This window comes from Condylostylus longicornis, unplaced genomic scaffold, assembly GCF_029603195.1.
Source record: "Condylostylus longicornis isolate FDR11 unplaced genomic scaffold, ASM2960319v2 ptg000019l, whole genome shotgun sequence".
NCBI lineage: Eukaryota > Metazoa > Arthropoda > Insecta > Diptera > Dolichopodidae > Condylostylus > Condylostylus longicornis.
This window is the reverse complement of record NW_026577988.1, coordinates 1,230,578-1,302,666: the sequence shown is the minus strand read 5'-3', so window position 1 is coordinate 1,302,666 and position 72,089 is coordinate 1,230,578. Positions and strand designations below refer to the sequence as shown.

Genomic DNA, 72,089 nt, shown 5'->3' with positions numbered 1-72,089 from the left:
AATGAACAATTCTCTTTTGTTTTACCTGGTTATATAATCACTTTCTTAACTTTTAATAACAAAAAAAGTTTTAAGATTTTATGTGAAGTGTTATCGAAAGCCTTCCTATTTCCAAGAATGCACATAGGGACACCTAGTTTTGTTCTATATTCCATGACACAGGTAGTCCAGAACAGAGCTGTCTTTGTCGATCTTGCGCGCCGATACACATGCTGGCAATTGCTTAGTGGTCTTCTTATTAGCACCTGAATGCTAGCACGGATGTAATTATCTAGTATCTGCTCCATTGGCTCCATTAAAAACGATGACAGGTTAACCGGTTAAAAACGATGTAAGAATGATTTGGGCACAATACCCCTGTTCTCATCTTGAGGATAAAGACTACCCTAGTCACCCGCCCGCATTCGAGGATTTACCTGAGAACCAAGCTAATTCCAAATATACTTATTAAGAAAAATATAAATTATTCCAGCTCCAATTGTAGGAGTGCTGGTAAAATACCATCCATTTCCGACGCCTTGAACGGCTGGAAAGTTGCCAAGAGCTCATCCTATCCTTTGGTATTTAAATATATGTGCATAATCCTTAGGACGTGGTATTCTATTATCCAACGGTATGGGCTCAGCATACGGACCGTTGTCGAGAGAATGAGTCTCCAAAAAAAGAAGAGCCGCTTGCAGCTTATTCTCCCTGTAGCCACCATCCGGCCTCTCGAAAGATGCCAATGTTAACGCTTTAACTTAAGGCAGAGCCCTATGTAGCTTCGCAGACCTCTTGGCTATGTTTTCGCAAAATGATCTAAAGCCTCTGCACCCAGCTCTGTGGATGAGTTTGTCAAATGACCTTTAATGATTTGATTACAACAGTCAACATCAAACGACTTTTAAAATCGTGGCAATGCTCTAATCTGAAGAATGATTCTTCTTCATTTAACACAAAATTTTAAAAAATCTTAATATTTATAACTTTTTTAATAATATGAATATTGTGATAGTGACTATACTTATTAATAGTTAAGAAGATTGAAATTTTTGATTTTGATTTACAACCTGAGAAAATTTTAAGTTCAAACACATCACGTATTTAATAAATATTTTCAGATTTTTATAAATGAAAACAGCTTTTAATTATTGTGTTATTAAAATTTTATTTATACTTTCATAAATTAGAATTTCATTCAAATTTTTTTTTATATAAATTATAATTATGAAAATAATAGATAGATTTAACGTGATTTTAAAATCTCGTAAAATCTCACCTTAAATCAACAATATCTATAAATAGCGTATGTGTAAAAATAATCACCTTCAAACTCTAGAATAAAATAATATGGCTGGACTTCAGACTTCAGACTTATATCAATTTTCAGACAGCATTATGTCTTTTAATCTTTTTCTTAACTTTTCTCAATTTTTTATTTTTTAAATTTAATAATTAAACTCACATTTCAAAAATAAATTTTATCTTTAATCCTTTATTTTTTTTTTTTTAATATTTTTATGTATATTAGTATGTTTTGTATATGTATGTAATCATATTATTTATGTTGCATTTGCAAACCTGATTTTAAAAATTTATTTTTGTTTTTTTTATTTTGAATTTTTAATGTCTGGAGCATTAATTACCGTGAGATCATTTAGTTCAAAAGTATTAAAAATTATTCATTTCATTTTTCACAATACGAGCATAACAATTCTCTCTGCTCGAGAGCATTATATTTTGAATAAGACCCAGGTATATTATATTATGTTGTATGTAAAGAGTTTTCACTCACTTATATACATAAATATATGTATTTAATATAACAATTTATATATTATTTTTATCTTTTTACATACAATAAATAAATTAACTTATTTATAATAATATGCCGAAAGGAATAATATTAAAATTTTTAATGGCATAAATTTTCTCTTTAACTTTTTAATTACACCTTTAAATATATGTATATGTACATAATATATATAAATGTAATTCTTCAGTTTTCATTTAATGTTGCCATATTAAGAAAAATTTTTGGAATAGGCAACTAAATTAAATCTAGAAATAACAATTAAATTGGCCTGGTTTCATAAGGAATTTTTGCCATTCCTATCCGCTATCATGTGTGTCTAACCCCTTAAACTTTTAATCAACTACAGTACTACGCCTAATCGTTTAGAAATGTCGCAAAAAACTCCAACAGTGTATAAAATGAAACCCAAGGTACTTCTCCACACTCCCCTGCCGGTACTCTACTGTTTTATTTTCCTCCGCAGTCATAGAATAATACTCGTCAAACTATTCATCCTTTAGCCAATAAAACATTGATACAGTGGTTATGGCATCGGTCCTTTAACTGAACGGTCTTTCATATATTCATATAATACTAAGAAAAACAAACAATAATAATTAATAACCTTAAATACATAATATAAGGGAAAAACTACGGCAGGCTAGTCAGTTAAAAATCTATAACGCAATTAAACTGTGGCATGACTGTCTATAATGACATGCACTATAGCCTTATATTTATCGTAGGAGTGAAGAAGGGAAAAAGAAATAATTCTTCTTTTAGAAAAATTATTAAAATAAAATCAATAAAAGTTTATAAAAGTTAACGTTAATTAAAAATAACACAACGGTAACACTGAAAAACGGTAACACTGAAATAATAATTAGAATCTGGCAATCCTATTACACAGATTCATTATATTGGTTACTTCATTTTAATTAGTTTTGAAAATTTGTTTTCACTCTATTTCAATAATTTATTGTGCTACTATTCCGTGTATCACCGTTTCAAAATCGATTTAAACTACTCGTATTTATAGGCGCAAAATAATTTATTTTTATTTTAAAAATTTAGAGCAGTTTTTTGCATAATATAATGGAATGTTATGCACACTTCACTTAGCATCTTATTCAGGTCAAAAATAAAAATAAAAAAAAATATTAATATTTTTTTTTGCAATTAGAAAAGACGTTAGTTTATTAAATGCTTAAAATAGAAAATGGAAGCAATGTTAATAACTTTTTTGCATTAATTTCTTCATGTTAGGCTAAAACGCTATAGTAGATTCTTCAATATATTTTGTAATTATGTAGATTACATAAATTTATTATAAGATTTTCCTTACAATAATTGTAAGGTATCTTACTATTTGCCATCTACTTTTACTTAATACTACCTAATTTTATTAAATCAGGGCCTATCTTAAGAGCAATCACACTAGAATTTTATTAATCACACTAGTATTAGACAGACTTAAATTTTATTATGAAATCAACAGAATTTCCGTAAAATTTTGAAAAAGTTGACCGGATTATCTTGTAAATTACTATTTTTGTGTATAACAATAATATTTTGTATTTGAAATTTTTAATTACTTTGAAAATTCTTGGAATTTTATTACATTTTTATATACTATACATAAAATATAGCACATGCCACATAAGCAATTTTATTATATATTTCTTTAATTATGTTCACTAAATGGATTATCAAGTTTAGAGATAAAATATTATTTATAATAATTGTATAGATTTCTTTTGTTTTAAAGAAAACAAATCACAATAGAGAAACGATAATTGAAATACAATTTTTTCGATAAGAATGACCTTTATATTATATGCAAAATTGTATTTATAAATATTGTAATGTAGTTCAAGACTCACAATTAAAATTGTTTCAAAGTTTAATTATTAAATATGCCTATAATAATATATGCACACTTAATTGTACTTGTGTGACTTAGATGTTCGAGCTTTTGTAATTATTAAATTGCACGTGCTATAAATTTTTTTCGGCATTCTATAGTATTTAATGCAAATAAAATGGAATAATTAAGTATATGGTAATTACACAGAATAATTACAAAATACCTCAGAATGAGCACAGATGATAAATAATTATAAAATTAGTAATTAATTAAATTCCATTCTATAGTATCTATACAATTTTTTGAAATAATTACTCTCATTAATATTAAAGATTACCAAAACCTATTAAGTGAAGTATTTTAAATTTTGTTTTTAATGAAATTAAATTCATTTGCTTTACAAAATACATACATGTATAAAGAAATTTTTAAATATCATACTGTCATACATAATTATGGAAAATTATTGAGGTTATATTAGAATAAACAGTATAAAATTTATTGTCATAATTATGTAAAATTTTGAGGTTATGTACCCATACATAATATATTGGAATAAATGCTGGGAATATAAAAATATTTCGGAAATAAGAAGAATTTATTTTCAAACAATAAAAGTGGAACCATGAAAATTAAATGCGCATTACTCAAAATTTATAATAGCTACATTAGAAACTTAAATTTTAATTCTTTTGATAATATTTTTTTTTTAATAATAATTATTGATAAAGTTATTTATAAATTTTAAAGTAAAATGTATTCTTCTATTGTTCTCATTTTAAAATTTTAAAGTATAAACACTTAATTTGATTTATTAATAAATTTTTGAAAAAATACTTTCAATTCGAATTATAATAATTGGTATATGTCATATTTTACATGCAATTTTGACACAAAACATATGACCTTCAAAACAAAATTATTCTTCTTCTTATAATTGCACATACAAATACATACATACACATAAGAATTAAAGAATTTAAATATTTATGAACTTTGATTGCACTAATATTAAAAAATTGACTTTTTCGTGATCTTTAAATAAGTAAATAAATTAAAATATGCACAAATAGTAATTTTATATATTTTATATAATAAAATTATTAAAAAAATAAAAATTATTTAAATATTTGAGGTTATTGAACAGACTATACCTAACCTAAAATTTTTTATTTTTTGTACTCAATTGTTTATTAAAATTTTTTGTTAATAATTATTTACTCACACATTGACGCTCCACGTTCAATTGAGGTTAAAAATGCTGTATATGTGTCTGTTTAATTTGACATAATAAGAAATGACATATAATATTAATATTTTCATTTTAATTGCGAATGAAATCTGTTAATTCAAAAGGAAAATATTAAAATTAATTAATAAATATATTACAAGTGTGTATGTATGCCTCACGTATGCATGTATGTCCGTAATAAAAATTACGCGTAAGTTGAAATTATTTCAGCACTATATCACATTAGGTAAATTTTCGGACTTGACACAAACTTATTTTCACTTTAATTTTTAATAATAAATTAATATATTCACATCAATAACTTATAATATAATTTTATTTTAAAAAAATATTTTTTATTAATTTTAAACCACAGAGTATTTGAAAAATATTTTTGTCAAGAATAACTGTCACAACAATTTTATAAACCCCTTGTGTATTGGGATCACAACCAATAAAATGTCAAAACAATAAAAAAAAAATTTTGATAACGTATAAGGTTAAATTTACATTGTCAAAGTGACTTTCAGTTCAACCGTCAAAGTAAATTAATTCTAAACTTTAGAAAACACAACGCAAGACAATTAGTATTAAAAAATTTCACAACAAATAAAAATTAAAAATTAAATTTCACAACAAATAAGTAAAAATTTTTTTCGAAAAATATTAAAATGTGCTCAAATTTCAGTTTGGTTACAGAATTTCATAAAATATGTATGTAGAAATACGGGAGAAGTGTTGTTTAATTTGAACAATGATATTTCTAGTTTACCATAAAGATTGATGAAAAACCATGATTCTTGATTTATTTGTAAGTATAGCTAATTAAAAAATATTTTCAATTCGCTTACTTTTTATTACAATCCATAAATAAAAATTAAATTTTTTAGGAAATTTAAAATATTCGAAAGTATAAGAGAAAAAAAAAACTATGATGACTAATATGCATACAAATACCTACGTATTTACGGTAAGTAAAAAAAAAAGTTTTCGATAGTCTTACTCGAGATCAATGGTTCGATGATATATTTACGAGTACAACACAATTTCCCTAACACTTTCAATTTAACAGGTAAGTTTTTAATTAAATTTTTTAAATAAATAAATTTGTATATTTTAATAATTTGGAAATAAAGACTTATATGGGCTTTTATAAGTATAGTGAATTCTCCAGCTAATTGATTTTTTTTTTTTTTGACTTAGCGAATTTGCTAGCATTTAGTATTATGTTTTGGTAATCGATTTTTCGGATAATTTTTTCACACAATGGCAGTATTATACAATAGTGAAAGTTCTTTTAAGTAAACTGTCACAATAATATTCTTTATACTTATAACAAAATCGGGTACTTCTTATATCATATTTTCATTCGTCAGATTCTTTTTCGAATTTAGGAAGAACTGTCAAGAATTAGCGATAACCCTAATAAATATAATACCGAGCGATCATATTTATAAAAATTTCTTGGAAAATTCTCCATACATAATAAGTCCACTCATTTTATAGAATCAATCATTAAAATATACCGGTTGCTGGCACAGATATACATACTTGTTCCAAATTAATCCATGAATTTATCCATGGATTATTGTAAAATTTGTTTTTGATAAATGTGAAATATCTTCTTCGTTATTCAAAATAGTTATACAAAGTTTGTGCTCTCGATCACTAAAAATATTTAATTTTAAAATGAAATTTTTCTTTTATATTGTTTTTATTATATGGCGATGCTTTTCTCTTTAATTTACATATTTTTTTAATACTGATAATTGGGTGAACTGGTATGTTCTGATAATTCTTTAATGTATTCACATACAATAACGTTATTTAATCCATAACGCAGTTACTTTGTAAGCAGTTGCTTACATTGGAAAACTGAAACAAATTAAAATCACTAAGAATTCTTTGTTAGCATAAAAATAAATTATTTTTATTTACAATATAATAAATAAATTGCCCATAAGTATGCAATAATAAAAATTTTTATTGATTTCTTCATAAGAAATAAATATTTTTTTTCATTTTTCTATTTTATTTTTAACTTGACTTTCACAATGGCCTTTGTTTAAAAAAATTTTTCTTATTAAACTCTTATTTTTCTTTTTTCTGTATTATTTTTCATATTATTTATTTTATAATTTAATATTATAATTTATTTCCTTTATTTGATCACACATAAAAATATTCGAGAGTCACGGTCGTTGAATTGAAAAAAAAAAGAAAATATTGGAGAAAGAAACAAAATTAACTTGTCGGCTAAACTCTAATGAGTTTTCATTTTTTTTATTTTTTTGGTTTTTTGTTTTTGCCATTTTATTGTTCAAGAAAAGGAACACCTTGTCTGGACATTTTATAAGTATACGGTTTTTTGTAAGTTCTTTTATAAAAGTTTCAAAACTAGTATATAGAATTATAAAGGAAAAACAAAAATAAAGTAGTTAAAGAGCACCGCTTTCAACTTTTATTCAATATGTAAGTATAGATGTATGTGCATTGTATTACACTTATACAGTGTTATGTTCCAACATTTTTTTTTTTTAAATTCAATGTAAAAATAATAAAAATCCTTTTGAAAATTTTATTCAAGTTTTTCTTTCTTTTAATATTTTCGTTTTCCATTATTGCAATTGAAAAACTAAAAAAAATCTGCAAAATTCATTCAAAAAAAGGGCAAGGAAGTAATTTGATCTCAATTCTTTCAAAAAGAACTTTTTTAAAAAATTCAATTTTTTTTTCTTATTTTCGTTGATTTTTTATTGCTTTTAACTCGTTTTTGTTTTGTATTTCTGTAACTTTTATATGGTTTCGCTTTGTAATTTTAGTAGAATAAAATTAAAAATTAAAATTGAAAATTTACAGCTAAAATCGCCTTTCATTCATTCCCCCCTTGGCATTATTATCGCTCCAATCGCTTTACACTCTTTTTTTTTTTTTTTTTTTTTTTTTTTGTCTTAACTTATATTGCATATAAAATTTTGTGTGCAAATTCCAACCTATTTAGTTACCATATGAATCAAAATGTCCATGTCATGTTTCAATCTCATTTCGGTCGTTCGGATTTTCGTTTTTCTTCTCCATAATTTTTTTGTTTTTGTTTTTAATGTTTTTTCATTAAAAATAAGAAAAATATGCTTGATGCTCGCTCGTTCACATTTTTATTTCTTCAGAGTTAGAGATTATTATTGTATCTTTATATATATATATAAATTTGCAATATATGAAGGTAGGTACATACGTACATATGTACATCTCTTAAAGGAAAACTTATTACACAAAATTTAAATTCAATATATTTTAATGTAACCAAAAGAATTGCCGTGATTTTTTATTTTTATTGTAGCTGTTATTCGTGTTGTTGTTCTTGTTATTGTTGTTGATATGCGCTATCCTCAAATATTAAAATTTTAAGTTCATATGTACTCGGATTCTCTGTATTAAAATATAAGAAAAAAACAAAACAAAAAAAAACACAAAATGAAAAATGAAAAAATTAATCCTAAAAAGTATTTTTTATATTTTACATACATACTTACATAAGTTTACAGATATTCTCATATATTTATAAATAAAAGTATCAAGTATAAAATTCCCAAATTGCATATTTTCCAATCTGTCATATTTTCTTCAATCCACCCCTGTTTTAACTTCTAGTGTATAGATACCACTCAATTAGCCAATACAAATGCACTAATTACTTTTACAGAGTCGCCAAAGAAACAAAATTACGAAAATGATGATTACGGTAAAATAAAGTAACGCCCGAATTAATTTAAGTATCTGTATTGGGTTCAGGTCTATGGAACATGATTTACGACAATATTTAAAATAGAATTATATCCTAAAATACATATTAAATAGAAGAATATGCGGATGATGTCGAAATTATTATAATTTACATGTGGAATAGGTGAAACACAATCAACTTGAATTAAATAAAACGAACAATAAGTGTATAAATAAATAATAATGGATAACTGCCAGGCTCTAAAACAGAAATCATAATCGAGAAGCATATGAAAGCCATAACTAAAATAATTTTCATGGTAGTACCCAAAACGCTTTAAAAAAACAGTAGCAGTAAAATATTTGAAGAAAACAGTTACACACTGTCTGTTGCCTGGCTAATAGTATTTTATGGAGTGAGTGAGAGTAGTTTACTCTCGTTAGGAAGCGCTTAGCATCAGTAAAATGCAAAAAATCTTGAAGGTTTATGTGCTTCTTTCGGAATTTTTCGCATTCGCAATATTTTTGATCTTGATGATCGTGATCGGAAAATCGGCAAACTTTATACTAGACAGAAGAAGCGGATACGAGTATATCTGAGAAAAAGAAGTTAAGGCGGCGAGATTACCAGACAAGAAGCTAAAACGAAAATGAAAGTGAATGAAGATGTAGAATAAACATTGGAGCAATGAAAACTGAGGAAGATTGGCGGCGAAGCATATACTTGATATTTTCGTTCCCGCCTATGTGAAATGGAAAAAGTGGGAAATCTAAATTCAGTTCTGATTTCCTTCTACATTTTGTTGGTTGGGAAGAAGAACTTATTGCGATATTCTCAGGAAATTTAGAAATGAAGTAGAACCACAAAATGTGATCTCAAATTTAATTCATCTTTGGTTTAAATTATTGCAAAATATTGGAAATTACATCTGTTAGTATTTTTTTCACTGTCCAATAAAATAATATTCTACTATAATTGCAAAGATAAAACCATGATGCATGTACATATACATATGATCGCATGGAGTTCTTGCAGCAGCAGAAATAAAAAACGATGCAAAAATATAACATGAAAACTTGAGGTACAAAGTGCAACTTTAACATGGAAAAAATTTTTTCTTAGTGATTTTTTTGTACCACATAATATTATGCACGAAAAGACCAATAGAACCGATCACACAGAATAACATATAGAATGTATAGAAAAAAAAAATAACAAGAAAAAAAAGTAAACCGATCTTCATCGGAGCCAAGCCAAATATGGTAACATTTTTCGTTCGTATATATTAATATCTAGAAAAACTAAGCATTTTCTGCTTATGTACCGACATACTATTTATATAAATGTATGTAAACTTGTACAATTATTGTTTATATATAAATTTATGATACAATGTATGTATAATAATATATAATGATAAGTGGAAAAATTAAAGTGTAGGCGCTCCGGGGATAAACTAAATATTCAAAAGAAAAACTCACCAACAAACAAACATCGTATAACATCGGATTTTTATTCGTTCATTTATTAAGCATTCTTTTTCTCTTTCATTTCTATATCAAATCAATATTGCAAATAATTTTAAATATTTTTCTATATAGATGTTTAAATAAAAAAGCCACCGACATCATAATTTTTTTTTATTTAACTTAAAAGTTCGTCATTATTTTTATGGGCGATCATATTGTGGCCATATTGGTTAAACAATTTTAATCGTAATTTAAAATCCAGACAAAATAATCTGTATGATTCGAGTGCAGTACGAAGAATCCGACCTTACGGTAAAACATTAACGAAAAAAAAGCGAGCCATTCACCACCCAATCAGGAGTCAAATAGGGTTGTTTCGGCTCTACTTACAAAGAAAACGCATATCTGGAATCTCCAGAGAAATTTGTCTAAAAATAAACATAGACAAAACAAAGGTGATGAAAATAAATTCCAATAGCACAACCAGTCTGGAATACAATAGCCAACAAATAGAGTTTCTCAGCAGCTTCTGATACTTGGGCAACATCATAGCAAGTATCAATAGTTGCAAGTATTCATCAATAGATGTCTCAGAATAATATACTTGATATTCTAACCGACATGTATAAGCACCGAAGATAACTGGATAATAACAAAATAACCTCTAGATCTAATCCTCTTCCAAAATTAGAAAAAGTTTGATTTTTCGAAACTCATAAGTATTCTTTTTGTTAATGCTCCTTTGCGATATTTGTAGTTCTCCTACAAGTATGCAATAAAATGATATTTTATGATTTTAATTGATTAATGTTGATAAAAACCATTGCTTTGACTTGAATTTATTTTCATACCAGATAACTCTTAATAGCTTGCTTGGATAGCCCTAAAATATAGAACTTTAGCTTTTCTATCCTCCTATAACTGAATTGCATCAAACTCTATAATTTTTAATGCAGGCATACAAAAACGACATGTAATGCAATTTTTTTTCGTGTTTTTTGCTGCGTTTTGCTTCGATCTAACGATTTTTCTTTTTCAACGGAGTAGATTATAATAAGAAAAAAAAAATAGATAAAATATGCCAACTTCAGAGAAAAAAAAAAACGTTAGAAAAATCATAAATTAAAAAATAACAAAACCATATAAAAGATAAGCAACAAATAATCTTTGCATCATAAGGCGCAATTGTCATTAATTTAAATGCTGTAGAGGTGACTTGAAGGCACAATTTTTTGCTTATTTTTCTTCTGCTTTTTTTTTTCCTACTTTGCGGAATATTTAACATATGACTAAGCGCAAATTAAATATTATGATTGCGTAAAATATTTTATATAAGTAAATATTCCATATGTGTAGGTATGTATGGATAAACACTATTATAATTATGGAGTTATGTCATACATACTTGCATTCATATGCAAAAAAAAATGCATATAAAATTTTAAATTAAGTATATTTAGTTAATAAAATTCTAAGGCAAACTTTTATACAATTTATATTAATTTATGAGATCAATTTATTTATCGATTCGATTGACGATTACGTAGATCTTATGAGATTATGTGTGTAAATTTGTGCAATTGGATTGCATTAAAGCTGTGTGTACTCGTATGTGGGCAAATAATATGTTCTAAGTATATAAGTAAGCAATTTCTTAGTAAATTATTAAAAAAATATCTAAATTATTAAAAGTAGTGCATGCGCTTACAGCAATTCTTCCTAATTGACTCTATTCTATTCTATGTCATGTACCTTATGTATGTATAATCATAGAACATAATTTTGTATATGTATGTATCGAATAAAATAAAGTGATTATAAGCGGTCTTTTTTCTATATTTAATCTTACCAAAAAGAACTTGAAATGAAATAATAGTTATATAAGTATAATGGAATATATTATTAAATTTTCTTTCTTAATCTACTTATAAAAAAAGTTGACAATAATTCTTAAATTTTCTATAGTTGGTAATAATAATAATTCCCACTTCCTTCTGTACAATTTAACCGGCAAGTCCATACACACTTATATGAAAAGAATTATGTACGTATTTATACAAAGTAAGCTACCGAGAAATGTAACATGAGAATGATTAGCAGAACAAAATGTATACTTATTTTTTTATATAAATTAAAATTATTACAATAGCATTGAAAAATGCGTTGTATTTTGGGTGCCTACACTAGAATATTTTATTAAAACCTTTAAAAAAAAATCTAGATTCATCAAATATTATTACTTATTGTGATTTTATTGTAATAAAATGTGCCATGCATAGTTATTACATACACACACATAATTACTCACATCTAAATATTTTAAGAAAATCACTTTTCTAAATTGTATAGAATTATTGTGACCTTACACAATTTCGGAATCTTTATTTCGACATAATTGTGGGTGAAATAAAATATTCGAAATTTATTTTTATAAATATTATTATATAAAAATTGACACTTTCTTCTGTCAATAAAATTTAACAGAGATTTACGTCAAAAATATGCAAATCTTAGTTGTATATAGCATGACTTGTATATAGTTTTTCGTATAATGAAATTTTCAAGTGAAAAGATTGCTTTTCTTCTCCCATTTCTGAAATTGAGTGAGCAAGTTTGCTTGATTTAATTTAAAAGACAAGTTTTAATTTTTATTTTAAAATTTTTGATTTGAAATTTTGATTTGATTTGACTCAAAAAAAAAAAAGAGTTTCAATTAAAAAAATGTGAAATATAACAAGAAGAATCACAAATTTATATTTAAGAAAAAGTGAGAGTGTCTAAAAAAGTATTTAAAGAAGTGAGATACAAAATGTGATCCATGATATATCACTAATGTTTTATGATATATCACTAAGAAAGTGAAAAAAATTTTGTTGGAAACAGTTAATTAGTGTAAACCATTTTCTGTTATACAAAATAAACTGTTATACAAAACTGTTATACAAGTCTAAAAACTGTTATACAAGTCTGTTAATTTGAAAAGCAAAATTATTCACTCTGTACTCTGTACTCCTCGAATTACTTCTTAACAGTATATAGTATATTTTTAGTTATAGGTTGATGTACGTCGTATTACAATATTAATTCTTATATTTGAAATATGATTTTACTTATATAGTATGAATATGTGTTAAAATCGTGTATCATAGTTCAATTACATATATATATATATATAAATATATAAATTTAACCAAATCTCATCAATTTATCAATTCACATATTGTACAATTGCCTAGTGTATACAATTTATTGAAATTCTTTCATTTAAATCTTTATCTTCAATTCAAATCTAAAAAAATAAATACAACTCAGTTTATATTTTAATAAATTAATATTTAAATATAAATAAAAATATTTTATTTTATAAACAAAATTTTAAAATACCGCATATTCATAATATTAAATCTGCATATTAACCAGCGCATTATAACAGATACTTACATACTTCTTAGAGAGATCTTCAATGAAAATTCTCTATTTGAAATATGATTAGCGTAGCTGTTATGTAAAGGTTCATATATGTATTAGAGATTTTTAAATACAGCATTCCATTCTAGTAAACAGAAAGAATTTTAAAAATTTTGATCTACCTTGACTATTCGAAATGAACTGTTAATTAATATTTTATTTTATTTTTTTGTTATTTTATTAATTTACTTGTTTGTTCAATTTAACATACACACACTCACAACATATTCTTACGACAAGAACACAAATACATCATCATTTTAAGCCGGTCATATTTTTGTTGTAAAAATTTTTTTTTATCTCTTCAATTTTCATAAGTTTTTATGTGTGTTTACCTATAGCAAGTTTTTTTTTTTTGACGTTCTTGTTGTTTTTGTATTTCTCAACATTATAAATTAAAATATTGCATTCCATTCACTAGAATATTTTTTAACATGTTTGCTTATTCAAAATTGTAAGGAAAACAACAAGAAAAAAAAAACAGAAAATTATACACTGACAGGTGTAACAATTTTCTTCTCGCAGGTTTTTATTATTTTTCTTCTTTTTTTTATACTTACTTAACTTATGAATGAATATTATTGATAAAGGTATCATAAAACCCATTCTCATTGAATAATACTTTTATTTTAAGAAAAAAACTAAAAATTTATTAATGATAATTTTTGACGTCTTTTAATTTGTGAATTTCATTAGACGAGGTTGTATGTGGTTTTAATTAAATTCTCCCTTCAGCCAGACTGAGGTTACAATGTAATCTATCCAAAAAAAAAAAAATGAAAACCTAAAGAGAACTAGTTTTACAAGGATGTTGTAAGAAAATCTTAAAATTTGTGGTTTTCCAAAATTAAACCCAAACTCCAAATAAAAAAAAATTGATTCAAAATTTTGTTGCTTATCATTTTTTTTTTAATCAAAGACCCCTTTTAACGCAAGCAAGATATTGTCAACAACATTTATTTTTCATTACTTGATTTGCTTGTATAACACTAAACAAGTTGTTCAACAGCTTGTATAAATCTATTGTTTAACAGCGTTTAGATAACAGACAATTTGTTTGATGAAAATTAGATGGCGTAATTTTTCTTGTGTCAAACAAAATTCGCAGACGCTTTAAAATCAAATTTGTGTTGTGCGATTTCGTTTTTTAGAAAATCTCGAAAGGAGTTGCAAATTTCTCATTCATTTCTTTTTTTTTATTTCCTCTTTAACACCAAATCAGTTTGTAATTTTTTAAAAACTCTTTGATTGACAAATTCCATGCGATCATACAGTTGCATGTGTGCGCGCTTGAATGTAAACAAGCAATCGAACAGTTGCAAAACTAAAAATTGTATGACTGCTTAAGCCACTACAATACAATTATTCCAATGTAAGCGATAGTTCAATTATCGAATATTTTGTGTTTTAACCCCATCTTTTCTGTCACACCAAGAAATTCCCACAAAAAAAAAAAAGATTTTTCACATATGATCTGACAGCTCTGAATTAAAATTTTATTAAAATTCAATCAAAATCAAATTCATTAGTAACATTTTTGTTTAGTAAAAACGTTGACTCACAAAGTTTTGATGGTGTAGGAAAGGTGAGAGTAAAAATGAAAAAATTTCAATAATTTTTTGGAAATTTTCGAAAAACAATTTTTTTTAATTCAAATATCCTAAGTATGTCAGTAATTTTAAAGATGCATTTACATTCTAATATATAATATGTATGTATATGTATATATATTATATACTATATTTAATATTTTAACCACATAATATTGCATATTTCAATTTTTTAACATCATTTCTCCATCACATGTAAAAATTAGCTTATTACAAATTGCTTAATTGATAGCGCTTCAATATTAAAAAAAAAAATTCCTTTTAATATGAATCTATGTATAGTTTTTGTTATAGATTTTATAAATTATGTACATAATTACTTAACTATTTTCAAATATACATATGTACATATATGAGTACTAACATATCTATACCTAATTATTTATATGACAATTATATCTACTTCAACTTACTTACTTACTCATGTGATACACGTGAAATTATTCTAATTATAATTAATTTAAAGACTTCATAATAATTATGGGTGTAATATGTATACATACCTACATACTTATATAAAAATTATATGCTGACTCATCAGAAATCATCAGAATTTTCTGTATAATCGGAAATCTTATTAATATAAGAATAAAATATAAAATAAATTCAAGGAAATTCAAATGATTTTAAATGAAAAGAATTTTATTTTTTTTCATTTTTATTTTAATAATATATTTTTCAAATTGAAAAAACAAAAACTGATGATTTTCATAATTATAAAGTAAACAGATGATATAAGGGTACATAGGTGTATAGAGTTTTAATTTTAATTATAGTATTTTAAATTAAATTGTTATTTTTTTTGTATTGCAATGCGAATTAAGAAAACTATTATACTCTCTAAATAATAAATTATACAACTTATTCAATGAAAGTTATTTTTAATTATATGTTATAATTATAATATTAAAAAAATAAATTTTAAAATTTATGTATAATAATTTTAATTAAAATAATGAATTTTTAGAAAAAAACCAAAATTAAATTTAAATAGCGCAATAAGCCCTGCCAATTATGACAATAACTATATTCGATTATATTTACTGACATTATTAAATTGAATAGATAGTAGAGTATTTGACAAATCGAAAAACGATCACTCAATTATGAATGTCTATAGTATTTTTTTAATTTTTCCTCAAAATTCAATTTTTTTTTAACTCTATTGGCAAATTTCATAAATATTAGTGTAAACACTTGATTATCTCACTTGATTACTTTTTCTTATTTTCTAAATTTCTATATGACCAACCAAACATAATAAATAAATGACGGTAAGTGGAAAAAATAATTGACAAACGTCAACCTGAGAAAAATTCATAATAATAAACCCCTATTTTCTTTATATATTTTGACAATCATTGCAGTTACTTAATTGTTGACTGTTCATTAAACACGTTTTCTTTACAGCCAAATACTTTATTGATTTTCGGAAACTCCTGACTTGTTACAATAAAATTTTTCGATAATTTACAAAAGTCTTAAACCGGAACATCGAAATGACTGATTTTTCTGCAATATTATGGTGTCTCATATTAGGAATTATTAATGTAATTAACTAAGGCATTGAGGTTATGTGCTTATAATATAATTGCTTGAATTTTTGAGTAATATTTTTTCTTTTAAATTCCATAAATTTCTTTTAAATTTCATGAATCTTGATAAATCATAAGTGTTACAAAAGAGCATAAGAAATTGCATTTATATTTTGAAAACAAAATACATACCTATATTGACCCAAATTTAATGTGCATAAACAAAATTAATAATAATAATTAATTGAATTGTTTCGATAACCTAGAATTTTAATCTTTTCACAAAAATAAAAACAAATATTTACTTATAATAAACAATGAATTTTTCACTAAAATTTAATTTCATTGGAAGTATGTAAAATACCGTAATACTTACGTACGTATACGTACGCCACATAATATTAAATCACTTAAATCGCAGCGATTTTATAATTGAAATTTTTTTAAATGCGTCAATTATTGCAAGACCAACTACCGCTTATCAAAATATTATTACAAAATTTTGATATTATCTTTTGTTTATGACATTTAGTACATATTATATAAAATATAGGTTTAAAGGATTAATTGACGTAATAAACGTAAAACAATAGTCTATTTCATGTCATTTTAACACGGGCACTCAAAAATTACGTAATGTTAATAAGATAAAATGTTGAATTAAAAATTTTATCTACACATATACAAATATAGCGTTAGTTTTTTGTTAAGTTTTATTTACGCAGATTTTGAAATACTTAAAATTTCGCTCAATATTTTGAGCGAAAATTTTATAAAAAATATAGAAAATACTCGTTTAAAAGTGTAAAAAGTAATTGAATTTTTCCCATAAACCAAAAACAAAATTTTTAATATCATATTTAATTCACTAGCTTACCGTGATAATAAATTGAGTGAGCGCTGAGCTTTATGACCGTTCGTTGTAATACACATAGCACGCTTTTTCCAAAAAAAAAAATATACAAAATCAGTCACTTTTTTCTTGCAAATGATGAGTTAAGCTAATATTTTTAGATTTTTGATGACAGAAGGTGAAAACCCATTAGAAGAAATCAATCATTTTTCTAAAAAATCATATTTGACTGAAAAAATTAGAATTTTTTCTAAAAAAGGCAATTGAAAATGTGACATATGTCGAATGAGCTCATAATTTTATTAAATAATATTTTTTGAATTCTAAAATTTCTGACGCCATTTAATTTTTATTGCATAGATTTAAAATTTTATGATTTCAATAATTACTTATTTCAACAAAAATATAAGAAATATTAAAATAAAATCTGAAATAGAGTGAAATTAATTTCATTCTTCCCACATTTAAAATTATTATGTAACAAATTGTTATTTATAAAAAATCGTTTATATCAAAGTTTTAATTACAATATAAAGCTTGAAATTTGTTAGAAAATATTTAAGCGCAATTCATCAATTATTTTCTTTTTCTAAATATTTATGGTGGGGATAAGTAGGGGTTCTATATTTTAATACAATTTCAAATATTTAAAACTTTTAATTTTTAAATTTTAAGTTTTACTAGAATCTAATTAAATTTTTCGTTCCACAAGCTTTTATAAATGTGTATGTGTATGTTAATCTGTTTAAAATAAAATAATCACTGGATTTTAATTAAACAATATGAAATGATTTTTAAATCTAGCAAGCATAAGTACTTCCATTCATCCAAAGTATTCAAAAATGCATTCTTATGTGGATCTAGATTACAGTAAGCCTGGAAATGCTACATTATTATATTTATAATTGCCCAGTTTTATATTCAAATCAAGAATTAAATGCGAATATTTTTATGATTGTCAATTACGGGGATTTCTCGGGAAATGCAAGTGATTATTGCTTTTAATTTTTATCACTTTTGCGAAAATAACCTCAAATTTCTTAAAATTTTTCATTTTATTCAGCTCATTTTATAAAATTGTGTTACCAAATATCCGAAATTGAGTTATTAAATATCTTTTCTCATCCTGAGCACATTGCACTTCCATTCAATTACCTAAAAATGCATCTTGTTAAATTGTCAAAATTTTTCAATTTTTCTAATTTTCACCTTTATTATAATTTCGATTATCTTTCGAACTCTATCTTAATTTAAAGTTTTTTTAAATTTACAATAGAACATTCGGACTTATCGTCTAAGCTTTTTTTTTTCCAAAGTTTTCAATTAATTTTTGTTATTTAGTCATTTTATATTCAATAATAATTATTGCCATTGGTCATATAACAAGATGAGATCAGATTCCAAACAAGTATTGACGTAACTGAAATGATGTAAGACAAGATAAATTCATTAGTAATTAGGTTTTAAAAAAAAACTGTAGCAAAAAATGTTACTAGAAAAATTATAGTGTTTAGAATTTTGTGATTTAACTTAAAAATCTCGATATGTTTTGGGCAAAATATGATTTAGTACAAATTGATAGGCTCTTATACACTACAAATCCTTTGAATTATTATTTTGGTATGCTGGGGTTTTGTTAATACAGAAAATATATTCTTATACGAGTATTTCCCAGTTTGTATATGCCTTTACCCACCATTATATACAAAGTATAGGATTTTTTTGATAATTCAGACTTGCATTGAAAGCTCTAAATTAAATTTTTAAACTATTCTCACACATCTTCTGAATATTTTACTTGCAGACTTGTAACATACATACTCGAGTAATTTTTCAATATCCAACTTTTTTTCTATTATTTACCTCCTCTAATTTCTAATATATCTGGAGTTGTTATAAAAAAGGTTAAAAATTCCTTTAGAACTTTAAGCAGAACTGTCGTTTTCGAATATGCTATTTTTGCAGTTTAGATTTATTAAATGCGCTTTATATTAAGAGCTAAAGTAGGATTGAATTATTGAAAATCCCTTATTGCATAATTTTCAACTTTGCAAAATCTTTTTTATTCATTTTTTCTAAAATTGTCCTCCTTTTCTTAGAATGTCTCCAATCTTTTATATTCAAATCACTACAAATAACTTTTAATTTGTGCCCAAATATTTTCTCTATGCTTTCGCGGATCTAAAAGCAAGCCATGATTTTGGAGATGTCTTTGGAGATTTCTGAAATAATTGAAATTTTTTTCTTTCAAATTGAAACACCATAATTTTTCAATTATTAAATTTTAACATTTTATTTGAATTTTTTATTTATATTTTGTTTTTGTTTCATTTTTTTTTCGAATTTTTATCAAAATATTTTAAATTTTTTTACACATAAATTTCTGATTTAATTTTCTTTGTTTTTTTTTTTTATTTTTATTCTTAAATAATAAACTTAAATTTTTAAATTTTATTTTTCATTTTTAATTATTTTTTTCTTTATATTTTTTTTCTGTTATACATTTATATAAAACAAATTTTGTTTATTTTTATTTTATTGAATTTGATATTACATAATTCTAAATAAATAAATTAGTTTTCTATTAATTAATTAAAAAAAAAGGTTTTTATTTACTTGTTATTTGTTTTGTTTTTTTAAAAAAAAAATTCATTAATTAATTACATAGTTTAAAAAATAAGGTGCGCAACTATTTTGTTTTTTTTTTTTTTGTTATCCTCTATTTCAGTTGATTATTTTCTTTTTTACAATTTATCATTAAAATTATTTTTTATATTTTGTTTTGCCTATTTATTGATTTTATTTTATAGGATAATCGGTTCCATTAGTTCTGTAAAATTCATGTAAATCCGGTTTAAAACTTTAAATTAATACCCAAAAACCTAACATTACGCTATTATTTTGCATTTAGAGATTACATTCTTATAATTTTGACATTTCAAAGACATATAATGTGATTGACAAAAAAAATTGACATTTTATAAAATGACATTACAATTAATTAATTCAGTTTTTGTTATTGTTTGTTCTTGTGTTTGTAAAATTTTAGGTTTAGGTTTAAATTAAAGTTTCTAAGGTTTTTATACATTCTCTTATACAGAACTAATTCAATTAGAAAAAAATATATTGTAATTTGAAGTCAATATTTTACAAAGATGTTATTAAACAAAAAAAAAAAAACACTAATTTTACTTTATACAGAAATATACACAAAAAATAATCAAAAAATGATTAAATAATAATAAGAAATTGTACAGAAAATGTTAAAAATATTAAAGACAAACAGAAAATTATGTTATTTTTTTTTTACAAAAAAAAAAAAATCACACATTTTATCTATGTAGAATTTTCTTTTCTCAGCCTTTTGTCAATATTTTCATATTATTTTGACATTTTGTTTGAATAGTCTAAACCAAGCTTAATTTTTTTTTGTAGACATTTTGCATTATAACTGTAAAATTTCTCAACAACTCATATGAACTATTTATTTGTTTTCGCTTAAAGCAAAAGATCATTCTGTAACTGCTTTCTGCAAGAAAAGCAGAATTTGTAACATGAGTTGTTAAAAATTTTACAGTTACAATTGCAAAAAAAAAACCTAAAAACCCTACATATATCTGTATTTAAATTTATTAACATTTCAACTATTTTAATAATGGATCTTTTTTAAATAAAAAAATTTTTCAATGTGTTTTCTTGTATATTAGAAAATTTTTTTTATCTATTTTAATTATAATCTTATAATTTATTTTAATTACATCATTTAATTTTTCTTAATTTAAATTGGGTGTATATAATATTTAATTTTTTGCTTTTTTTTTTCTTTTATATATATATATATATATGCATCAGGTTCGAGTTATTTTTATTATAATATATAAGATTTATTTTCAGTTTAAATAAATAATTATTATCTAGGTTAATATATATATATATATATTTAATTTATTTCTATGTTGAAGATTATTTTTACAAAAAAAAAAAAAAATTAAAAATATTATTTTCAAAAATCTAACAAAAAAAATTTTTTTTTTTTAGAAATAATTATTACAAAAGAAACAAGACTAAGAAGAAGAGAAAAAAAAAAACGAACTCCAAATCGAATTTTTATTATTAAAAAGACAAAAAGTGCCTTAGCATAATTCTGTTCTTGTTTTCTGATTCATCTTAGTTGATTTGCAAATAGGATAAAATTAAAATTAATATTTGAAATATTAAACTCAAAAATATTTGTCCTTAAATAACAAGAGGGTTTTAAAAACAAAATTCCATAGAAATTTTGAAATTTAATGTTTTATAGTTCAGACATTCACATGAAATTTAATAATAATTGCAAGAATTTTAACATTTTTTTCGAATTGCAATTGACAATTTTTTTATAATTATTAAACATTTACTTGATCTCCCTAATAATATTGCAATTCATGACACAGAAAACCATTCAAATTTAATCAATTAATAATTAAAAAATGAAAAATAGAAAAAATTTTAAGGAATTAGTGAAAATATTTTTCTATTATTTTTAAAATGCATGCATACTGCACTTAAATACAAAACAATTAATTAAAGTTATAAATTGTTAAAACAAAAATATATAAAAAAAAATTTGTTATTATTTCACAGAAATATTAAATTTGTTATCTTAAAACAAAAATCAAAATTTTATACTTATTTTACACGTTCATTTCACTCGTTCTTTCAATACTTTATTAAATTTTCAAATGTTTTGCAATTTTTAAGTCTGTCTTGATTTTCCTTTACTTGCATTAGAAAATTTTTTAAGAATTCACAACAAATAATTTAAATATTTTGTTGCATTTAAATTAAAAAACAAATAATTTTTGATTATAATTTTTTTTTTTAGTTTTTTATTTATTTAAGAACAAACATATTTTTTTTTTTTTTAAATTGTTCTATAAACATACAAGATTATTAATTTTATACAAAAATTTTAAGAGATTTTAAGAGTTCGTCAATAAAAACAAAAAAAAAAAAACACACATATTAAGTGGTTAGATTTAAATTTAAAAAACAATTTTTTAATATTTTTGTGTGAAATTAAAATTTTAAAATTTTTTAGAAATTTGAAGATGAAAGCTTTTTTGTTAACTTTTTAATGAATTCCAAAATACATACAATATTTATTTTTCAATAATTCTTTTTCTAAATATATTTTTAATTTTTCCTCATAATTAGAACAAAAAAAATTTTATGGTAAAAAATGACTTTTTATTAAATTGGAAAATATTTTACTTTATTTTATTTTATTTATTTATTTTTTTCTAATTCTAAAAGAAAGCTATTTTTATGTGTTCAAAATTATTGGTTTAAAGAATAGTTTTTGAAAAGATTTCTCTTTTTTACATTTCTTCTCAAATAAATGGAGAGAGAGGCTGCCCTTAATATTATTTTATTTGATATATTCAAAGGGCTACTACTAATTATTTCATAATTTAATTTTATAAAAACTGCTTTTAATATAAAATAATAATCAGAAAATTTTAAAATGAATTATGCAGTCTAAAAAAACAAAAAAAATTGATATTTAAGAGAAAATTTAATGTAAAACAAAAAAAAATATAAAAATTAAAGCTCATTTTTTTCTCAAAATTCTCAATTTTTAATTTAATAATGTAAAAAAAAAATTTCCCTCTCCATTTATGATACCTATACAAAGCTGTTCGTATTTATTTTGTTCTACATTATTGTTTTTTATTTGTTTCTTATATGGAAAAAAAAAGTTCATTTTGTATTTTATTTTTTAATATAAATTTGCATGTGATATTTTTCCACAGCCACTCAAATTTAAGAAATAAGAAGAAAATACCACTTTTGATAAAAATTTTTAAAATTCTTTTTTAAAATAATTACGTCATTTAATTACATTTTGTTTGTTTGTTTTTCTTATCATTTTTCAATAAAAAACAATTTTATTCTTAATAATTTTAATTCCCTCTAAAGACAGTTTTTACCAAAATGTTCTTAGAAAAAAATTTCATAAAATTTTTTGCTTTATCGTTTGTTTGCATTTTTTAATAATTATGGAATTTTTCCTTTCTACCAATTTCTATAAGATTTACAAGTTCTATTTATGTATATTTATTTTAATTTAAAAAACATGAAATTCATTTTTATTTTTTTTTTATTTTAATTAAATAACATTTTATGATATTTATTGTTTATTTTTATTATTTTTTTTTCTTTAATTTTTACTCTAAATCTAAATTGTTTTTTACGATTTTTTTTTCACTTTTTCTTTTATAATTAATTTATTAATTATATATAATAAAGCTCATTAAGTTAAATTTAGGTAATTAGTGTTTTTTTTTTTAATTATTATTATTAATTTTTTTTTTTTATTTTTACATTTGTTTCATTATAATAATTAAAATAATTAATTAATAATAATGATAAGAATCTAATATAAGGGGTGGGAAAAAAAAAATTGTAATACTGAAATTTGAAAAATTTTTTTTGTTTTTCTGAATAAATTTTAAAGAAAACAGGAAAAACAACATAAATAAAAACATTTTAACCACCCCTCATAAAAAAATTAAAAAAAAAAAAAAAAATGGAAATATTCCAATAAATTGAAAAATTCGATTTTTTTTTTTTATTTTTAAATTTTTTTATGAGGGGTGGTCAAATCGTTTATGAAAATTTGTTTTCTTTAAATATTCTAAAAAATTATCATCCACCCAATGAACAATTAAAAATTGAAATTTTAAATTTACAAAATTTTTACCAAAATTAATAAAAATTATTATAATTTTTAATTGTAATTTTTTTTTCATTAATTGAAATAATAAATTGAATAGTTTAAACATTTTTTTTACATTATTAACAATAAATTTTATGAAAAATATACACGCATAACATCTGTAAATGGTTTCCGGCACATTGGACACTTTGTTACAGATGATGCACATTTTGCACATGCAACTACATGACCACATGGTAAAAACGCTGTATTATATTCAGCAGCATAACATATTTTACATAATTTTTCTTCAGATATTGTTATAGATTTTTTCTCATGATGTAAGTCTCTACTAATATGATGATGATGACAATCTAATTTTGGTTGTTTACATACAGTTTCAGCCTCTTTAGAACTATTGCTATTTACAGAAGTAGTACTTCCAGTACCTGATGATGATGATGTAGATGAAGACGATGATGTCGATAATGATGATGATGATGATGATGTTATTGATGTACCACTATTATTTTCTTCATCAGAACTAGAAGATGATGTTGCAGAACTGCAATTATTACAATTAACTTTTTGATGGCTATTATTAACATTACTATTATTATTATTAATATTAGATTGTTCTGCTGTTTTAGTTGATGTTGCTTTTATACTTGATTTTGCAGGACTTGTTGTTGAAGATGTTGATGCAACATTTGGAACTTCATCATAACTGCTGTTATTATTATTAGAATTATTATTCGTACATCTAATGTTAAAACTATTTTCAATTTGTTGTTCATTTTTATTTTCATTTGTTCCTAATTCTTTGGATTCTTGTTGTTGTTGCTGTTCTTCTTCATCATTTTCTTCAGCTGTTTTAAATTTTTCTGCTACGGCTTGAACATATTCAATACCTTTCATTAATTTTAAATAATGACAATTTCCTAACCATAATGCATGCTGTTCCCATGGATCATCATTTTCATCCCAATCTTTAAGACCACCACCACAACTAAAGCATTTAACACGATCACCAATACCAGTATAAAAGAAACCAGCTTCACTTAATTGTTCTGGTTTTTGTTTCATATTGCGAGGCCATTCACCAAATGAACGTAATCTAGCTGATTCAATTGCATATTCAGGATGATCTGGATATAAGAAATTTGTTTGTGTTGTAGCTGTTACTGAATTTGGTGTATTTGGTAAACTATTTATTGGTGAACCAATTGGTGATAATGATGATATTGAACCTTCAGCATATGCATTTGGTCTTACTTCAATAATATCATTAGCACCGCATACATCATAACTAATTGGTGGTAATAAACGATTTAATGATTCACAATCAATTGGTACATTATTTGTTTGTCTACGACGTATTAATGGACAATTTGGTGACCATCTTGTATGTTCACTAATTGGATTATCATTTCTTTCCCATCTACCAATTTCAACTTCACAAAAATAACATTTTACTTTATCATCATCACCAGTAAAAAAGAAACCAGTTTTTGCTAAAATTTCTTTATCAATAAAATCTAACGGCCAATCTCGGAATGTTTTTAACCGTTCATTTTCATTGCAATATATTTCACTCATTCTTTTTATATTACAAAATGGTGGCGTTAGAAAATTATCGGTTTTATTGTCAATTACATCTCTACTGCTACTTGTAATAATTTTTTTATTAAATATTGGTGCATTAAAATAACTTCTTTGATGATAATTAACATTTTTATAATTTATAAATGAAAAATTGCTACCTATTGATGATGATATATGATCTGTTTCTTGATTATTACTAAGAATTATTCTTGCTGATTTATTTATAATATTATTTCCTGTTGTTTTTTGTTGTTGTGTTGTTGTTGTTGTTGATGTTGTTGATGATGATAATGGATCATTTAATTTACTTGCTGGTGGTAATGATGCAAGCATTTTGTTTAATATTGTACCAATTACACCGGATAGAATAATATAAAAATATTCGTAACAGGAAATTATTTGTTGTATCCAAAAATTTCTGTAAAATAAAAAAAAAATAAAAAATTAATAAAATTAATTTTTTTTTAAAAATTTAATAAAATTTATTTCATTAGTTTTAATATTAATTCATGTTTTTTTTTTTACAAGTTATGAGAAAATAGAAAAAAAATATCCAGAAAAATTTCTTATTAAATCAAAAAAATTTAAATATTTTTTGACTTTTAAATAATTTTTAATAAACATATTTCTGATTATGATCCGAAATTCTCATTATTATTTTATGTACATATTAACAAAAACCTAATATTTCCATTAAACGGTAACACTGTCCCTAAAAAACCTCATTAATTATAAACGTATCCATTGGAAACCCGGCAGAGCACTTTACTTATTAATTTTTTATTAAATATTTTTTAATATTAATAAATTTTTATTAACTTACAATATTAAATTTAAAATAATTTGTAATTTTAATAAATTTTCAATCAAAAAAAAAATTATAAATTATTTTCGCAAAAGTCAGTCAGTTTTCTTCTTAGGTTCTTCAGAACTCCAAATTTCAATTTAAACCGAATGAATAGAAAATTTATTTTTTTCTCTTTATATACTATATTTTCAATAAAAATTTTTATTTATTTAATCTATAATATTCTAGTTGTATACTCTAGATATTTTATAATCTTATCAAAAAAAAAAATTCTTTTTACACCGTATTTTCCGTATTCTACTTCAAATGCGTGTTATCAGGTTTTTTCTTTTTATAAATGTGTTTTCAATTAATTTTGAAAAATTTATTAATTAGTTGAGTGGAAATTCTTAATAAAACTAGATGGATGATATTTGTAATCTTTATTTAAAGTAAAATTGTAAAAATAAAATAAATATAATTTTAACTTGAATAAATTGTAAAATATTTATTATAATAGTAAATATTATTACAAAATAACATGATATGTTTGAGTGTGTGTGTGTGTTAATAAGGGTGTAAATGAATATATTGAAAATATTATTTACAAAATGACAAAGTAATTTTTTAAAAATATTTATTTACCATTTTATTAAAACAACAAAGCCAAAATTTTTAATTTATTTAATTGTTATATTTTTGGTTCTATAGCCCAATTTATTTAATGGAAAAATTTATTTAATTTTTTTTTTAATTTTATTTTAAAACTATTCCGTTATACGTTACACATAAAATAATGTTAAAATTTTATTAATAATATCGTGTGAACTAATTTTATAACATTATAGTCTTTAATATTTAAGTAATAATTATAAAATAAATTTTATTAACCGGAATAGAAAACAATAAATAATAATAAATAAAATAGTGATGATAAAAAAATTAATTAAATTCAATTTTAAATAAAATTTAATATTAAAAACCACACAAATAAATTTAAATGAAAATCACTAAGAAAAAAAAATGGTCACCATTTTATACTAGAATTTCATATACGTCAATAAAAAAATTCATTTATAAATAAAATTCATTCATTCATTATTGTGTAATTTATAAAATTCAATTTGAATGTCATAAGTTCGGACGAAAATTCGGACATTTTTCGTATATATTTTTCGAGAATTTTTAAATTTAATATTTTTTTAGTTAAAGAACTCTAGAGTTATTACTTAAGAATTAATATCGATAATATTAATATAGAATAATATAGAATAAATAATAATTATTTAATTTATTTTTAATAATATTTTTTAAATATTAAAATTTAATAAATAAATAGTTGGGCGTAATTTTTAATTTTCTTCAATTTTAAAGTGAAAAATCTTGTTTTAATTTTTATAAAATGCACACACAATTTTTTTTTTCTTAAAATTTTTAAATTTATTTTAAATTTTTTTACAATAATTTTCTCTTTTTACTTTTCTGTATTTTTTTTGCGCGAACACACAAATTTTCTATCGCCCGTGTCACAATAAAAATTTAAAATAAATAAGAAAAATCAAGACAAAAAGAGCATTGTATAGAATTTTGTAGTAGAAAAATTTTCAACTAAAAAAAATTTTTTTTTTCTATTTTTTATAATTAATAGTAACTTTTTAGTAATAAAAATTGTATGTGCATATAACTGAACTCTCAACATTTATTATGAATAAAAAAAAAAATAAATTAAATATTTTTTTCTCTACACATTTCGTGTATACTTACATTTAACCATACAAAGGTATACATACTTATAAAACACATAATAAAAAAAAAATTAATAGTTTTAAATATTAAATAGCATATGTGTGTGTTTGTATGTAACAAACATCATACAATTTTTACACACACTGATTTTTATTTCAACATTTTCTTCCCAATGAATGTTAGTTAACTAATCATAATAAGTATTTAAAATACGAAAAAAAATAATAGTAGTAACTATACTAGTAATATTAAAAAAAAGAGTGTAAAAAAAAATATTAGTTACGACGAACATTGCATATAATAAAACATATCTCTAATATATATTTTTTTGTATGAGATAGCAAATATGTATGATTGCTTGTGTGTTGGTAATTCATGATGCAAAGCATATGTATAACTACATTATCTATATGATTGCATAGTTATAAAACAACAATAACATGAACGTACCACCGCAATAATGCAATTCAAAACTCAAATATTTTCTATTTATATATATAGTAGCTAAGTATATAATACTAAGCTCAAAGGTAATTTCACACAAAAAAAAAAAGCAAAAATAATAATAGTACAAAAAAAAATAGTTAGTTTCCATTCACAAAATCATACACACTCATACATAACATACATGTACACACATACATACTGTTTATATATGAGATTTTTTTTTTTTTTTCTGTAATAATTTTTGAAGCCCAAGCTAATGCAGTCATATGGTGTGATAGAATTGATAGCGTGTTTAGAAAAATAATAAAAAAAAAAGTAGTAATAATGAAATAAAAGTAGTAGTAACTAGTATATGTATGAATATAACTACACATCTACATACTATAATTACATTTAATGACGATTGTGTGGTAAAAATAACAAAAAAAAAAAATAAAATAAAATTTACACGAAATAACCGGCACGGCGGGTGTTTGTTTGTTTTCTATTCCCTTTATTTTTTTGTTTGTTTTTTTTTTCTATATGCAAAATTTGCAAGTAAATTTACTCTACACGTAATATTCAGATATTGGATATGTAAATTTTTATGCACATAAATTGCATACCCTGTTAGTTAATTGCATACCTTTGTATTACTATAAGTAGCTATATATGTAAAAAAATTATTTGAAAATCGAGACTAGAGAAAAAAAAAGAGGTTAGGTAAAAATTATTTTTTTTTTTATTAATTAAAACAGTTTGTAAATTTTGTGAATAATTTTAAATTCAGCAAAGCTGAATTATCGCAATTTTGTAGTAACATAGTTTGTAAATGTTATTCAGCTAAAATTTAAGTTGCTGAATAATAAAGTTGTAATCGAATTAGTTCCGTAATTTTAACGTTGCGGTAATAATCCGATTAATTACGTAATTCAGCAATTTTAACTCATGAGCTGAATTATATATTACTACTATTATACACTTTTGAATTCATAGATAATCCTAAACTCCCTCCCAAATATATTAATCAAAAGAATTTAAAAATTCGAAGAAATTTTTTTCAAAAATAATTAAAACAATAAATTTAATTAAAAACAAAAAAAAAAATTGGCCAAATTAAATTGATAATTCGAACAATTAAATTAAAAATACTTAAATTCTTTTTAAGGTTTATCTCATCAAGGGCTAACATGTTTTTTTCTTCTGAATTTTATTTTCGTTCGCTAATTTTAAAAATTTTCCATGAAATTATGGTATTTGTCATCATATTGATTGATGGAAAAGTAACAAGACCCTTTTGTTTATTTAAAAAAAATAAAATAAAAAAAAAAATATTATGATAAATATAAGAACAACATAAAATGATATCATTGTTTATACCTCATAGGTGCCATTATTATTTTTTTATCGTATCCATAACAAAAATAATAAAGTATATCGTAATATACGAAAAAATAATTTAGAATGACTGGCCTTTAACCATACTCCATCGATTACAACATGAATATGAAATTCAAATAAATTAGAATTTAGATATCAAACATTATTCATACAGTTTGTTTGATTTGATTTAAGTTTAGATATTAAACATTGTAAATTGCAATTTGTTTGATAAAAATATTGGGGAAAAAGCTTTCTATTCTGCTACATTTTAAATTTTAAATTAAACAAAATCAAAAAATATTACCCGAATCAAAGTTTCATCAAATTAGAATCGAACACAACAATAACTGGGTGAGATTGTTTGATAACGCTGATACTGAAATGTTTAAATGTTTGATATCGTAAAACCCATTTTATTTTCAAACATTTTAACTAATTTAAAAATCCTCTAAGTTAACTGAACATACCATTATGGTTAAAGCTATTAAATTTAACATATTAACTAAGAGAGAAGTAAAATTTAAATTTTTAATAAATACAAACTTATAGCTAAAGAATAGAATTATTAGAATTTTCTCTATATTTATGCATTCTCACTTACTTTCATAATTTATTTATGCTTTTCATTATATTTGAAAAAAAAAAACAATTTACATTTAAATTTTAATATTTTCCCATGAAAAATTTTATTGTTGTAATTTTTTCTCTTTTTTTTTTTGTTGTTATTCTATAATGAATTCTAAGCATGGCTATTATTTAAGGTCTCTCTATTTTAAATTTTATTTTATTTTTTTCTCCATTATTTTATTAAAATGGGTTTATTTTCTATGTTGTGTCATATTATTATTATTATTATAATGTTACAGTAATTATTACTTAAATAATAAAAAAATTTTTGTATATATATATATATATACAATTGTATACACTTACATAATAATTATGCATGCATGTACAACATGTTGTATGCACAACAACAACAACGAATAAAATAAATTTTAAGTGAAAAAAATGAAATGTTTTACAACCCCTACTTAGAAAATCTCCACTCCATCTACAAAAAATTTGAATGCATGTTTTTTAATGCGCTTGAAATAGAAATGACAATATTTTATGGAAAAAATAAAAAAATAATAAAAATTATGAATTTTTTTTTTCAATATCAAATTAACGCGCGATGAGTGTGAAAAAAAAAATGATTCTGTTATTTTTATTTTAGCATAAAATTCTTAAAAGAATTTTTGTATTATGAGAACATTTTTATCCTCCAGCGTTTTTAGTTTTTATATTTCTTATTTTTGTTATTTTTATATTGTCCCATAACGCAACCGAACTAACAACACAATAATTCAAACGACTCCTTGAATACGCTTTGTTTGTATAATGCGTTTAAGATCTGACTGGATTACAATGTACATATAATTTTAGTGTGATAACACAGATATGTATGTGAACAAATATAATACGCATACACACATTTACATATAAAAAATTTATGTTTTAATAATGTTCAATTTAACCTTCAACTCTGTGGGACAATTTTTTCAAAGTTGTGTGAACACTTAATTTTTGTGTGTTTGTGATTTTTTTTTTTCATAAAACAGATTTTAATATTGTGAATATTTTTTTTATATTGTGTTTAGTAATATCGTTTTTGTTATTTTAACTGATAATTTTAATGTTTTAAGAGGCTTTAATTTAATAAAAAAAAAGAAGAAGAACAACAATAAAAATGTAAGATTAAAACTAATTTTTTGTTTTTCAAACCATCATAACGCATTCTCCGACTATTTAAATTCGGTCTTAATATTGTGAATTAAAATGAGCAAGGAGAAAAACCGTTTTCTTTCTCTTATATTATTTTTATTGTTTTTGTTTCTTGTCTAGGGTCTAAAGTCTACATTACAATATGAAAAAGTTATGCAGACGGGATTTTGTTTCTTCTCCTCTTTTTTTTTTTTTTTTTTTTTTTTGTGTTTCAATAAAATTAAAACAAAACGCTCTTCAATTCAATTTCAAACTACAAAAAAAATATTCTGTTTTCTAACATTTTTTTTTTTCTGTTGGTTTGGTTTTATCTTGGATAAACCAAAGTGGACAAAAGATAAAAGGCAAATTATTTTTTTTTATATTGCAAATTTATAAATTAAAGGAACAACAAACATTTTCTATTGAAATTTACTAGTTATTTATTAACTTGAAACTTTTATTCACCATTCAGAGTTGGCAAAGTGTTCTCGAGTCTAATGAACTACAAAATTAACAAAAACAAAGAAGCGGAGAGAGAGAAAGAGAACAATTTTTTTTAACTGCAAATTATAAAAGAGAACAAAAAATATAATAAAAAGAAAAATTAAAAATAAAAATGGCTTTTAATCAAGTATTCAAATTGTTTTGCGGTTTTGTTTTTTGCATAAATGAACAAAAAATAAACCAAAAACAGGAAAAAGATGAAAACCGTTTTAAAAAATCAAATAACAAAAATCATTTACGGCCCTCTCCAAACATAATAACAGAAGAAAAATAAATCGACTTTTTTGGTTCCTTTTTGACAACCAAAAATTTATGAAAAAATTCAATTAAATGCGGTTGAATGCATGAAATAAAGTCAAAAAAAATTTGTATGTATGTATTGTAATAAATATTAATAAATATACAGTTGGCAACACTAAAGTGCACACCAAAATGTCAAAATTATGTCAATGTATTGGTTTTCACTTAGCTGTTCTAGAATCTAAAGAAAATTTCATGTATTTGACATAAAATACAACTGATAAAAATGATTTTTAAATACAACCTAACAAATAGTATCAAATGTTGAATCTCAATTTTTCACTTAAAATTCCAAAAAAATAAAAATTTGAACTCAATTTCTAATTTTTTAATATGCGCCAAAAACGGGGTTATCAGAGTTTTAAAAGAATTTATTAAAATTACTTTTTCCTTTTTAAAAAATCAATCGAATTAAAATATAAAATTTAATTCCAGATATTACCGAGAATATTTTCAATTCATTGAAACAAGAATAAATTCGTGTTATAAGTACCTGTATATCAAAGTACATGTTACCTATGTACGAGTATGTATAAAAAACCAAAAAAAAATATTATGTTTTTAAGCACGGAACATTAAGTAGAATGAAGCACAACAACAACAAAAAAAAAACCCCCGACATACATAAATTCTTATCAAATTACATTCCATGGAAATTTATCCCCCAAAACCAGTTTAAAGTAAAATATTTTATGCAAAAAACAAAAACCGGGAAAAATATTATCAAACGAGAAAAAGAGAAGGAGAATAAAACTCTTCGTTAAATTACGAAAAATAAAATCTCAAAGGATGTTGGAAATCAAAAATTTAATTTTTGTAAAATTTTCAAAAGGTACATAAGTCGCAATACACAAAATTTTATAAGTAGGTACAAAATTCCCATTTTTTTCCCTATTCGGCATCTCCTCCTCCCTCTTTCCTATCTTCTCTCTAATATAATCAATTCACGACATTATTTGAATCATATTTTTATTTTTAAAGATTTACTAACACAAGCATGTATATATATATGTACATACGTACATACTTAAGTACATAATCCATAAAATTTGAATTTTTCCTTTTTTTGTTTTTCGTTTTATAATCATAAATTTCGGCAATTTTCTCTTTAATCAAACACCACCGAAAAAAAAAAAAAAAAATATGTGCACGAGCAGATTAAAATTCGATATGAAAAAAATTGATTACAAATTTGATTGTTTGCATGCAAGGTTATACATGTGTATGTGTGTATAATGATAGTTAGTAAGAATGTAAGTATAATTTACAAAACTTAATTATTAATTAAAAATTTTTTTTTTCTTGCTCTCTTCAAAGTTTATTTATTGGCGCCGTAGTTCTAATATAATTAAAATATCGCTATTATTTTTTTTTTCTTCTTGTATAATTTAACAATAAATAAAATTCCAATAGCTTTTTTTTATAATTTTCTTATTTAATAATTCAAAAAAAAAAAAACAATAGTTAATTGAATGAAATTTATGTATACATAACCAAGTTTGTATATGAAGTACATTGTATACATAGGGCAAAGTAAATATACGATATTAATAATAAATATCATATGTTTGTGTGTATATGAACAATAATTGAAAAAGGTTCTTCATTATACAAAGCTTAGTAGATTTCTTATCAAAAGATTGAAAAAAAAAATTTTTTTTTTTGAATCACGATAACAAAATTCAATTAAAAGTTTTCTGAAATTATAAAGTGGCTCTCATACTTCTCTGCCTGCCGCCCACCCCCTCATTCGACTTTTAAAAATTTTTCTAAGAAAACACGTAATAATAGTATATGTATATTGCTAATCAATTGCAATTAAAATTTTATAATGAGAATTCGAAAATTAGACCGCGTATCAAAAGTATAATTATAGATTCTATTAACAAAAATCTATAATATTGGCGAAAAAAAAAATGTTTGTAATCATTCTTAGAAAGATTTCTCGGCTATTGAAAATTAAAATCCAAAATATTGTTGAAATATCAAAAATTTTGCAATTTAATTCCGTTATTTCGTTTTGTGTCATAAGCATAAATAGAGAATTAGTTATTTCCGGGTATTAAAAGGCCAATCTTATGACCATATTTGGTAGGAAATATTTTTAAATAGTTGGAAAACAGGTGTTGTCGGCGTACAGTACAAATTTCTTTAGAATTAATAAATTTTTTTTTTTATTAAATTTATTATCAAAAAATTAATTAAAAAATTTTCATTTCAATATCAAAAACTGCACATTATTATGATTGTCATGCTTTTTGATTTTACACGAATAAAATTTTCAATTAAAAATTAATATTGAATTTATAAAATTTATAAAGTTAATAACAACAAAAAAAAAGTAACTATTTATTTAATTATAGCCTTCATTTTTCATTGTTAATTTTTCTTTTTATTTTTCCTCTTTATTCCATTACTATTAACCAAGTAACAAAATTAAATAACAATTTAAAAATGGTTCTTGCAAAAATACAAACTATTAAGAAGTACCGTTTTCTCTACTGTAGTAACAGTACCATATAATAGAATTACATACTAACTAATATAAGTAGTGTTATATAAGTAATAAAAATTAAATCTCTGTAATATAACTGTTCTTAATTTTTCTCATTTTGAGAACATTAAATAAGAAGAACACAAAGAGAAAAAAAAAGAGAAAAAATCAAATGAAAAATATTTTTAAAATTGCAATTACGTTTTACGATAAAAGGCGGTTCCTCTTTTTCTTCTTTATTCCATATTGCGCCCTCTTTACTCTACACAATCTATACCATATTTTTCTTAAATTCTCTATATGCGCTCTTTTACCAAGTTTTCTGCTTTTATAATCGATCAATTTTATTTTTTATTTTTTACTTTAATTTTTATCGAAAATATTTTTCAATTTTGAATTGATTTTTTTTTTTAATAGAAAAGCGCCTTAAGAATAAGAATTTTATATTTAGGTACTTATACAGGGTGATCAGTTAAATAAATTTTAGAAATTAGTTAGGAAAATTTAAAAATAAGAAATTAGATGCTGACATTTGCTCTTTATTGCCTTTGAAATATTGAAATTCCAAAAATAATTCTTAATATTACTAACTCCAATACATTGGAAGAGATGACACACCCTGTATTTAAAATCAAATTAAAACTAATGTTACTTATGCAACTAAGCACTAAATTATTATTTTTTTTTCTCAAACATTAATAGCAATCAAATCGTGTATATGTAAGTATATACAAATATTGAGGTATAATAAATATATGTGTAGACATGTATGGTAGTTAAGTTTGTAGAATGCAACTATGATAATTGGAATACCACCTCCCATATATTTTATATATGCGGTAATAAAATAGATAAACGAGAAAATAAGAAAAACAAAATAAAACGAGGAAAACAAGAACAAATTCGTGAGCAAATTAAAAAAAAACAACAAAAAATGAAAAAAAATTCACTTACAAACGGAACCATGGGAGCGCATGAAAACTCAATTTACTTGAAAAAAAACACAAAAACCGAAACAAGAAAACTAATAGAAAAATTTTATAATAACAAGAAAAAACAATAAAAATTTTCATGAAAAACTTGAATGAAAAACGGCTTAAAATAACAGAAAATAAAAATAAAATCACAAAAAATAAAACAGAAAAAAAAAAAATACTGAATTATTAATAGCTGATAATTTTCTTTCAAAAAAACAAGAAAAATATAACAAAAAAAAAAATATAACAGTTTTTCATAGTTTTCTTGTTTTTTTTTTTCTTTTTTGTAATTTTTTTTTAAATCCAAAACTGTGGGAAAATTTTTTATTATAGATTTTGTTACACATTTATACACCACTTTGTATATATGTACATACGTGCATATCTATCATTTAAAATGCAGTTATACTGTTATACAAAATGTGTGTACAAATATGCATGTGAACATATAGTAAATTGTCATCGAGAATAACTGAAATTTAATCGATCCAAAATTAATAAAGAAGAAAAAAAAAACCTGAATGAAAAATTTTCATGATTTTCTAATCATTTGAATGGTGTAAAATAAAAGCACGCTATTTAAATATTAATATCACATAATTTATAAATCTGCCATACACATACATATACAAGTAAACATAGATGTTGTGTAGTAGTACTTATACATTTGTATCATGCATAGTGTCATGCAATAATAATGATATTTTCTATTAAGAAAAATATTTTGACATTAAAATTTGGAAAAAAAAAATATGTAAAAATTAAATGAGTTTCGTGTTCTTTTAATACAATATACTTTTAATATTCATAATAAAATGAGCATTTTTAAAGAAATGCAATGACTATTAATTTATTTTGAAATGAAATATTAGAACAACAATTCAATTATTATTGAATAAATTTATTAAAAATTCATTTAATTGTGTTAATTCAAAAAATTTATTGAAAATTCAAGAAAAAAAAAAAAAATATTTTTAACCTAATTTTTTTCTCAGTGTATTAGTGATATTGGCATCAGCGTTTTAGCATGACATCTTATTAGTTCAATCACAGTAAACTATTAATTCCTTTAAAATACTTTTTCAGGCAATTCTGTGATTAATGCAAATTGAAAACCCTATCCCGAAAATTAAATATAGCACACTGAGAAAAAATAAATTGATAAATAAAATTTTTTTGAGCTTAAATAGAATTTAAGACGAGATACAGACTTGAATAACGAAATTTTCTGGAACATTCTTCAAAAAATTTAAACTGTATTGGGACGACATTAGATTTGTAAAATTGAAAAAAGAAAAAAATATTTAAATTATCTCTAATCATTACACTTCTTAGTAATATTAAAGAATTTTACCATTTGCACACTTGTTCAATATAAAACCAATGAAGTAAAAATTGAATCTCAAAGAGTAAAATTTGGTTTCAATTAGAAAATTGTGTGCGATAAAGCAATTTTCATAAAATTTTAAATTATTTTTCTTCAATGAATTACAAAAGACAAAAAAAAATGTTAATAAAAATTGATTTTACTTATAGTTTTGTCTCTTTCTCTTACTCTTATATACTCTTAATTGCAATTTACAAATTGAAATAAAGTAAAAGTAAATGAACATGAAAAAAAAAAAGGAACAGCCAAGAAAAAAGACTTGGAAATTTGTAATCAACTTAAATGAATGGCAGCCTATTTACAGAAAAAAAAAAAACAAGAAACTAACAAGAAAAATTTATGAAGAAAAAAAAAATAGTAAAGACTCTAGTAAAAAACATTGGTACAAAAGGAAAAAAACAACACACACAAAAATTTTTATGGGATGGAGCAAACATGCAGTGATTTTTTCTCTCATCTCGTCGTCGTTGTTGTCGCCGTTTTCCAATATGTGTTTTCTTCGTCTTGTAAAATAAGGGAAAAAAATAGTGCGATTTGTTTTTTACTATGCAATTTTCATTCTTTTTTCTCTTCTTTTTTACTTTTTATATCACTAATTTTCAAATTAAATTGTTTTTTTTTTTTTTCTCTTCTGTGTTTGTAGGTACTTGAGGCAGCGTCTCAATTTTATATGATATCCACATAATCGTCCATTTGTGAGAACAAAATGCTGTAAGTTGAAAAAATAAGTTTTCTGGGTTAAGTATACCACAAAAGAGCAAATTTTCCAATTTAATTATTCCCAAAATTTCACAAGTTTCTCTATAAAAATAACAAAACGAGAAAATTTTCGGCACTTATCGGAGTTTTGTTACAAAAAAAAAAAAAAAATCATGGAAGAAAATCATGCCGAAAAATTTACAAATTTATTTTAATTGCCACGATAAGACTTTTTTTATAACAAAATACTTCTGAAAAATTGCTGTTATACACCAAAGTAATTTTAACCCATACCAGCTTCTAATTAATAATGAATTTTTTAAATTATTTTAATGAAAAATTTAATTTTTCGAGTTACACCACTTTTTCTTCCCAATCGACGATATGAAAATTTAGAGTGTACGCTATGGTATACAAATTTAATGTAAAATATGCTTATAATACTTATGAGTTATTTTAATACATATATAGCGATGGCGGTGATAGTGGTATATCATTGATAATGGAAATATGGTGGCGGTTGCTTAATGGTGGTTGATTTTCAACAGATTTTTTTTTTGTCAGTTTTTTCACTTATACAATATATCTTTATTTTATAAGATAATAGCGAATAATGAGTTGATAATATGTGGTCTAGTATGTATATATATACAATGTTGCCTTTATATACAAGTAGATATTTACTAAAATTAATGTACACATTATAAAATAGAATATTTACTAAAAGTGCTATAAGCATACTTATAAGTTGAAATTTATGTTGGTTCTTGGAACATATACTAAAAAATATAATGTATATGTGCAATGGATAAAATGTTGAGATATCAAAGAAAAAGCCAAGTTAAAAAGTAAAAATTCAACAATTTTTTTTGTTGTTGTCTCTTATTCATGGCAATTTCATTAAATTTTTCATTGCATATTAGCATAATATTTAAGAAAATGAAAAAACATTTATTATTTAAATACATTCACAGTTTACACATGTACAAGTACACGTAAGTATATTTAACAAAATATTTGACTTGTTTTCATACTTTTTTTTTCTCTCAAACACAACACAGCATTGGAATATGTGTGAAAGAGCCAAGGAAATTAAAGTACTTACACTGAAAAAAAAAAATTTTTTTTTTATACTTATAAGTAAAATGGTAATTATTATATTGCGCTGGATTTATAAAACCAAAAAAGAAAATAATAAGAAAAACCTGAACGAACTAAGGAGACCCACACATTAAAAGATTAAAAGTGATTTCTTCTTAAAAAAATTATTAAAATTCTTATGTGTATAACTTTTGAATTTTAAATGTATTTGTAGATTAATAAAACTACTAGCTATAATAGACATCTCGCGTATTATTAACATCAATGATAATAATATGAACTTTATAATGTTATACTTGGTGAGTTTGTTTGTATAAGAAACCGAAGTAATTTGGAAAAAAAAATAAGATGTGGAAAGAAAAAATTGCCTTCTTATATTATTAAAAATCTGCACTTAACTTGAATTTTTTTCTTACTTTTCTGCATGGAAAAAAAAAAAACACGAATATTATAATAATATGGAGAAAAAAAAGTACAAAGCAACCAAGCAAGCAGCTGACATGTACACATACTTATATTTATTATGAGATTATTATGAATGTAAAAGTATTAAAAAAAGTATTAAGTTTTTTAGTAAGTATATGAAAAAAAATCAAGAAGAAAATAAGAATATAAGAAAATTTTATAAAAATTCATTAATGAATTGTTGACGACGACGACGACAACGACGACTACGACTACGACATATGATTCATTCAAGAAAAAATTAAATTTTATTATTTTTATTATTATTATTTTTGCTCCTTCTTAAAGTTTTCATTTAATTCTTTTTTTCTGCTTTTAAACATATTTTTTTTTTCAATATTATTACTTTTAGACACATAGATTATTGTGTATGAATGATTATATAAGAATATCTCATTAGATTATACATATATAAACATACATAAACATATAATATTTATGTAATAACATGCATACATAATAATCGACAGCAATATTAAATAAAATATAAAACAATAACAACAAAACAAACAAGTATATTAGATATGCCATACTTTAATGACAAATAATATTTTCCAAGAATATGACAATAAAAAGCAAAAAATTAATTCTTATCGCGTTCGCTAAAAACTAAAATCATCGTCATTGTCGTAGTCGTCGCCGTCGTCGCCGTTGTCGTCAACGTTCCGACTTTTATAATAGTTGCATAATAATATGTGCCTTGTCAATACCATTTTTCTTTTTCTTTTTGTCATTGCCGTCATTGTAATTTCAAATATCAAATTCATTGACAATATTATTAAAATTTTTAGGTATGTAGGTAGGTAGATACCTAAAGTAGGTATATTGAATAGTAGGTATACATAATTACATTCTGAAATTTAAATATGAATTTCATATTCTAATTAAATAATGATATACAAAATTAATATGTACACATATAATAATTATACAATTATTAAATTACAATTTCATATGTAGGTGCTTATATAGATAATTTCTAAAGTTCATTATAATATGTGCCTATATAGTTATTACGAATTTCTTTGCTACAAAAAAAAAAAATTAAAATGATAATTTAAATAATAATTATCATAAATGTATATATGTGTATGTAGGTTCAAAGTACAATTTTATTCATTTTCTTATTAAATTAATTAAGGATGCAATAATTATTTTATAAAAAATGAATAACAATTGGATTGCCATTGTAATTTGAATTTTTTGTTTTATTAAATTATAAGCTAATTGACTCAGTATTAAATTATGAGCTAATTTAATTAGTATAATAAGAAATAATTTTAGTACATTAAGAATAGAATAAAAAGTACTTGAAAGGAAATTTGATAACTATTTTGTATATGTATATTGAAAATTCAATTATGTAATTAAATTCACTAGGTTTTTTAAAAACTGTGCTAAAAAAATCTTAATAATCATTTGAAAATTTTAGTATTAAAAAAGTAGTATTTAGTATTTTTTATTTATCACTAATAACATATATTTTGCTGGTACGAATATACCAAAAAAAGTACTAAAATATTAAAAGAGAAATTCATACTAAAAATGTCACTACTATTGAAGTAGTACAATAAAATACTAGTACTAAAAATATTAGTACTAAAAAGTTGTACTAAAATGTACTAAAAAAATTAATATAATATTATTACAATTAATGCTTTCTTTAAAAATATGAAATTTTCCCAAATTTTCAATTGATAACCTAGTAAGTATTTTCTTTTTCCCGTTTAAGAAATATGCTTAACCAAAAATCAATCTCTGGCACCTAAACACTTAGGACTATTATTAAATTTACATTTCAGAATCTACAGTTTTATGTACGAAATCTTATTATACATATGTACATATATTGAGCATATTTAATATTTTTCATAAAAGCTAATTGACTCGCTTATTATTATGAAATTTGAAAAGCATTAAATAAAATTATTATTTATTTTCTTAAAATGAAAAACTAAAAAAATTATAATAAATGCAAATATATGTATATAAATAAGATATATACGTTATATACTTTGTATTAGTAAATAATAATAACTGATATATGTATAGCTATATATATATATATATATAGGCATTGTAATGATAAGAAGAATATTATAGAAAAAATTTGAATTACCGATAAGAACAAACAATAAAAAATTGCAATTTCATTTACTTTATTACGTCAATATTTTACGGTCTTTTATTTTATAAATATTACGATAATGGACAGAAAAAAAAAGACGTTTAGAAACAGGGAAGTAAAAAAATGTCCATTAATAAATTTAGTTTTCTATTTTCATTTTTGTTATTTTTCTCAGTTAGAGTTAATAAATAAAAAAGAAAAGTTTTGTAACTAACCAGTTAAAAAATTGAATAGAAAAAATATCGTAAGTTAAATTGTATGTTATCTTTTTCTTTTCTTATTTTTTTTTATAACAGAATTAACTAATCGATTATGAAACTGGGAAATTTGCATTTTTTATTCTTGAAAGTTTTAATAATCACATTAAATAAAAAAAAAAATGCATAATTTTACATGAGAAAAATTTTTAAATAAGAAAAAAAAATAAGAAAAAATTTTATTTTTACACTTCCATTTCCTGTTTATGCCACCTGGGCCGGTTTTTGTTTTGTTGCTTTTTTGTTGATTTTTTTTTAATTTAAATAATAATATCCGTGCTTTTTTTCTTAGCATAAACCGACACACATAATACATAGTTATCGTATAATAGGTGTATTAATTAAATGGTAGAAAAATAATAATAATAATTGATTTAATTAATTCACCCACTTACCTAACCCAACTTTACTTATAAGTTCTTAAACCCACCTATTCTATTAACTATTATTCATCATTGTCTATCTCTCTCTCTTTCTCTTTTATATCTCAATGTTTATTATCTTAATTATTGTGAATGAATCAATTAAAACTAAATAAAACTATTATATTTATTAAAATCAAGCCCGTTTCATTTTTTCTTTTTAATAAATTCTAATTTTATATTAAAATATTTAATCTAAAAAATAATTAATTAAATTTTATAAGGAAACTAAATCCTAGTAGGAGTAATTTTTGTTTTACAATAATAAATTTTACTTGAAATACAATTTTTATGTAGAAATAAATTAATTTATCATATAAGTACATTTATAGATTAAAAATATTAATTCACAATAAAATTATGGCAGTTCATAATTAATTTTTTTAATTCCATATAATATAATATAAATAAATAATATTTAAAAAGTGTTTACTGTATATGCTATATAAAATATAAAATAATCATTATTGTTCAAAACATATCCTTAACCTCAAAATGTTATTTCAAAAAATAAATTATTATATTTTATTTATTTTATTGAAATTTGTTATTTACAGTTAAATGTTTAAGTGTATTAGGGTGTATAATATTTGTATAAAATCTATATGGCTATCATTCACAATATTTAAGTATATACAGTAATAGATGAAAATCAAATGCAGTATAAGTTGTAAAACATAATTGGTCACATGCAATACAATTATTTTAAAATAATTTTAATAAAAAAATCTCCAAAAATTTTAACTCTAATTAATAACTGTAAAATTTTAGTCGAATTTATAAAATTATTAATTAGAATTGTAAATTATCAAATATTATTCATGAACTTTTGTTTGATTTCATTATAAATATGCCTGGAAATATAGTGTTTGATTGAAAATAACGTTATCAAACTCAAATCATGCCAAAATCACGAATAAATTTTTGTTATCTGAACCTTTGCCTAATATTGTTCTGTATTATGTAAACTTCTACTATTTCCAAATAATTTTCTGTACACATTGCTGAATTGAAATTATTTACCATAAAATTTTGTTAATACAATTGTCTCGCAACTGTACATACAATATTAATATACAGTTTTATGTTATTTATGATAATATCAAAATAATTATCTTTATTGTAAATCATTTTTCTTAAATTAGATAATAAATGATAATAAAAAAGCATAATATATATATAAAAAAAATTTTTAATAAATAATTTTTGCAGTTATAGAACAGGATTGTTTTAGAGAGGCAAATTATATTATAATTATATTACAAAGAGAACAAAAAAAAACACCTTTATCAAGCATAAAATTATTAAGTTTTGAACACATAGCATAAAAATTCTCATACAATATTTTGGATTTTAAATACATACATACATATATAGTGTAAAATAGAATTCTGTACATAAAGATTTCTTGTATGCAGGTATAATAATTATGTTTATATATTAAATAAGTATGTATTTTTATGTAATGTTGAAATTTTAATAATACCTGGTTACTAACTGGCCATAAACTTCAGTTTCCTTCATTCTGTCTTTCTCTTTTTGGATTTTTTTTTTTTTTCTAAATTTTTGGCAACACTATTTTTTTTTTCTTTTCTATTATTAAAATAAAATTTTTGGCTTTTGGCAAAATTATCGAATTTTTTTTTTTTTTTAAATTATTACTAAAGATATAGAAAAAAAATTTTGAATTTTTTAATCACAACAAAAAAAAAAAAATCTTAAAAAAAAGAATTGAGGATTTCTTTTTCTCTTTCCGGTGGTAAAAAATTAAACCTTTTAAAATATAAAAGAAAAAAAAGAAAAATAAATAAAAAAATAAAAAACAGGAAAAAAAATCAAATTAAAAATAAATTTAAGAAAAAATTAAAAATTTTCAAAAAAAAAATAAAAATCAAAAATCTTGTATACTTTTTTTTTTAAATTCGGTTTTAAATAACAATTACAAAAAATACAAAATATTTTCTACATAAAATCGGAATTTTTTAAAAAAAATAAAGAATAATGAACTTTTTGAATTGTTATTACAAACTGAACTTATGACATAAATTTAGTTTTTACTTTATTATAAAAATAAAAAATAAAAAACAAGAATATAGAAAATAAAATAAAAATAGATAAAATTCTTATCATGACTTTTTCAATATGCATACGACGATACGAGTACTTCTATTATACATAATGTATATGTTCATACATCTACAACACAAATATGTACCTACATATTCACACACACACAATACTTGTAGAAAAATTATAACAATAAATTTTTTGTTTGTTGATAAAAAAAAAATATTTCAAAGTTAAAACTTTTATACACCAAAAGACACAATAATCATATTGTATGACAATTGACAAGAAATTGTTAAATAGGAATGTTATTTATTTTATGAAAATAGTAAATTTACTACATTATTTTCTATATATTTTTAAATATACATACTTGGAAATAATAATTATTTTGTTTACATCATTTACAGGCATTTGCATACCGGGAAAATTTGACATTTATTAAAAGAGAAAATTGAAAAGAGAGAGAAATAATGAAAGTAAAATGTAAGCGACTCTTTTCTCTCACTATTTTTTTTTTTTTACAAAATCTCAAAAACAAGAATTAATGAGCAAAAAATTTGTGGCTCTCTCTTAAAAAATTTTCTATCAAACAAAATTTTTATTTTAAAATTTTAACTGAATAGAAAGCACAAATGTCAAAAATAGACTGACATTTGTTGACAGTTATTGTTCTTAAACTAACTTTGATTGAAATTTTGGAAATTTTGATAAGAAAACTTATAAGGCACGCATTTTTTTTCCCACCCAAATGAGAGATTTGGACAACATTTTGAGTCCAAACATTTTGTGTTATAAACAAGAAATCAATTAAAACTTATTTTTTAATATTAAGAAGAAATTGCAATTAATTTTACTACAAAAATAAAAATTGTAATTCTTACTCTACATAAATTTTGTTTTATATGTCACATCTCTCTCACTCTCTCACTAGTTCATTTTTCAATACAATAAATTAATAAAAAGTACATTGCATATATGAAAAGTACAAGAGAGAGGAACAATAATAACAAATATTTCAGTCGGGCATGAATATATTTTTATATTTGATATTTAAATAAAATAAAAATAAAAAAAAAAAATTAAATAATCAGTGGTTACACAGTACATGATATCGTGACGCATTTCATCGTAACAAAATGAAAAAAAAAAAAACAGCAAAATATTTTTATTTATTATTATTTTTTTTGTTTAAAAATAAATAATAATAATTTACTAAGTACAATAAATATAATAAAGAGAATTTTACATACATGTTTTTTTATTTATTTCTTATTTCTTTTTCTATTTAAAAAAAAAATACAAGAATATTTTCAATCAGACCTTCTAATTTTTCTTTCTATGTACTTTATTAAAAAAATATATCACGTATGACAATTTCCTTTTAACAAGAATAATTGTTCTAACATATTTTATTTTACACAATTTAAAAAATAACAAAAAAAAAAATCCGAAAAGATCATTTAACCGAAGAACAAAAAATAAAAATAAATTTCTTGTAAATTCAAATAATATTTAAATATTTTTACAAGACACGACCTTCACGATATAGGTTTTTGAAAATTTAAAATAAAACATTAAAATTCTTTCATAAATTCTGGCTAAATATTAAAAACTTGGTTAATTTCGTATTCTAAGGTAGACGACAATTAAAATGAAATTAAATTGTAAAAAAAAATTACAGTTTACAGTCTCTGTTTTTCAAATATCAAAAAATATTTTAAAACTATAGAATTACTCAAATCATTTAACCCACTCAGAAAAATGTTATAGGAATTTTCTAAACAACCATAAATTAAAATAAATTTGTTTTTAAAGAATTTAGTACTTTTCGGTTATTTAATATTTTTTATATTGTTTTTCAATTTATAATCACTTATATTTAAAAATAAACCAAATTTTGAGAGAATTTTTTTATGAATTGCAATCATAACCTCAAAAATCATTACAAAACATTTGAATACCCACAAATTTTAATCAAATGGAAATTTTCATATTATGTACGTAAAATTTATTAAAAAATTGGAAAATAAATAAAATTATTAAATAAAAAACTTGTAAATTTTCAGAAATATTAAATTTATAAAATAAAACACACAAATATAGAATTACAAAAAATTTTCACAGTAATAATCAACTTTGTTTTTATTAAAAGAAAAAAAAACATATCTTTTGATATTAATTTATGTATAACAATGTGGGTTTTTCCCTTATCAAAATCAGAAAAAAAATAACAAGAAAACAAAATTGGATAACAACACACAACCAACAAACCAGAACCAGAGAAAAAATGTTCTACATACTTGAGTTCATACACACATTTATAAACATTTTTATGGTTGAAATTTTTTAAGAATAGTTTTTATAAAAATACCCACATATATAATCATAATAATAACAGTATGTAATAATATACAATATACCCATATGTATTATAAAAATGTATAATGTAATGTATACAAACAAACATAATACATATGTGCATCAAATTGTATGATCATACAAAACGTACACAACATATAGGAAATATGCTGTTTTTCTTGTTCTTCTTCTTCTTGTTCTTATTCTTCTTTTTTAAATTCTATGAATCAAAAGTATCTTGAATTACATTCTTTTCTCTTTTTAAAATGTTAAAATGCATTTCTACATAATATTTTCCTTTTCATTTTTTTCTACTCTACTCTTCTATTAAGTTATTTATTATACATTGTATATAAGATTTCAAAAGAAAAGAAAACATTAAGTGTATTTATTTAAAAAAAAAAATTTTTTAAAAGTTATTCATTTGCATACATAAAAGTTATTTGAATCTTACTTGAAAATATTTTATGTAACATAACAAAAATTTGAGCAGTAATAAGCAAACTATTTGTGCACATTGTGTCATGCCATGACTGTAATTGTAATACCATAAAAATATTTAAACAGTGGAATGAAACAAACGAATAAAATGCGACCATAATAGCAAACTTGGCCATATTATGTGAAATTTTTAACCTCCCGATCCCGTTGATAATAAAATCATATCATAAAGTAATGGAATTCACTTCTACAACAATTTTTTTTTGAATATCAATCAAAAAACAAACAATTAAATTTCAGGTTAAAAATTTATCTGCAAGAAAAATTTATAAATTAAAAATAGATATGATGAGAATTTTAGGGTTAATATTAAAAAACAAAATATTTAAAATTTTTAAGCACCATAGTAATTTTAAAGCATATTGTATGCAATCCACGCATTTTCATTGTTTTTAATTTTTAATTGGTATGGAATTTTGGTAAAAAAAAAATAGACAATAAATACAAAATAGAATTACACATTCTTTTTTTTGGAAGTCAAAATTCATAGAAAACAGTTAGGTAATTTAACAAATTAAGCAATATTAAAAATATTTGACATTTACAGTAGAATATTTGTATATGAAAACCACCTCGTTCTTTAATAACATTTGTATTGCAATTCTCGCTTATGTTTCCATTCCCTCTTCAGCAAACTTTTGTACACTATACAGAAACCTCCCGATTCTTTTATTTTTGATTTTTTAATTGAAAATATTTTTTATTACTAAATAAAAATTACTAAATAAAATTCCCATTGCAAAATTATAATTAAGTAAGAAAATTCCCAAACTTTTTGTTATACACAATAAAATCTCACCACAATTTACTCACAATTCATATTGAATTAAAAAATATGAAAAAAAAAAAACAATTTGAATTATTTTTAATTTTATTGCAACGTGACACAGAAAACGAATTATAGTTGCTGTCAATGAATTGTCACAATTGTCAAATATATTGTTTAAATTAAGAGAATGTCAAAATTTGTTCTTTATTTCGAGAGAGTAAATTATTTACATTTCAACATTATATAAATGAATTTCATATCCTACTTTTTTCTCTCATATTTAAATTTAACTCAAAACAGAGTTAGCACATACTTATATAGAAAATTTAATTGTTATAATGAAAATTATTTAGAAATTATTTTATTTTTCAATCATTATTAATTTTAAATCATCTATTGTTATAATTAACAAATAATTTTTGAATTCGGTTTCACATTTCTATATTTGGGAGGTGTCGGTGGTGGTGGCATAATAAAGCTTTTTAACAACAACCGATTCTATTTAAATTAAAAAATATATGGGCAAGAATAATAAAATAAAAATTTAAATAGAATTTTTTTTTTTTGTGAGTAAATTTTAAACAATCAACTTTAATTATTTTAATATTCTTAAAACGTACATTTAATTTCTTTATTATTAATTGTTTTGAAGCTTGTTTTTTTTTATTTTATGCGATTACAATGATTAATTTTTATAATAATAATATTAGTTATAAACTTAATAACGTATAACAGAAAAAAAAAAATATTTTGTAATTAAGCAGAATTTTTTTTTTTTTAAATGAAAACGAATGTAATCTTAAGTAATAATCAACCAGGGCCATCTTCATGTCATCAAGAAAAATAATAAAAATGAAAACAGAAATAGAAAAAAAAAACCGAATGTAGGACAAATTTTACATTTTTTTATTGCGGTTATTATAAAAGGGCATCATTAGTGGTCCATTATTTCTAATTTAATTCTATTATTTGGTTTTTTCTTCTGTTTCTTATAGATTAATTGCTAGTTTTTAATAATCACTAATTAGAAGTTATGTTTTTGAATAAATAATCATTAAAAATATGTGGAAAAATTTAGAAAAAATTTATAATTGAAAGTAACGAGTACTCAATTACTCTGGTAAACATTAAATGTAGTTAGAGAAAATAGTGAGTGTATAACTAATTGGAAAATGAATTCTTCGGTGCATCCAAATTCTTATCTTTTGTGTAACTCTCATCTCAACATTCTCATTTTTATCTTATTCAAATATCTGTTAAATCTTATCTTTTATAAGTACATAAGTACTTGGTTATAAAAACAAATTTTTAATATTTATTTTTTGTACTCAATTGGTACTTTTCCATTGTATTTCCCACTTGTTTTTTTTTTCCCCATTTATTTGCATTTTCATTGAATGTATGATAAGGCAATAATAAGTGACACAAAAAAAAAGAAAAAAAACATATGATGCATTTTTATTGTTTTCTTCTTAAAAAATGAGAAAAACAATAAAGATTAGGTGAACTACATTTTCATTTTTGTATACTTTGTTAACAAAGTTATGAACTTTTATTATCAATATTTACTCGGAATTGTAATTAAAAACAAGAAAAATATAAAAGAATGTTGGAACAAAACGGTTCAACAACTTTTTTCTTTTTTATTTTCAAAATGTAAATATTTGTTTTTAAAATATTTTAATATTGAATCATTAAAACAATAAAATTGCCTTTTAAAACAATAAAATTAAATAATTGAAATTTTAAAAAGTATTTAAATTTATTTCTAATCACAATTTTCATAAATTAAAAGCAATAAATTGTGAATTAAAGCATGAATCTCAGTTCTATCTGTTACCTAAGAGATGACGCGCGGTTTTGACATTTGATAAATTAGCATTTCTCTCCCAATACAAATATATACATACATTTTTTGTAATAGCAAAGCTAAGTAATATTATCAGTAAACAAAATTGTTAATTTGACAGGAGACTGTGTTTGACAGCAAAAAAAGAACTTAATTTGACAGAAAGATTCTTGTTTTATTTCGATTCAGATGTCCTACTATTGAAATTATTGAACTATACATAAATATGACACTAACATTTCAGTGACAATAATTTGACAGTTCACATTATTCACCTAATTCAGTCTACAGTCATTGAAGATACTTAAAATTCACATTGATTTTTTTTATTAAAGAATTTAATAAAACTAAAATAATAAATTTTTTTTTCATATCACACATAAACTGTGTTCCCTCAATATTTTTATCTCCTCTTCTAATAAATAAAGGTTCCCAAAAAAAAAAAATTTAATCATTTTAAAAAACGGTCGTTTTCCAATTTAAATTTTTGTGTTCAAAATATGTATGTATTTTGTCGTTATTATTCACATATTGTACATACATATGTGAATGTGCGGTTAAAAAATGAAACTAAATAAGTATGTACGTGACATAAACATATTTTTTCCAATAATTTTTTTTTATTTTTTTTTTTTTTTAATATTATTATTAAAATATGAAATAATATGGATGAATAACTTTACTTTTCTTCTTATAATAAACTAAAATACAAACACATACACTCCTACTCGAATATAACAAAAAAAAAATTAAAAAAAATAAATGATTATTGCTAGTGGCGACATAATGTCACTTTTGATGAGTTATGAAGTTTTTTTGATATTGTTTGTAAGTAAGTAAGTAAGCAAGCAACCAAGTACATATGTACGAATTTTTATTGTATTCTGAGCATATGAATATGAATTTTATGTATATTATGTGGAATTTGGTTTGGTGTACGTTTATGAATAATGAAAATAAATACAATAAACAGAAAACAAATGACTAAAATAAGAATAAATAAAACAAATATTAAATTATAAAAAAAAAAAATAAAATACAAAAAATTAAAATGAATTAAATTAAAATGTTTAAAATTAAAGAAAAAAAAAACAGCAGAGGAAACACAAAATAAGGGGCAAAAGAATGAAGGATGACAAAAAAAAATATAATAATAATAAAGAACAAAAAGTCTCAATGTCTCTGAAAAAATGAAAAAAACAAAAACTCATTGATAACGTACATAAATCACAACTACATACATACACTCACATCCACAATTTAAATTATAAGATGGGAACAAAGGTCATTATTTAATATTTTTTTTTATTAAAACAAAAAAAAAAATATATTTTTAATGCTTTAATAACAATGAAAATTGAAATTCCCCGTTTTACACTTTTGATTTAAGTAAATTCAATTTAAAGATTTTGTATTTTACTAAAATTTGTAATTTAAAAGAAAAATGCATACCAATAGGCGTTTACAAAAAAAATTTTTGACATTTATTACCTTATTGTTTTTCAGTGATTACGGTTATTTAATAAAAATTATTTTAATTTCATAAGACAGTTATTTTGTTGCTACTAAATCTCCTTAGATCTCCACAAACATCTAGTATTCAATTTCAAGATAAAAAATTGAAAACGCCCTTAAATATGCAATTTTTAATGTAAGTCGCATATTATTTCTAATCAATATTAATATCATTTTTGACATTATCTAGGTATTTTCATAAAATCATTTATTTTTTATGCTTCATAATATCTTATCTTATATCATAAATTATCAGAACCCTAAAACATATTCAATTTCGATAACACTGCCATATTAGTTTATTTCTTACTATGTATACTCAAAAATATTGTTCATAGAGATTTATATATAATAATATATCCAATATATAGTTAATTTATAAATTATATTTTCGATCTTAATATTAAATCAAATCTCATTGATAAACAAACAATTTAGTTTAAATTAGATTTCATTGAAAATAATTCCCACGAATATTTTCATATTATGCATCATAGATGGCGCTCATATTTTATATAGAGCCAAGACATTTCTTTTTTAAAAAAAATTATCCGAAAAGAGAAATACAAAAAAAAATCATTTTATCATTTTTAATATTTTATGACATAAAAGATAAGATAAAGAAGTGAACACTTAAAAATTTATTATATTGATCTTTATTAATAATTATAAATATAAGTGTTTGGTTGTTCAATTGAATGAAAAATATTATCTTATTTGTTTCTATTTACACTCTTTAAATTTATTTTCTTTCAAACAGCTGGTGTGATATACGATAATAATAATGAACCGCAACAAAAATAAAGAAATTTTTAATAATTTCTTAGAAATTCAATTTAGTCATGTTAATGCAGTTATGTATGTGTGTATGTATTTATTTTTAAGTACAAAAAAAAAATCTAAAAACTGATAAATTGTACATGCATTTAATAATTCTTTCTTATCGTTTAATGAGACACCGGAAACCGGAAACAAATTGATAACAAAAATATTTTACACTTTATTTATTTTTTGAAAAAAAAAAATTACAAGTATTCCACATGATATCGTAAAATATTTTTTAGAAAATTTTTATAATACTTGAAACATAAAATTATTGTGAATTATTGATTATTCACTTGACTTACATTAGCATTTGAGTAATTGAAATTAAATTATAATATTTTCTTTAATACAAAATTTAATCACTAGTCTTTTCTTTCTTGAAATATAATTTTTTTTTTTAAAACAACTCCAACCGATAATGATTATTTTAGTACTAATTTCAAATTATAGATTTTCAATTCTAAATTCAATCACAAATTGAAATTACACTTTCAAAAACAAAATATTGACAATTCTATGTTTAGTAAAATAACCCCAACCTAATTTTATTCAATACTTATTCTAAATTTGTCAAAAGTATATAAACAATTTTGGAATTAAATGACCATATGAAGTCACCCTAAAAAATCATTAAATATGAGAAAAAAAAAATAATAAAGTTGATTTTTCCATAACTAAATTTTTTTTTTTTTTTGAGTAATTTTTCGAATTAATTCTATCAATATTGCCAATCAATTGGGATTTTTTAATGTAAGAAAAATATTTAATTTTTTTCTCTGTCTTTCCGTTCTGTATTTAGTATACTCGTATAACAACTATGACAAATAAAATATTTTATTAATTTTTCTACACATTTTTTTTCTCTCAAATAAATCAATCATAGCATAAAATGTGTTGCAACAACATTTAATATTTAAAAGAGAAATAGAAGAAATAATTAGATAGAAATAATTTTAAAAGTAATTTACAAATTTTTTTGCAAATAATTTTAGGTAATTTGAGTACCTACTAATAATTTGTGCTGAATATTGTGAATAGTTATATACCATATTAAGTGCATAAATATGCGTATATGTCATATGTAGCTCAAAAGTAATTAATGATTATTATGACAACTGGTGACAATTAATGATAACTAATTGGTGCTATAAAAAATAAAATTTAAAATTTTCGATATTAATTTATTATTCGCTTTAATGCATTTAAAAATTGTTGACATACTCTTTTGCTTTCGATTTGAACATTTTCCCAAAATTGAGCAATAAAATGCCAAAAAATTTATTTTAAAATTTTTCTTCTTTTCTTTTGCAATATAAAAATTCGATGATAAAATATTAAAAAAATTTAATTTTTTTTTTCCTTTTCTTTTTTAATTTTTTCATATTTTTCTTATTTCTCTTTTTTTTAATGAATTTTAACAGCAGCTAATCAAAATTAGTTCGTTAATAATTTAAGAGTATTGATGTTGCCTGCTTTTTGATGCTTTTTATGCTGCTTATTTTTTTTTCTGGTTGTTTGCCTTTTGGAAAACAACTAATAAATTCCTAACATGGACAAATAAATTAAAAAGAAAAAAAAAGAAACTAAAAAAACAGAAAAAAAAAAAATGAATTGATAAAATAAAAAAATTAAAAGAAAAATGAAAAAAAAAAACTTGCTGGCCTTAACAAAAATTCTTAATATTTTTTCGGTAAAGTCACACTCTGGAATTTCTGAGTTCCCCAGGCCCAACAAAATAAAATAAGAAAAAAAAAATAACAGCAATACAAAATTAATAAGAATAACATAACAGCCAACAAATTATACATTATAAAGTAAAAAATATAAAAAAAAAACAAAAGACAAAATAAAAAAATTCTTTTCGGTCTGTTTTTTTTTATTCTCATTTTTTTTTTCCTCCTCAATCCTTCGGCGCTCTCCTCGTTTTATATTTTACCAGTAAAATACAAAAAACAAAATAAGAAAATAAATAAAAACTGGTAACGCTGTGTACAAAATTCAATGGAAAAAGACATTTCTTGTTTTTTTTTCTTCTTCTCATGATTTTTTCTTTAATAAAAATATAAAAATCACGAAAAATCAGAAAAACAAAAAACAGAAAAAATGTTTGAGATACACAAGAATCTGTTGAAGAAAAATCAAAACAAGAAAAATAAAATCTGAGCAAAATAAGAAAAACAAAAAAAAAAAGTAAAAAACTCTTGGGAATGGAATGTAATATGGCCGCAACCGCATAATATAATGATTTAAAAAATAAGAAAAACAAGAAAAATAAAACAAAAAAAAATTCATTTTTTTCGTTTACTTTTTTGCTCGTTTCTCTTTTTCCTTAATTTTTTTTTTTACAAACGCGAAACGCATTTAAAATAATGAAGAATGCACATCATTCCTCTCCGTATACTTAATGCATGTACATGCAGCACATACACACACTTATCCTATTATATGTACAAACAAATATTAATGCTTACATTCATACAAACACGTACAATATATTTTTTATTCTATTGCATATTCGCCTCCTCATCTCTTACTTCTCTCAATACATTTTGTATGAAATTCTCTAAAAACATGTTTGTATGATTGTATATTCTTTATATATTTTTTTTAATATTTTTATATTTTATTATAAAAATTGTAAATTTGTATGAACGTAAACATTAACGAGTCTGGGATTTTTTCTCTTATAATTTTTTTTGCCGTTTGGTTTTTTTTTTTTTTGTTACGGTTTGGATTTTTATTTAATGAACGGATATTGTAATAGTACATTAAGTGCCAAAAAAAAAAATTGAAAGAAAAATGTAAAATTATAATAAAAAAAAAAATATAATTTTTCATATAAAATATAATATGTACAAATATTATATGTGATGTGCATGTGAATATGTTTTAGTTAGATATGTATATACATATATTTATATAAAATATAATTATCGTATCATATTACATAGGGCAAGCAAACAAGAGACTTTTAACAAGAATTTTAAATAGGATTCAATTTAAACGTGATTTTCATTTAATTTAATTAGAAAATCAAAAGGGATAACATTGCATCTCTACAAAAAAATAATTATTACATACACATACAGGCCGAAAGATTTACTATCTTAGAAATGAAAATAATTTTAAAAAAATTAGGTTCTTAATTCTGATTTAAATTTGTTAAAATGCTAAATTTGTTTAATTGTAACACCAATAAATTATTTTTTCTCAGTGTATGACACTGAGTTTTAAATTGCATTGAACAATTTTACATTTTAAATTGCTTTTTTATAACAATTTTCATTCTATATGATCTTAAAATCGAACCAATTATTGATGTTACACTGGGAAAAAAATGTCAAAAATTAAAAAATTTTCCCCAACACTGGGAAAAAATAAATGTTTAATAAAAAATTTCATACACTCATGTAAAAATTTTCAAAAAAAAAATCTATTTTTAAATTTATAAAAGTATCACATTTTATTACTCATATTCAATAATGGCCCCTTGTAAAATTAAATTTCTTCTTATTTTCTTTTTAAAAAAATTATTTTATATCTCATATATTAATGGGAACAATAATAAATTCTAAAACCTTAAATTTTATTAAAATAAAAGAGGGGAAAATAATCATAAAAACTAGGTAGTTTTCATTTAAAATTTGAATTTAAAATTACCATAAGTACCAGTTTTCTAAAACAAAAAACAAAAAAAAAGTGTTTTTTTTTTTTTTTTTAATGGAATCTTAGAACAATATTGTTCACCCATCTTTACACTATCATTGTTATTTTTCATGCATGAAAATTTGAACGAAAAAAAAAATTTTTTCCCTCAATTTTAAATTTTTTTCTCATCAAATCATGTTTTTTCTTCTATATTTTACCTTTCCCTGAAGATTCATATCGTATATGCACCACCTTTTACTTTTATAACTTAAACTGTTATACAAAAAGCAGGGTTATGACATCAAACATTGTTCACACATGAATTTTGTTAAAATAACAATCGAATGAAATTTTAAATTTGCTTTTCCAATCGAATAAAATTGACAAATTAATGATCACACATCAAACTTATGTATAAAAAATTTTTGATAGTGTAAGCTCCGATTAGAAAAATTGTAAAGGGAAGCACAATCGGCAATATTTAATATAAACCTTAAATTGGTAAGGAAATTGCTAATTTATATGCATAGTTAATAACTATGTACATATTCAATTTAAAAATCAATGATGGTGCGTTTATACTCGCTCACCTTTTTGGAATTATTATGTTATTAAAAAAATTCTCTTTCACATATAGTTGCAATTTTATCCATTTTCACTTTAAATAATTGACTAATAATTAAAAATAATTTAAAAAATATTAAAAAATTCTTTTCATATTTCTAATGACTATAAAAACATGCAAGAACATAAAAAAATAATTAAAAGTATGAGAAGTTTATTATTAGTTTAAGAAAACGTATAGTTACTTATAAGTACCTAAATACAAAATATTTAATTTTTTACACACCATTTCATACACTTTTGCTTGAATATGCTGAGAAAATCTAGGTATCCATTTAAAGGAAATATTCTACTTGCATATTTAATAATAGCAAATATTAAATTTTGCCTTCTCTTTCCTACTAATGTATGCAAGTTTTTTTTCCAGAATATGCCCCGAAGAAAATTCTCGATTCATCACCTTTTTTCTTTTCTATTTTGATTCCTTCTTATTGAATCTACTTTTACTAAAATAAAAAAAAAAAAAAACAAAATTTCCGCTATACTATCCACTCTTTAACTTGTTGTTTTAAAGGATTTTTGTACATTCATGTGTATATGTATGTCTATAAATGTACATATGAATTGTATATATAGGAAAATATTATAATATAACAATAACAATAATAATAACAATAATGGTTATAACCATAACAATAATAAAATCATAATAATTTTTAACTATAATAGTGAATTTTTATGTTCATAAATGTACTTTTAAAATTGTATCCAGTTTTTTCCTATAATTTTTCTTGTTCCTTGCTTATTTCATTCTTGTTATTTTTTTTTTTTTGTATCGTCTATGGATAGTATAGTAGGTATGATTGTTAAAGAGAATGTACAAACGGTTAGATACAAGTACGACTGCACTTAGAAAATTTTTTTTTTTTGTAGAAGAAAAAAAGCAAAAATTTAACTTTTTTTTTTGTATAGAAGAGCAGAAGCTATACAGCATCCTTTAAAAGCAATGCAATGCAACCTTATCTAACCATTTATGAACCTCTTCAAGTCTACAATTTCTCTACTTCTTCTTCTTTTTCGATTGCCTCTTTCTCTTCACTTTATGCTTATTATTTTCAGTCCAACCAAAATTTATAAAAAGGAGTAAAGGAAAAAGAGAATAAAAACAAATTTTATTTTATTTTTTTTTTTTGTTATGCACGGGAAAAAAATGATGAACGAAAAAAAAGGAGTAAAAGAGTCCATAGTATTCCATCGTATACGAATTGAATAGTAAAGTGTAGAAAACATCGTACTTTCCTCTCTTACTCTTATTTTGGTCTTCCTTTTTTTTTTTTTTGCATTTATACAACTCACTCGTTATCGTCGTCGGTCGTCGTTCATGCAACACTTTTTTTAATTTTTTTTTTGTTGTTTTTTCTCTTGTTGTGTTGTGTAAAAAAAAACACGGGGACCTCTAAAGACCTCACACTCTGTTCATTTTTCTCTCATCCAATTCAACAAAAAATTTCATATGAAGTATCTATCTTATGTGTGTTTGTTTGTTTGTACGTTTTAATACAAAAATTTGTACAAACATATAAAACGTTATAAACGTAAAAAAATTGTTTATATGAGAAAAAACAAAACAAAAAATATTTCGTCTCCGTTTTAGTGATTTATTTTATTTATTTTTTATTTTATTTTTTTTTTACATTTTTCTCTAAAGTTCTTGAATTAACCATAAAATATAGAAATGCAAAAACAACAAATGAAATAAAAGCAAGTAGGAAAAATATGTAAAAGTATCTCACCCATAATACGAGATAAATATCTCATATACCTGCCTATTAATGTACATACATATGTATGTATGTATGTACACAAATAAATAGCCATAACCACTAAGATGTTTTTCCTCATTATGCTCTACAATATCATTGGGATGAAGGGGGCATTATTATTATATTCCAGATAAAGCATTGGTATGTGTTATACATTACTGCTTTTATTTCTCTATTTATGCACTATGCACTTCTAATTTTCCTGTGGAAAGTTAAAAATACAAAATCTGGACGTACCACATACATACATAACTGGACTGAATAGACCATACTTGAAATTTAAAAAAAAAAAATAAAAATTATTTTTACCTCTTTTTTTAAATTTTTTCAATTTTTTTTTTTTTGTTATTTTCGACGGCTGATATTGGATACTATTAGTTTTTACGTTCTTGTTATCATTACAAATGAAAAGAGCTTGCATTCATACATACATGCATACATAGACTTTCTCAGTGCAATTGTACCAAAAAATATAAAAATAAGAGAAAATTTCTTTTTAGCAGAAGAGAAAGGAAAAATTAAGATTGGACTTTATAAAAAAAAAACAAACCAAACGGCAACATTTTCAATAAGACAAAACTAAAAAAAAAAGAGGAAAAATAATTTTTTTTCTGAGAAAAGTAACAAAAATAGAAAATTCGTAGAACAAAACTATAAATAAACATTGCAAATATCTATGGAATTCTATTTACTTTAAAAAACATAAAATGAAGTTATAGAAAACACGAAAGGGAGAACGGGAAGGGGGGTGAGGTGATGGAAGTGGCTACTAATAAAAAGGAGTAAAAGATTAAAAAATTGAAAAGATTTCAATATTTTGAATAAGTAGAAAAAGATATGAGAAATTGGGGTCACCAACCTATAATAAATAATTAGAATATTGAAATATCATTTCACCCTCTAACATCCAAATTGCTAAAGTATTCTGTTACATTCAAAATAGCGCAGGTAAGTAATCTAATTTTAAAAATTCAATCTCCAATTTTAGTGGAATTGGTAACCTTCATTATCATATAAATAAAATATTTTATTTTCAAAACTGATTGAATTAATTGTCCGGGAACTCAAAAATAGAAAATAATTCTGGGTGTTTTTCATGCAACCAGTTAAGGGTTAAGAACAAAAAAAAAATTATAAATTAACTCTGATAGTATGTAATGAGAAAAAATATAACGTTTTACTGATAAAATTAATATTTTTTTTGAAATAATTTTTAAACAAAATATTGTTGTAAAAAAATATTTTTCAATTGTTATTGCATAAAGGTATTTGAATTACTTTTTTTTCAACTTGCTTTTGTTTGCCAGCAAAATAAATATTTTTTTTTTTGCTTATGTCTTTATACGAATTTAAAACAACTTGAAAAAGATCTTAAACACAAAAGGAGTAAATAAAAATTTATTTTATACACATACGTAAATTATATTATATACAACAATATATTACATATATACATATAATATAATCTGAATGTTGAATTGAGTGAGATCACAAATTGCTTAAAATGTTTATTATATGAGAGAAAGAAATGTTATATATTATATAAATATATACATATTTTATAAATATATATCGCAATATTTAATTAATGACATTGTTTTGAAGGAACAATTTTTTAAATACATACATTCATATGTACACATTTCTACACTGGAAAAAATTTGCAATTAAGTATTGTCAATGTAATTGATATTTTAAAATTTATCAATTTTAATTAAATGGAATGTATAAACAGTTGTTTAAAATTTTAAAAAAATTTTTAGACTCAGTTTGAAAATTATTTAAACAGAATATTGATTCTCCAGTTCAACTGTCAATAATATTGACATTTCAGCTGTCAATTTGCAATATGACAATTTTATATTAAAAAACTATGACGTACTTATCTTTCTTATGAGATATTCAGAGATTATTTAACCATGTTAACGTAACTGTCATTTATGTTATGTCAAATAATTTTCTTTAAAAATTTATGACTAACTTTTTTGACATTTAAATTTATTTTCGTTGAATTTTCTCTCATTGTACTTTTTTTAACAAAAAAAAACTTTTTTTTACTATTGTATAAAAAAATTTTCAAAAGCTTAATAAACTCTCACAAAACTTGATTGAATAAAATTGAAAACAACAAAAAAGAAAAACAAGTCCAAATTTAAAAAATACATTGTACATACGTACATACACATGCTTCGCAAAATATACTTACACGTATAAAAATATTTTACAAATTATATTAATATGGGCTTATTTATATGTGTTTGTATTTAAAATAAGCTTAAAAAATAAAATTTAAATTCGAGTTCAGTTTAGCATTTAAAAAAAATCAAAAAAAAAAAACAACAAAAAGAAGCTTTAAGGTTACTGAATTTTTCCTTCAAAATTTAAAGGTGATATCACTAAGTCTCAATGTCGTATTTTATTATAATATAAAAATTTTATTTTTTTGACTTGAATTGAAAATTTTAATTAAATTTTTTCTCTATTGTTTAATATTCGATTTTACATATGTGCGTGTTTTATATATGATTAAATTGAAAAATATTTTCTTGATATTTAAAAATCAAAATATTTATTTCAAAAATGAAATATGTATTTTTAATGTACATTCATTTTAAATTACCAGAAAATTAACATTTGTTTATTTTCTCCATTAAAATACAAAAACATTCCTGTATAGTGTACATTATTCATTTCCTTTGCCACATAACCAAAATCATGATTTGATCACGTGATAATTTTGCAATTCAATTTAAAAAAATAAAAAGAAAAAAAAAAGAGTGTAAAACGAAAAACAAAACCTAAAAGAGAACCAACATTATAAACGAATAATTTTTAATACAGTTGAACCCTTTCATAAATAACCATTAAAAATATTTTCGAAAAAGTTCGAATTTAGTTCGGAAAATAATTACAATTTTAGATTTAAAATTTTTTTATATAATTTTTATGAATTTTTAATTTTTATATTAAAAACATTTCTGTTATAAATTTTTGATCTAATAGAACTTACTAACTTTTATATTCTTCATCTTTATAAAAATTATAAAAAAATTAAAATATAAAAATTACTTGACAAACAAAAATCTTCAATTAAATTTTACTGTTCACACTAAAACGTAGTTCACTGTATTTCACTGCTCATTTAAATTTTTAATACTCAAAAGTATGTAAATTTTAGCGTAATGTAGATCAACAAATTTAACACAATAAACAATAATATGTGTGCGTACTACGTATTTTTATTGAAAAATTTAAATTTAAATTAAATAATTTTTTCACAATAAATTCAAAATTTAAAAAAAAAAAAATTTATATTTATTAAATAAGTAAATATTTATTTTAACTCAAAAATATAATTTTTGTTTTTACTTACACCAAACTGTAATTTATTTTTATTTTAATTTAATAAAAAATGTCTATGTAAAATGTTTTCAAAAATTTTTTATTTAATATTAATTTATTTTTTAATAATTTAAATTTATTTCAAAAAAATTTAAATATTCTAATTCGTTAATTATATTTTATTTTTCGTTTACGCGCTTAAAACTGTTATACTATGCCATCTTACTCAAAATTTCGTAACTAACTAAACTGTCAAATTACATTAATTTGCAAATGTAGAATAGAATATGATCGTATAATTTGTTTTTTTAACAAAAACATGTTGTTTATTATTTTGTTAGTAAATAAGTATATGTATGTAAATTTTTGATATTTCATTAAGGTATCAAAAGAAGAAAGAAAAAAAAAAAACATTATTAACCTTGAATTTTTTTTTTTATATTTCAAAATTTTCTTAGAAATTTTGACGTCACTACAATTAAATTCTCTTCTCCTGCACTCCACCCCAAATTATCAACTCTATAATATACAAAATAACAAGTAAACAACAAAATTCCAATGGTTTTTACGATTAAAAATATTCCGATTCTTTTTTCTCTTATTACTTTATTTTTTCTCTCTTGTTATCGTCATCGTCATCATCATCATCATCATCATGATTATTCTAAATTTATTACAAAACAAGAACAAAACGATCAAAAAAAATACCCATTTCAATTTAAACAACGTGATTTTTTGAATGAATCACTCTGTATAAAGCTTGGCTTACAAATAAATTTGTTTTAATATAGAATACTAAATTATGTCATCTCCAAAACTGATATTATTACGGCGTAATACCTACATGTTTTTATTTTAACAATTTAAATACATAGTTAAGATACTTAATTAAACAAAATTAATAAATACAATTGTACGTATTTGAGCTTATGTAATATTTGCCTTAATTTAAAATAGTAGTTTCGGGAAATTATAAATATACGTATGTATGTATGTACTTTGTTGTAAAAAAGCTTTCAGAATAAAATTCACTTATTTCAGGAAAGGGGTGAAAATTCATAAAATAAAAATTATTTTATTTTTAAATATAAAATAACATTATACCACATGTTTGATTAAAGTAACTTCGTAGAGTATTACATAATGACAGAGTTAAAATACTTAACTATTTCAACCTACTACGGCGCTGGATGTTTGGAGAATTATACACTAAAAATGTTATACGATGGAAATGTTATAAGTTTGAAACGTTATACATTTAAAATGTTATACACTTGTAGTACTATTCTATATTTGAACCCAGTGTTATACAATTCAACTGTTATACATTTAAAGTTTTATATGGTTTAACTGTTTTACATTTAAGAGTTTTTTACAAACTGTGTATTATACAAAACATTGGAATATTAAACATTTGAAATGTTATAAAATTAAAGTGTTATACAGTTGAAGTGTTATATACTTTTAAATGGATCGTAATGATTTAAGCAATTTTTTTTGTACCAATCCAATAAAACAAAAAAATGTTTCTACTTCACTTTACCTGAATATTAATAAAATTCACGATTCGGCCCCCTCTACACAATATCCGAATTCGACATTTTCGTAATAAAAAATCAGACCGAATACAAATTAAGAGTACTTTTAGGTATACACCATATTTTTTTATAAATTCATACAACGTTTGTAATTATTTATTTTGACAACAAATTTACGAAAAAAAAAATCATATACTTGAATATCAAAAGGAGAAAGCTAGATGGTTTACGTCCCGTTGCATTGCCTTACAATTTCTCCACAAAACAAAAAAGAGGAAAAAAGGTTATTTTTTAAATTTGTTTTATTTTTTATTTATATACAAATTCAATGTATTTAGGTACCTATATATTATTATATTTATATAACAAAAATTTTCTTTTCCATAATTTGTATTTTTGTTTTTAAATCATTTGAAACTCATTTCTACTCTACTCTACTATACTTGCATGAATTTTTTTTTTCAAATAAAACGCATAGCCCTACAACTTCAATTTTCTCTATAGTATAATATTTATACATACAAACAAATTGTATTGTATATTTTAAAATATAAGTACATATTTTTTAATATGGTTATTTACATATACAAATTTACGAAATTTCTATCTAGGTACCTATACAAAATTTTAGTGAAAAAAAAAAAATCCTATTTTAAAATTTACTCTATGCGCAGTACTGAATTTTTATTTAACATACATACATACATATAAATAAGTTTAATAATATGCACAATTTTTCATATACACATTTAAAATTTTAGTATACTTACTATTAAAATTGAACTTGTTTGTTGCATTGCAAAGCGGCAATAAAAAAAATCTTATTTAATGCACAAACATGTATACATGCATACATATGTAAGCACGTATATTTTCATGAGCCTATAGATAGGCAAAAAAAAAAAGCCAGAAAGCCGAAGCTTAATCGTTAAAAAAAAATGTAAAAGAAAATGAAAAAAAAACCTTTTTTTTACAAATAAAAATTTATCTTCTCTCTTTTTTACACTACTTTACTATGCATATGGTATATTGCACATTTATTAAGCGCATAAAATATATGTGTATGTATGTAAATGCACAATAAATGAAAACAAAAATCTAAATTAAACCCCCCTCAACTGAAAGACCTATGCACTCTTAAATAAAAAATTACAAAAAAAAAAAAAAAAAAATATTCTCCTCAATATGGTACACACACAGTAAGTTATAAAATAAGCATAAAAACGGCATAGCAAAAGCAGCATAATTTTTATGCAGCAACGGCAACATAATAAAAATACATAAACATAATCAGTAAAGAAATAATAATAAAAATAAGAAAAATAATAATAAAATATAAAAAAAAAAATTAAAACAACAACAACACCACCACTTATGAGATTTTTTTATAGCATTTTTAATACTGTGAGAAAGTTAGAATGGAATGCAGTCAGACAAGCCTGAAAATAATAAACACAAAAAAAAAACAGAATAGAAAAAAAAAAAAAAAACAAGACCAAAGTGCCTGTAAACTCTACAAGGCACACAAAACTATACAATAAAACCATCAATGAATAAAAAAATCTTTTTTTTTTTTTATTTTTTTTCTTATTTTTATTAATAATAATAAGAAAATTTCAAGAAAATAATAAGAAAAACTATAAGACCTCACGTTATGAACGAAGAATATGTACAAAAAATAAAAAAATCAAAAAAAAAAAATGAACCTTTACTTTGATGCAATCTTTTTTAAGCCCAGAATATTTTCAAAAAAAAAAAACAACAATAACAACAAATGAAAAGAAAGAAATCTTAAAGGAGCAGCGCAAGCATCAGCAGCATCTTAATTTAACATTCATACAAACATACAAATTTTATTTTTATACAAAAATCTATGATAAAACCTTTTTTTTTTACTTTTTATAAGAGTACAAAATAAAAACCTAATAAGACTGAGACAAAAACAAAATTCTTAGTACTCAGTTTTAATATCTAGTTGTACAATAAATAAACCAAACCAACTAAAATAACTAAAGCATCAACAATATCTCAGACCAGTCAGTCAGTAAAAACAGAAAAATATAAAAGTAAATGTAATAACAGCCAACAACAACAACATTACAACAGCATCTTGTATCTTTCTACACTACCATTCTATTTTGATTATAGCAGCCATAGTATGGCTCTGGCTCAATTCTTGTACATATTCCATCCGATTTTTTTTTTTTCTTTTATTATTCGTTCATTCGTTATTTTTATGTTGTTTTTGATTTTTTTCGTTTTTTTTTTTTGCTTTTTTGTCAAGAGGCAATTGTTTTGCCTGGGAAACAGTTGATATCTGCAGTTTTAATTTTTTTTTTTTGCTGGATTTTTGTCTTTTTTTTTTAAACTATAACCAATAATATTTTATACCAAAGTACATTTACAAATACATAATATGTGAGAAAAAGAAAACTTCGGGGAAAAAAAAAAACAAATATGTAAGACAAGGCTAGTTGTTGATTACTTTAGCATATTTTCAAATTTTTAGAATTATAACAATAAAATACTTAAATAGATCTTAAGTATTTAAAGGTATTTAAAAATTTTGAATTCTGGAAAATAAATTATGGGTGGCATTCTAAAAATTTTGAATGAATTTTGAAATTGTATGTGTAAATTTTTAAAATATTTTATTAGTTGTTGTTTAATGTTTAGATTTTTTGAAATAATGTTAAATTTGGACATTATTGTAATCAAAAAAAAAAAAATTGAGCCTTGACTTCTAAAATGTGACAACACCGTATAGGAGTTTGGTACCATGTTGTTAAGAATTAAATTGATTTTATGTGTAACAGCACCTTATAAAAATCTAATTCATTTTTGATCTAATTGTTAATTTCAAATTCTTAATATATTTAAATATATTGTGATCTAAAAATAACAACAGTTCTTAAATCTTTGACATTACAATCTAAGCCAACTTGTCAATCTAATTTAATAAATTTCAAATTAAATTGCAAAAATTACAATTCAAAAAATTTCTAGTTTACAATAAAATGGCATAAAACTGTAAGCCATTTAGCGAAAAAAAAAAAAATATACTGCACATAATCTATCCAATACATTTTTTTTTGTAGTAAAGCTATAGTTTCTGTTTTGTTGTTCTATTTTTCTCTTTATTATTATTATATATTTTTAATGTTGGCTCTGAAATACAAGTAACTGGGAAAAGAATGTTGAATAGATACCGCATAGTTGAGAAAAATTATATATATATGTATATACAAAGATTTTTATATATAAATAACAGCATATTCTAGTTTAAAGGTATGAGATTTTTATATTTTTCACGTTCTCATATCTCTTTGAATAAACCATTTATAATATAAAAATAATTTAGTATGAAGAACAAGCGAGCATTAAAAATACAAGTTGAGATTTTGGTACCCTGTGAACACAAAATAAAAATTTATAATGAAAAAGAAAAAAAAACAAAAACAGAAAAAAAGAAGAAATTGTCTTACATTTCTGATTTTCTGTTTTTGTTATACTAGTTCTTTTTCATAAATCTACTTTCGAGTCCGTCCTTCCGAGAAATATTTTTTATTTTTTATTTTTTTTGTATTTTTGCGGCATGAGATCAATAGAATTGAATTCTTAAGCATTTTTTTTCTGCTGTTATTCATGGATATTCTGAAAATATTTCTCAGCATTAAAGGAGATTTCCTCTTTTAAAGCCCTTTATGTTCCGAAAAAGGTCTTATAAAACAAAACAAAAAAAAAATAAACACTAATAATAATAAAAGTAAAAAAAAAAATTAAAATATATAAAAGCAACAACAACTCGAAAAAATGCGGCTTTTCACGTAGAGGTTTTTTTTTATATTTTCATCTCTTTTCCTCCACACAATACACAAAACAGTGAGACACAATAATATTAAAAAAATCCAAAAAAAAAAAATATAACCACTGAAGATCAATTTTTAAAAGGTAGAATTTTTGGGTAGGAAGGTAAGCAAGTAGGTAGGTAGGAGAGAAGGTATGTGATAAGAGAGTTTGTGTGAATGTGTTATGAATCTAAATATGTACGAGTATGTTATACTCAATTTTGAAAAGTTGAGGTAGAGCAGAGGAGTTTTGGTGCGGAATATTAAAATAATAAACGACGAAGATGAAATAAAAGATTTTTTAAAAGATTCAGATTTCTTCGGAGGAAATCTGTGATGGTCAAATAGCATAAAATAAAAAAAAATTGTATGTATTTTCATTTCTTTTTGTTTTTTTATTTTTATATCGTCGTCTTATGTTTGTTCAGAATTTCGTTTTTTTCTTTTCTCTTTTTGTTGAATTGAGATTTTATTTTTGAGATTATTTAAAACATTTCTTTTGCTTTTGTATATTAAGATTTTTAATGGGAACGAAAAAAGGGCCTCTTATATTGCAGTATTACAAACATTTATACCCTATATACGTACATAAATATATTGGATTAGGTTATTTTTATTTCAAAATCTTTAAGTTTTTCCATTTCTTATTTCTTGTTTTCTTTGGATTTCTTAGGAATTTTTTAATAATATGTATGCTTGGCGCGGCGTTCATCCAATTCAATGGTGGGCGACGGTTATGCTTTCATCAGAATAACAGAAATAAATACATTCATATATATATATACATAAGTAAAATAAAAAATAATATTAAAAAAACAAAGTAGAAAAAAAAAAGAGTAAGTGGCGATGAAATATGTCGAGGTCGATTAGACTTTGAAAATACATACTTTTTTTTTTGTTGTTACTTCATTCTTGGTGAGTGCATAAACCAAGATTAAAAAAAAAAAATATTTTCTTTTTTAAGAATAAAAATAATAAGAAAAAATGAATTATCCACATTCCATTAAGGTCAAATATCTTTGATATTATTAGACATTTCGATGTTTGAAATGTGTATGCGTGAATTTCTTCTACCAATTTAGTTAAAACATTTTTCTAATTCTTGCATTTTTTTTTAAGTAATTAAATATTATTGTGAATAATGAAATTCCAAACGTTATTAGTTAAAAATTGATGTAAAAAATTTAAAAATGAATTTATGACTAAATTTAAGTCAAAATAAATTAAGAATATAGGCACTGCTATGGTTTGTACATAAGCAGGGCAGTGATATGGTTAATAATATTAAAAATTTATATATAAAATTTTGCAAATACAGTTAACTGGCAATTATTTTTACATTGAGGCAAACGAATATTTTATTTAAATATGAACAAAATTATTACTCTTTCAAATTAAAAATTATCTCCTACAACCTACCCTGTGATATGAAAAACTCTTTTAAATATGAGAATGAGATAATTATTTATACATATACGGTACAAAAACAAATTTTACAAAAATTTTGATAGTGTAAATATGAAAAGGAGATTTATGGTACGTAGATCTCAATAATTATCTACAATTTCGATAATGAGACCTACTTATTATTAAGATTGAGATTATAAATGTATATAAATTATTGAGATTATTGTATATAATTGTTCCTATAATATTCAGAATTATAATATCGTATGGCAATATTCTTGTACCGTATGTGTATTGATATGGAAAAATTATGTAAAAAAATGCACATACGACAAGACGTTTCTGGACAAAAGTCTTTAGAAGTTCGATCCATTTGGGATAAGGCACTTGAATTTGATGTTAATTAATTCTTTATATTGCTAGCTATCCTAAAAAAATCAAAAAATTTAAAAATTTTCGACGAATTTTGAGAAATTTTATCCTAAACTTCAATTGCGATTTCCTGAAATCCGAATTTCGGGATATGCGACAAAATAACTCTTAATAATGAATTGAATTAATATGAATACCTGAACTTCTTTTTGATATTAATGTACATAGTTAATATTAAGTAGATAGTTAATATAAGCGCGACTCTACTGTCAATTTTACAATTTTTGAGTGAAATTATGATTTTCAATTTATTTGCATAATTTACATAGGACGTTTAAATACTTTTAAGAATTGTTATTTTGTCGTTGGTCACACTACTTAAAGGTTAACCAAAAAAAATTTAAAAAGTAAATTAAATATTCCTTGATTTCATTATTCCATTCCCTTTTTAATAAAAAAAAAATATCCTTAATTAATAAAAATTGTTTTTAAAAAAGGTGCAACATAATTATTATTGTTGTTGTCTGTGATATATGCATTCATATTATAAATAAAAAGGGTGGGTGGATTTCTTAGAAATTCAATCAGACTTCACCTTATATACAAATATATGTATACATTTACATATTAAGTATGTATGCATGTATGAATACAGAGTATATGAACAATATAAAAATATATTATACACACATTTATTAAAAATACCATACTGATTATTTAAACATTTAAAAATCATAAGAGTAATTTTAAAAATGCATTTATTCCAAAAAAAAAAAAAAAAAACGCTCACGCTTAACTTTTCTTGCCTTTTTTTCTTATTTCTCTCATTTCTACTATGTAATTTTGTATATTATGTATATGCGATTGTGATATCATTGAAGTTATGCACGTAGGTATCTCGTTGATTGGGTAGGCTACTTCCGCCGAATGTTTTTCTTATTTTTATTGTTTTTTTTTTCTTATTTTTGATAAGTAGGTATATAAACAGTGTATATGTACATATGTATGTTTGAGTATATGTAAATATTATATATGAAATTGTAAACAGCCTACAGCGGATGTTGTTTTTGTTCACTAATTTTTATTGTATTTTCTTAAAGCTATTTTTTTTTTTTTAAATAATATTTTAAAGCATAAATGAACCAACATATAGAAAATATAAAAATAAATAAAGAAATGAAAATTTCCTCTTTGTTAATCATATTAGGAAGTTGTTTTAATTTTCTCAATTATCACGATCAAACGATCGAAAAACAAAAAGTTGTCGAGAAAAATGAAAAATTTTTTGAACAGAAATTTGCAATGACTTTTTTTTTGTGTTTTCTTTTTAATTTATTATTGACTTGAATAACTTGAATTAAATTAAATTTTTTATACATACGTGTATACTTATAAAATACAATGTAATTCCAATTTAGTACATAACATTCAAAACCTGTTCAATAAGAGCTACATATATTTTTTGTGTAAAATAATTTATTATTGAAAATGTAGAATGGAGAAATTTAATTATAATGTTGAAAATATTGAAAAAAAAAACCACTTTTCAAATCAGCGAACCAAACCAACAAGCAAGCAAAATAAATTGACACATTTTAGCACTTTTTTGTTTTTCTTTCTTTTCTTGTTGTTTTTCATCTCAAAATTAAGATTTTAGCAAACGTAGTCAAGTTTCACACTAAAACCTCTAAAAGCCTCTATATGGTCATATAATTAAAATTATGGTTATGTACAACTTTTTTTTTTCCAATGTTTTATACATACAAAATATTTTCTACAATTTCTTTGGATACATCAAAACTTTTTTTTAAACATTCGATTCAAAATTCAAACTAAAAATTATAAAATTAATTCCAATTTAAAAAAATAAAACTTTCTCATATTCAATCCACAATTTCTTAAAACTTTATTAAATCCAGAGAATATTTTTATGAACCTTATTGTATCATTGATTTTTGAAACTTTTCAACCAAAAAAAAAACTTTTTCTCATAACATGTTGGTCGGCCATTTTTTTCACAAAAATTTTTTACTAAAAGAAATATGATGTTTTCTGATTTAAAATTTAATTTTCACCAATAAAACACCTACCTTTTAATTCAAGTTTAATATTATCCAAAAGTTTAATTTATAATGTATCCATTTTATTAAAAATGTTTTTTAATTATTTATGAATTTTTGTTTAAATTTACACTAAAATAAATTTTAATTCCACCACTTTTTCTTCAAAAAGAGCAAAAAAAAAAAAGAATGTATTTTACACTATGATTTTTTTTTTTACAAGAAAAATATATTCTTCCTCTTCATTCGGTAACAGCGAACTTAACTCGAGAAGAGTATATACACGAATATTGAAAGCTGCCGTTTTCGTTGTATTTCGTAGTTCGTTCGTTGCTGTCGTCGTCGTACGTAAACGTCGTATAGAAAAAAAATTTTTTTTTCATACAAACACAATATTCAAGTAGATATGTATATAAAATTTTTAAGCAAAGCGAACGAACGAAATGTAAGTATTTTTATTGAAATGAAAAAATATAAGCATAAAAATATTTTAATTTTTTCTTATATTTTTTTTTATCATAAAATACAAGATGTGTGTATTGTATAGTGTTTGTAAACTATAAGAATACAATAATAGCAAAATATATTATACATTCAAAGATTCTGAATGAGTATTATGTGTAAACATAGTACTCCAATAAAATTTACAGATACATTTAAATTTTATATTTTTTAACAACCAGCCAGCAGGCCAATATATTCCTAAAGTTTTAATGGAAAATGTTAAAAAAAAATTAAAAAAAAAAAAAAACACTATAAAGTATAAAAATCCGGTTAAAATGCATTGGTTTCAAAATATATTGTCAAAAGTTATTATATAGATTTTTCACAAGAAATTATAAAAAAAAACCGTATGAGATGTCAAAAAATGAGTACGATTCCACATTCAAAATTAACAAACTGATTTATTCCTTACGGCGCACTTAACAATTAATACTT

At 22.5% G+C, this 72,089-nt stretch overlaps 1 protein-coding gene across 5 annotated transcripts; it reads right to left on the bottom strand.

The window, feature by feature from the left end:
• Window positions 1-20,912: 20,912 nt before the first annotated feature.
• On the bottom strand, window positions 20,913-71,446 carry LOC129606614 (death-associated inhibitor of apoptosis 1). Of its 5 annotated transcripts, none has more exons than XM_055517020.1 (2): window positions 71,181-71,446; window positions 20,913-26,254 (listed from the first exon to the last, which is right to left on the bottom strand). In XM_055517020.1, the coding sequence occupies exon 2, from the start codon at window positions 26,167-26,169 to the stop codon at window positions 24,385-24,387; it is 1,785 nt and encodes a 594-aa protein (XP_055372995.1). In that variant the 5' UTR covers window positions 26,170-26,254; window positions 71,181-71,446; the 3' UTR covers window positions 20,913-24,384. The 5 variants fall into 5 exon arrangements, with proteins under 5 accessions (XP_055372995.1, XP_055372994.1, XP_055372998.1 ...); XM_055517019.1 differs by lacking the exon at window positions 71,181-71,446 and adding an exon at window positions 44,148-44,329; XM_055517023.1 differs by lacking the exon at window positions 71,181-71,446 and adding an exon at window positions 28,102-28,123.
• Window positions 71,447-72,089: the final 643 nt, after the last annotated feature.

Bases quoted from the DNA above. Each gene is read 5' to 3' on its own strand.
- LOC129606614 (XM_055517019.1), bottom strand. From the start codon at position 44,185: ATGAAGGAAACTGAAGTTTATGGCCAGTTAGTAACCAG. The intron at 26,255-44,147 runs GTATTATTAAAA...TTTATTTTACAG, and splicing joins TATGGCCAGTTAGTAACCAG to AAATTTTTGGATACAACAAA.